Source organism: Herpailurus yagouaroundi, unplaced genomic scaffold (assembly GCF_014898765.1).
Source record: "Herpailurus yagouaroundi ecotype Mexico unplaced genomic scaffold, PumYag 182, whole genome shotgun sequence".
In the NCBI taxonomy this organism is placed as follows: Eukaryota; Metazoa; Chordata; class Mammalia; order Carnivora; family Felidae; genus Herpailurus; species Herpailurus yagouaroundi.
Genome location: NW_024412413.1, coordinates 9,430,086 through 9,485,760, shown reverse-complemented (window position 1 = coordinate 9,485,760; position 55,675 = coordinate 9,430,086). Strand labels below are relative to the sequence as shown.

Here is a 55,675-nt window from a genome sequence, read left to right as displayed (position 1 = left end):
CCCTCCGAGTCACCTGATTGGCCAGTGCCTGGGCCACGCTGGATGTGAACCACTTTAACTCTCTCCCCTGCTCTGGCACATAGTAGGTGCTCAGTGAGTATGGGGTGAATGAGTGAAGGAGGGGCTTGAAGACCCCCGAGGCTCCCCTCCCGGGGCTCAGTCCACTCAGCAGCCCCCGCCGTGGCCTCGGTGCTGCAACGGTGCCTCCCCGCTTTCCCCGGGGGGCCAGCGGGTGTGAGGGGGGCAGAACAAGAGTGCTTTGAGGCAGCCCTATCTCCGGAGGGAAGTGGAGGAGATAATACAGCTTCTCACTTTCCCAGCCCGTCCCAGACGGAGATAACCCAGGGGAGACGGGGTGCCGGAGGCCGACGAGGAGCGAGGCCCCCCCCCGCACCGCGCCCCCCCCCCCCCCCCCCCCCCCCCGCCCGGGTCCCCCCACGATCCCACTATCACAAACTCCAGGCTGAAATCTGAGGAGTCGCTCGGAAGAACCGCCTGAGACAGACGACGATAAGCCGGCCAGTGCTGGTGGGGAGGGGGACAAGGCTCCAGTGTCCCCTGGGAAATGACCCATAGGCTGCAGCCACCCTTCCCCAAGGCTGCTTCGACCCAGGCCCCGCCAGGGAGCCCACCCTGACCCACCCCACGCTCTCCAGAGCCGCCCTAGACAGAGCTCCTTCCAAAGGCCCATCGAAGAACCTGGAACCAGAGAAGGTGGGGGTGTTGCCCAGGTCACAGTGAGGACTTCAGCCCAGATCCCCCCGCCGCTGCAAGTTTCTCTTCAGCACACCGGACCGCCTTCTCGAATACCGGTCAGATACTGGGGGGAAGGGGCGGGGTGCGGGGTGCCGAGCACCAGGTCTAAGTTCTAGAAGGTCAGGTGGGGAAAAGAGGAAGGAGCTTCACGGTGGGGAGGGAACCCAGACCTGGGAGCAGGACACCGGGTCTCGGCCCCCAGGTCTGCAGCTAACTCACTGGGACCCCTTGATCCAGTCCCTGCGCCTCTCCAAGCCTCAGTTTCCCCATGCAGAAACAGAGATTATAACGATTTTGCCATACGAGTGTTGCATAGGGAATTGAGAGACTCCACTTGTTCGAGCGCCTTGGGGCGGCGCCTGGACCCTGGCAAACACTCTAAGGAATTGACGTGATTCTGCGTTTTCTTCTCCTGCTCAAACAGAGCACTGTGGGGGGCAGGGCAGCCCCGGTCCCAGGCTTCCGCGTCCACCCTCTCGGCAAGTCTGCTGAGCCAGTGACCGTCCTGTGGTCGGCACGTCCATCCAGAAGGCACAGCTGGCCGGCCCAGGGCTGGGGGAACAACTGATGGATGAATGCGTGAGCGCCGGAGCCGATCCGCCCCGTTGCTTGCCAGAGGAGGGGCTCTCAGCCCGGCTTCCTCCCCAGCCTGACCCTCCTCTTCCCCCGTTTTAGCTTCCTGCGTCACCCCCGCCCCCAGGTGGAAGCAACAGGTGGACAGCGGAGAGGAGCGCTCAGCCAAGAGACAAATGTGCTGCTTCCCACGGGCTGGCAGCCCAGGGACTGACCACCTGCTCTCCGCTCACCACCAGCCCGAGCAAGGCCTTCCCGCAGACCCACGCTTCCCGGCATTTGATGCCTAAGAGCGCGGGCTGGCGTGAGACCCAGGACACGGAGAGGCCCCTGTGCACGGAGAGCCCTTGCAGCCCAGTGACTGGAGGTGAGCCACCCCCGGAGGGGGAGGAGGGGGGTGTGGAAGCTCCAAGCCCCTCATCTTGGCTTTCAGTGAAGTCACCTGTAGCACCGGCTCTGGCTCTCACAGCAGAATGAACGTTAGCTAGGGAAACTGAGGCCCAGAGCAGGACGTGTCTTTTCCAAGGTCACAGAATGAAACAGAGGCAGACAGAAGTGGAACTCAGGGCTCAGTTCTGTGCTCCTGTAGCCCCAGGGCGGGGCTCCTAATACCTCCTCATCCCCACCGTCGCCCATGCCCTGGAACAGACACTGCTCCAAAAACGTACATGAAAGAAAGACGAACACCGTGATTCGTGAGTCACGATGTGCGCCACGAACAACATGACGCTCCGCGAACGAAGCCGGTCGCCAAGGCCACGTGCTCCGTATGGTTTCATTTATGCGAAACGTCCAGAGGAGAAGACACATCCACTCAGGGTATGCCTGTAGCTCTGGGGCCTGGGGAAAGGGTAATGAGGAGTGACTGCTGGGGGAATATTGGGTTTCTTTCCGGGACAATCTAAAAGGAGGGGGCGCCAAGGTGGCTCAGCCGGTTCAGGGTCTGACTCTTGATCTCAGCTCCTACCTTGATCCCAGGGCCGCGAGTTCAAGCCTCGTGTTGGGCTCCACACTGGGCCAGGAGCCTATTGTAAATAAATGAATGAATGAATGCCAGGCTCTGTTGTAGATGGGGGGGGCTGGGGGGGGAGGACCGCAAGGGTCCCCAAGGTCTGACCCTCCCACCCTTCCTCACTCCAGGCCTCTGTTTGCCATCTGTCAAAAGGGTTCCATCAGTGGTTTTCAAACTGCGTTTCAAGGCACCCCGGGGGCCAAGAAGAGATTTCCACCGCCCTGGAGAAAGGATGCCACTGAGGTTCCCCTGGGAACCCACCCACGTCCTGCCTCCCCTTTAGGCCTGGCCCAACCTACAGGATGCGGCTGCCAAATGTAGGTGAGGAAGAGGAAGGCGTGGGGGGTGGTGAGCAGGAATTCGCATCCTGGGGACCAGGAGATGGAAACTCCAGGTGCCTGTGGACTAGCTTCCGGCTCCAGCCTAGGGAAGAAGACTTAGCCACTGCCTCTTGGGACGCAGCTGCCTGGCTCAGAGCCCGGAGCCCTTCCCAGACGTGGTGCCAGCACTCCCTCTTCCCTTCTGGGAGGGGAGACTCTCTGGAGCCTCCTGCTCGGGGCCCCAGGTCTGCACGAGCCGTGGCTCCGGCCACCGAATCCCAGACACTTTGGAGGGTGAAGCTGGGCCCCGGGCAGGGTGCTGGGGACCCTGACCCTGGGGAGGTCACAAAGCCCCCATTATGCTTGCCCAAGTCTTAACGCCAGCAGCCCGAGAGCCCCCTGAGGACGAGGCCGATAAGATCAGGCAGGAGCACATTCAAATGGTCACTGCGGCATGGTGGGGCCTGTGGCCAAGCGGAGTACCCTTGCGCCGTCCAAAGGGCTGTGAGCCGCCTCTTGCCAGACGTGAATTTTCCAAAGGCGGGGTTTCACCGTGAACTCTCCAGATGTTGGAAAACTCGGGGGGGAGCAAAACGCATCCAGGAGCAGGGTACAGGCAGCCCGCGGGCTACCAGTTAGCAAAGCGTCTTGGGGCCCGGATACAATGACCCTCTTCCGGGCAAGAAACCTGGGGCTGGGAGACAAGCAGCAAGTCGCGAGGCCCCCCACGTGGCACGTGGCGGCGTCCAGACGCAAAGCCGCCGCAGATGCGAGGAAGGACGCTCTCGTTAAGCCCTTCCCTTGCTTTTCCAAATAAATAAATTACACTTCCGCCCGCGGTCTCCTTAAAGAAGCCGTGGGACGCCACACACCTCAGCCATGGGAAAGGGTGAGGAAGCCCTGTGTGTGTCGATGTGGGTCGCTCTCCAAGGTGCGGACGTGTGCTGAAGGTGTAGAGAAAAAAGGAAATCTATATTTGAGTGTTTCTGCCTAGGCCATCTCTGGGACAATCCTCCAGAAACGGACTGAAGAGGTGGGGGGGGGGGACGTTTCACTCCACACTCTTTGATGTATCTTGATTGTGAGCCTGTTAGCAAGTATATAGGGGTTTTGTTTGTTTTAATTGTCCCTTCTTTCCCCCCTTTGTGTCATTCTCTGAGCCTGGGAACGAGGGGGGGATTTGCAGGTGCCTGGGAGCTAGAGAGGGTGCGGGAGGGGAGATGCCCCAGGTGAGGCCTCCTGTGTGCCACGCCCCTGGGCGCACGAGCCACTCAGTCCTCACAACAACTTTGCGAGGTGAGGCAGTTCTAACCGCGTTTTGCAGATGAGGAAACTGAGTCACACAACTAGGAAGTAGGGAAGCTGGCTCAGAGCACCGGGGCCAGGTCTCAGGGTGTCCTTGCTCCTCCTCCACATCTGCCCCTTTCTCAGTGGAAGATCCAAGCCCGGGGTCTGTCACCACCCGACCCAGGCCCCAGGCCAAAGGCACTTTCTCCATGTTCTTCCCAAGAGCTGGTGGGGCAGTTCCGGGGCCCCCCATCCACATCCTCCCGCTCCCATCCATCCAGCTGGGCTCAGAGCAGCTGCTGGCTTACTTCCGGGAATGGCTCAACCCCAGGGCCAAAGACCACCTGGGTTCCAGCTAGAATCATTTCCACCCCTGAACCTCTGGTCCAGCTGGGGGCTGCACAGCCCCCAGTAGAGCCTGTGCCTGGGGATCCCCCGGTAAGTCCTGCCCAAGGTGGGATTTGCAGTAGGCCTCGCGAATTCACAGCGTCCGTCCCCTTACACAGCACACAGCATCACCAGGAGGAGATTAGTGCCCCGTTGACCCCTCTGATAAGGAAACCAGAGAGGTTAGGCCATTAGCCTAAAGTCACACAGCAAATGAGGACTTGGGGCCAGTCACATCCCACCCCAGTGGGGCCTTGGCTTCGTCCGCTGTAGAAGAGGACAGAGTGACACCTCCCAGGCTGTGATGGAGAAGCATTGAGGGACCCGATGTGAACACAGGGAGGGAGAAGATACTCTTCGCTGCTGAGAGTGAGGGGCTCCCAGGGAGGGAGCTGGCGCTCAGAAGATGCCCCAGCACAGCCTGCGGGTCAGCAAGGACTTCCCCAAGGAGGGGGTGTATGCAAGGCCCTAGGGCAGTGCAGCTAATCCAGGAAGCGCCCTTCTGCAGGGTGGGCGTCAGCACTCTGAATGCTAAGGGGTATGGCCAGGCCAGGCCAGGGAGCCCACCGGGGGCCTGGGAGAGGGGCTTTCTGGGTGGAAGAGAAGGCGGCGTTCCTCAAGATGGAGAATGAGGTCAGGGCTCGGCCGACGCCAGCAGGTGATTCCTCCTGGCTAGTTCCTGCCCTGCCCAGGGGGGAGAGCCCACCCCCAGGCCTTCCCTGCCACCAGCCAGTGGTCAGGCCTGCGCTGCCCGATGCCCCCTGTGCTGACTCATGTCCGTCCGGCTGGCCCTGGCTGGAGCGAGGGGGCGGACCCCACTCCATGCTTGACCTTATCAGGCCTTGCTCGAGTCCAGCCGCCTGGACATGGGCAGGGCCTCGGCACCTCCCCACCCCCTCCCTGCCCTGGCTGATCAGGGCCTGCAGGAGCTCATGGGAGCCCGCGGCCGGGACAGGCAAGGAGGACGGTGGCCCGAGAAGGGAGGAGGGCAAGAGCCTGGCCAGGGTGCCCTGTGGGGCTGCCCGGCGGCCCCCTGCCCGCTGGGACAGAGCTGGGCATGGGCTATTTTTAGTTCTCAAATGAGGAATAGTGACATGTAGCAGCTGCTACAAGGAGGCAGCAACCTGCCCCCGGAAGCAACGCACGCGCACGCATGCACAGACGCACCCATGCACGGACACACCCATGCACACGGCGTGCGCGCGCACGCATGCACGGACGCACGCATGCACGGAAGCACCCGTGCACACCGTGTGCACCCGCACGCATGCACGGACGCACCCATGCACACGGCGTGCGCGCGCACGCATACACGGACACACCCACGCACACGGCACTCGTGCAAATACATGAGTGTGTGCAAATGACCATGCGCACCCACAGAGGCGGGTACACGGGTATGCAGCCCTGCACTCGCACAGGGACATGCCCACGTTTACCTACAGACACGCACACAAGCATTCACGTGCACACAGATACGCACACACGCACATCGCACGGGCCTGCCAAAACACTGAAGGCTGTACCCAGGACCCACCCAAGTGCACACCCAGGCTGTATTCAACTGCAGAAGCCCCCCCGCAGCCCCCACAGGTGTGCACACATACTTTGGACACTTCAACCACTTGCTGGCCCGTCTACTGATGCCCTCGAGGAACTCCCAGACTGGGAGCTATAAACAGGCCGTGACTACACAGCGGGACCCACATTGTGGTGGGGGTGGTAGGGGGCTATAGCTGCACAGAGGGGGCCCCGGTCCCATCTCCTCTGCTTTCTCCTACCCCAGGGGACAGAAACCCACAGAGGGCTTGGGACAGGTTACTCAAGGCTCCCCCTGAGTGAGACCCCAGCACAGATGTCCTTTCCAGGATCCTCTCCCAATGCCTTCCAGTCATCTGATTCCGGGTTTGGGAATATCCAACACTATAAAATCCAAAAGCCTATTTCCATGCTTCTCTCCTTCTCAAGAGTCTACATATTTTTTTTTAAGAGAGAGAGAGCAAGTGTGAGTGGGGAGGAGCAGAGAGAAAGGGAAACAGAGGCTCTAAAGCGGGCTCTGCACTGACAGCAGTGAGCCCGACTTCGAGCGGGGGCTCGAACTCACGAACCGTGAGATCATGACCTGAGCTGAAGTCGGATGCTCAACCAACTGAGCTGCCCAGGTGCCCGAATAGTCTACATGTCTAATACATGTTGACTCGATCTGATGAAACCAATCAAACTGTAAACGAGCTTACCTTTTGACCCAGTAACTCTCCTAAGGCAACTTCTACGCTCTAGGAACCACCCAGCAGGTGCCAAAGGGACAGGGCAAAGACGTTCGTCGTGGCATTGTGTCTGATGGAGAAAAGCTGGAAACGACCTTATGTCCATCAGCGAGGGCTCGTCGAATGAAGGACGGCAGAGTCACACGTGGACTAGTGGAAAGGAGGAAGTCAGCTGTAGAGAGAGAATCTGGACCCTCTCCTGATACGCGCGTGGATGGGTGGGTGAGAGCCATTCACGAATGTTCTGCGGAGCGTGAACCCCTTTGAGTTTTCAAAGCACAATCTCGGGGCGCCTGGGTGGCTCAGTCAGTTGAGTGCCTGACTTCGGCCCAGGTCATGATCTCACAGTTTGTGAGTTCGAGCCCCGCGTTGGGCTCTGTGTTGACAGCTCGGAGCCTGGAGCCTGCTTCAGATTCTGTGCCTCATTTTCTCTCTCTGCCCCTCCCCCACTCATGCTCTGTCTCCCTCCCTCCCTCCCTCTCTCTCTCTCAAAACTAAACATTTAAAAATAATTTTTAAAGCATAATCCCTGTATAAGATTCTGACGTGTGTGGAGAGCAGAGAGAAGCTCCAGGGGGACGGACAACAGACAGGGGAGGGCCCTGGGACCCGGGTATGTATCTTGCGGCTGCCGAAACAGATCATCACAAACTGGGTGGCCTAAAACAACAGACAAATATTTATTCTCTTTGTCCTGGAGGCCAGAAGTCTGAAATCAAGGTGTCACCAAGGCCACACTCCCTCCAAAGGCTCCAAGGGATAATCCTTGCTGCCTCTTCCAGCTTCTGGTGGCTCTGGGCGGTGTGATTTGTGGCTGGTCCCCCCCCTGGTCTCTGCCTCTGTCTCAAGTGACCCCTTTGCCCCTGTGTCTCTATTTTCAACTATTCCTCTCCTTTCTCGTGTAAAGACACTCTTGGTGGATTTAGGACCCACCGAGTCCCACTATGATCTTAATTTGAAATCCTTTTTCTAATTACATCTGCAGAAAACTTCATTCCAAACAAGGTCACCTTCTGAGGTTCTGGGTGGACATGAATTGAGGGTGGGGAGGGGGGACTCTATTTAACCCTGACCGGGTGGGAAGGCAAATATATGTCTTCCTTTTTTTTTTTTTTTTTAATGTTTATTTGTTTTCAGAGAGAGAGTGCGAGCGGGGGAGGGGCAGAGAGAGAGGAAGACACAGAATCTGAAACAGGCTCCAGGCTCCGAGCTGTCAGCACAGAGCCCGACGTGGGGCTCGAACCCACAAGCCGTGAGATCGTGACCTGAGCCGAAGCCGGACGCTCAACCGACGAAGCCACCCAGGCACCCTGAATATATGCCCTCCTATGATGAGAGTGTGTTTATGGATTTCTGTATTATCTGTGTTGTTTCCTTTTAATTTTCAAAAATTCTAAAACCCCAGATGACCGCAAGTATTCAGAGACCCCTGCCTCCCCAGAGTCAGTGTCTCAGGCTGTCTGGGAGGCCAGGCCCCTCAGACATGAGGTAAAAATGGTCACCACGGGCAAGGCTGGAGATTCTCCTACACGGCCTGGCAGACCCGGCTGGAAGTGACCTGGGGTCCTAAGAGCTCTAGATAATGTGCCTTCGCGAGGTCCATGGAGAGAGGGCCTGCTGACATTCACAGCCCAGCACCTCCTGAGGGGGTGGTGAGGTGCACGCCCTGGGGCGTGGTGGGGACAGGGGGAAGGGGGGGCAGTGGGAAGGGGGATCTTCATGGCGCCAATGACCCACTCACCCATTAGAGGTCCCCCCAAGGTCCTGGGCATTCGCTGAGGCCGTATTGTTTTATAGATGGGGAAACTGAGGCTGAGAGAGAAGAAAGGATTTGGCCAAAGTCACTCCCTGAGTTAGGAGTCCTGTGCCCTGTCCTACTGCTTCTCGGCAAGAACCCTGCCCCCAAGTCTCCTCCACACCCACCAGCTGCCCCCAGTGTTTCCACTAGAGAATCCTTCAGCTCAGTTCACCCTGGGAGGCAGGCAGGACAGGCAGGCAGATGAGGGAAACCGAGGCTCGGGCTGGCGAAGGGGTAGAGGAGTCAGAACCCACACTGGTTCAGACGGTCCTCGGAGCCTTGCGGCGAGGACGCAAAGATTCGGGCCGCTCCCGGTGTGCCCTGTGGAATTCAAACAGACCCCATGGAAGCGAGGCTAGGAGGAGGCCCCAGCAGCCCTCCTCGCCCTGTCTGGCCTCTTGGGCTCTGTCATCCTTCCTCTGGCGGCTCTCGCTCTGCCTGTCGCCCCGTCCCCTGCCAGCCGCGGGCCGTGCTGTGACCAGGGCCCAGGACAGAGCAGGGTTTGCCCACAGTGGTGACAGTGCTGCCCCCGTCTGCGTCTGAGTCTCGTGGCCCTCACCCATGTGTCTCTCTGGGCACGCTGGTGGCTGGGGAACAGGGCGCCGGGGAGAGGGCACCCTGGTCACCGGCACCAGGTGCACTCAAGCGAGCCCCCGTGGGTCTTGGTAATTAATTAATCATCAGGCCGCTTAACGATTAACAACAGCAGAATGTTGGGGGGAAAGACTTAACCCGTGATGGGGGCACAGAGGAGGGGTCCACCGTTTCCCTGGCGGCCCCTGGACCCCGTGACACAGGTGGGGGGTGCGAACCCCCAGCTTCCCCTGCCTCGGCCCCTCCCAGCCTCCCCTGGTCTCTAAGGCGGGGCGGGGGGCGAACTCACAGCGTCGGGCTGGGGGGTGTAAGATGGGGAAGAAGGTTCCTCCAAAAACGAAAATCCCAGGCTTGGGTCAGATCTCCGTCCACAGGCACTTACCCGGGCAGCGTGACCTTAGGTGAGTGACCCCCCACACTGGGCCTCGGCCTCCCTAACTGAGGGTACTTACCGACAGGTGGCTCGAGGATCTTCTAAGGTCATGTCTGCCAAGTGGATGCCATGAGCCCGGCACTTGGTGTCTTCCTCCAAGGACCTGACATCCCCAAGTCTTTGCATTGTAGCCGCCCCCACCCGCCGCCAACGCGTCAGAGTCACTCTCTTCTGGAAGTTAACAGTCAAGTTCAAGTTTGATTCCAACCCCGGGGAAGGGAAAGTGGCCCTTTCTCCAGGCCCAGGTGGGAAGGTGAGTCAGTTTCCTCACCTGGGCTGATTCACACCTGCGTTGGGGGCAGGGCAGGGAAGAAACAGACAGGGACGCTTTCCTCCCTTCACTCTGGGACAGCTACATCCACAGCCCCAAGCTGGCCAGTTCTAGCAGGCCCAAGCTGGAATGGGGGGCTTCGGTGCACCCCCCCCCCAGAGGGGGTGATGTTGTCCCTGAGGCCCAGAGAGGGGCAGAGAGGCCCCCTAATTCGCACAGCAGAGGTAATATCACAGCCTGCTTTCCCCCACCGCCCCCCTGCACTGTTAGGTAACAGGGCCCTGCCCTGCCCACCAGCCCCGCCGCCCACTCTCCTCCCTCCAAAGGTGCCCAAGGGGTCAGCGAGTGAGTTGTGGTGACTCAGGAGTGGGAAAGGCCCATGAAGTCATCCAGTGGCCACCTCGGGAGTTCACGAGGCTGTCTGGACCCTGGGCTCGCCGGCCGGTCGGGGAGGTCCCCGGGGAGGGGCTGTCTTCTCTCCTGGCCGCACCGCCAGAGAAGGCCCGCCGACAGATGGAGACGGTCCAGCACCCTCCCCGCCCCCCACTCTCTCTGCCCCGACCGCAGGCCTTAGCAGAGCCGTCCCCTGGCCCACGAGGCCTCCTTTCCCCACAGCTCTGCCACGGGGAGCAGTGGAGGAGTGCCTCTAACAAGCCACCGGCCCAGGGCCCGGGGCCTGGCCAGAGTGAGTTAGGGAACAGGACTGATCACTTTATTACTTGCCGGGCCTTCTACCTGAGCATCGTAAGCTTTTAATGCTTCGACTGTCAGAAAAGCTGAAAATCAAGTGTGGCCCAGGACCGAAGGCCCCAGGCACCAGAGTCACAGAGACCTGGGCTCAGAATCTGATACTCTCCGGCCAGAAGGCTTAGAGTCACTCACAGCGCCTCTCCGGGCCTCAGTTTTCTCATCTGTAAGATGGGGATCACGGAAGCCACCTGGCCGCTGGCCCAGTGGCTAGGATAAAATGAGCGCCCGCGGCAGCGCCCTGGCAGGAAGCAGATATGAGGGGCTTTCGAAGAAACAACCTTGCACAAAGGCCGCCCTGAGCTGGACAGCTGAGCTGGGCAGAGACACAGTGGCGTTGCTGGGAGCGTCCCCAGAGCTCCTGAGGGAAAAGCCAGTGAGAGGACAGGCAGGGAGGAAGGCCACACACACAGGAGCTCCAGCATCCCTGGCTGGACCAAGGAGGAGAGCAGGGGAGAAATACCCCTCCTCACTTGTCCCCCCCCTCTTCCGGTGCCTCCCATTGGCTGAACCCCCAAGTGCCGCTGAGAGGGAAGCCCGAAAACCCTCCGGGCGGGGCGGCCAATGGACAGGATGAGAAGGGCAGAGAAAGGACCTGGGGCCAGCAAGGAGAAAATGATGCAAATAATAATGAAAATGCCTTCATCCGGCAAACGCTTACTGAGCATAGCCAAGGCCAGGCTATGTTCTGGGCCAAGGGACCGGGCGGTTGGCGAGACCAGACCAAGTCCCCACCCCGTGGAAGAGGAGTGGGGCAGAGTGAGGGAGGTGATCGGGCCACGAGAGATGTTGTCACCCAAGGAAGTCCCTACGGGGCCACCAGAGACCATTTACACAGATGGGGATGCTGAGGCCTCGACGGAGGCAGGGACCTGCCCAAGGCCACCCGGCAAAGCCAGCGGCTTGGGGAAGCTCCGTGCGCCCGCCCCCATCATTCTTCCAAGACCCGGGAGGTTGCTCAGGCTTGCAGGGACCCAGAAATTCCTAATCTGCCACTGCCTCCCTCGGCCATCCCGGGCTCTGAACCACGTGCGGCAGGGTGGGCGCGAGGCCACGGTGGGGGGGGGGGGGGGCGGGGGGGGCAGGCCACGAGGGAAGCGATGCGCTCCCATTCCCAGACAGGCCAGCACATTCCTGCTGGGGTGCCACTGTGCCACCCACACCGCCCCGCCCGGCTCCCCCCTGCACACAGTGCCCATTGTCTGCCCCAGACACTTTGAGCTGCAGCTGCCCCCGGCCTCCGACACCGCTCCACACCCTCCTATCGCCAGGTGGGGCTCCACGAGCCAGAGCGCCCCATCCCAGTCCCCAGCCCCAAAGCGCCGCCATGCCAGTTATCTTGGAGCCGAGCAGTGATCAGAGAGGGAAGGCCACCTGCCCCAAGTCACACAGGCCAAACTCCAAATCCCTGGACACCACCCCCACCGTAAGAACTCCTCTTCCGCACCCTTATACCCAGGGAGCCACTGGACATCCCAGCTCGCCCCCCCTGGGCCAGACCCCTGCCTGGGTGTGAATATCCCCATTTTACAGTCCAGGAAGCCAACGCAGGAAGGAAGGAGCCTGCCAAGGCCACCCAGGGAGGAGCAACTGAGATGAGGCCAGGCCATGAGTCCCAGCCCACGCTCTCCACCTCCTGCAGGGAACAGCCCGGCACAGAGCAGGCCTGGTGGGCGGCACGGGGAGAACACCCAGGGGCAACGCGGCGTCCAAACAAATCCCCGCAGCGAGGGTGTGTTCCCGGCCCACAAAGGCAGGGCCGGCTGTCAAAGTCTGTTCGCTCATCCGGGTACTCAGGCCGAGGTCCGGGTGAGGCCGCTGGGAGCTGGGATGCAGGGCGAGCGTGTTCCAGAGAGACCCGCGGGCGCAGATGGGGTAGATAAGGGCTCAGATGGCAAAACAAAAAAACAAAAACAAACAAAACAACCCAGGGCTACGCTATCCTGAAAGAGCAACCCCTCAGCGTGTCAACTTTCGATACCGACCCCTAAAACGACAGCTTCCAAACCCCGTTTTCTGGTTTCTGTTTCTCACGAGTGCTCACAGCGACCTCTTCTAACCCACAACAGTACATATCCGTATATGTGTCCTGATTTCTCTCCTGAGAGCATTGGGACGTGCCGTCCCTCCCTGGGACACAGGGCAAGAGCCTCGTGGCTCCTTCCCTCGCTTGCTCTGGGGCTCACCTCCCTGGCCTTATCCTTTTACTTCCTTTCCTACCTCCTCCTGCGCTTCGATCTACAACATATTTGCCTGTTTTGCTTGCTTACCGGCTGCCCCCCACGCCGCCCCTGTCGACTGGAATGCGCATGGCCGTTGGGATCTTTGTCCCCCGCCGTGGAAGGTAGACGAATCAAGACTGATGATTAGATTTTTTGAGATCTCAACATACCCGTAAGATTGGCTCCCAGATGGAGACCCAGATCATTTCTGGACCCAGAAGCTCCCTTCTTCTCCTTCGGGGCCAGTACCCACCCACCCCACCTCCAAGGGGAACCACCCTCCTGTTCCACCCCTTCTTGACCCTCGCGTATATACGGAGTCACAACACAAGCTCCTTTGCAAGACGTGGGTAGACTTTTGCTCCCGACGCGAGATTCGTCCGTGTCGCTGTGGGCCGCCAGGGACACCCCGTGGGTTTTTAGCTTAAGAAACTGGGTGAACAGTGACACCATTTCCAGGGCTGGAGAGGCCGGGGAGGAGCAGTTAGGGGGCATCCAGTGTTTTCTTTGGGGCCATGGAAGAGGCAGCCGGCACAGGACTGAGGTGGTTACGAAAGGCAACATTAGCTTGTTGGTGCCATTAAAGCTGGAGAGTAGGGGGATGTTTGAATTGCCCGTGTTACTGACGGAATCATCTCTCACTGCCTCAGAGTCAGGGCCACCTTGCGCTGGGTCAGGCCTCCCACCTGCTCTCCACTGGGGGGCCCCTGGAGGACCTTGTTTGGAAACTGACCCGTATTTCAGGAGAGGAGTTGAGGCCCAGCACGAGACAGTAACGTGTCCAAGGTCACACAGCTGGTTAGGCTTGAGCCACAAATCCTTCCTCTGCCGAGGAGGCCCCTGCCCGGCCCTCCGCCTGGACCAGATTGGCTTGGAGAGACCCGGCTCAATCCAAATGAGGGTCTAGACCATGGTGAGGGTCCAGGTTGGCTGGGGGGGTGAGCAGAGCGCCAGGGTGATCCGTGAAGCCTCCCCGTGGGAAGCAGATCTGGCACCAGGCCAGACGAGCCCGGGGCAGGGTAACCCCCACCTGAAGTCACCGTCTCCCCAGCAGTGACATCACTGCTCTGGGCTGCACAGCTGGAGGACCAGGCAAGCTGAAGCGGGGCCAGGTAGGCAGCTGGAAGTGCGCCACCCACCCTGGGGCAACCCCCATCAGCGGCCAAAGCCCCCTGGCAGATGGCAGGCCCCCGTGTGCCTTGAAAACCAGAGCGAGAGGCCGTTGGGGTGGGGAAGGTGCCCATTACCGCTGGTCCCAGTGCCACATTTTGCAAGGGAAACTGAGGCCCAGAGAGGGCAGCACCTCGCCCAAGGTTACGCAGCAAGTGAAGAACAAATCCTGGGAGGAACCCAGCACGGCGCTCCGCCCTCTGACTGTGCTCCCTGGGACGCTGTGCCCAGCCAAGGGCCATGGTCCCGGGTACCCGGTTGGATGAGGGCCGGAGGGGAGGCCCGAGCAGTGGAAGAGGGCTATGCTTGGGAGAGACACCCAGAGCCTGCAAGGCCGGGTGGCCCATGCCCCCAGGGGCTCACAGGAGCCCAATGCAGATGGCCTCTGTGTTTATCAGCTGTCCTTGCACGGAACAGAAGCCCCGTGTGGGTGATATTTGTCTCTGCCCCACTCGTGGCTGTGTCCCCCGCACCTCACGGGATGCCTGGCACCTAGTAGGTGCTCAGGAAACATCTGAACCAGTGAACAAATCTATATAAGGGCAGAGGACGACTTAACAACTGCCGTCATTGGCGCACATGATGGGACTGCAGGCAAGGTCGGAGGATGTGGTCACAACTCACCCACATCCCTCCTCTCCGCCCCCCTGCCTGTCCCACCTTGGGTGTCTGTAGGCCGGGACTGCCTCCCAGCCCCCCACTCAGTCCCGACTTCCAGTATGTTCCCTGCCCCTTCCCACAGCTCCTCCTTCCCCAGGGGCTTGTTGGGAGCAAGCGGGAGGAATTCCTGGCCCCTAGTCAGGGGAGGCGCCCCGGCAGGCGGGAGGCAGTGCGCACACGCCAGGGACGGCTCCGAATTCCAGCTCCCACGAGCCTGCTGGGAGCGTGCCAAAGCGGGGCCGGGGAGGGGTGGGGAGCCCCTTCCCAGAAGCCAGGAGGGCACAGGGGAGCCCGGGGAAGGGCTGGGAGTGGGGGGTGAGGAAGTGGACCGTCAGAGTGGACACAGGCGGTCGGGGCCCCGAGGGCAGATAGCTCACCTCCTCCAGTGTCCAGATGGGAAGACTGAGGCCCCCTGGTGTCAGGCTCTGAGATCCTGACTCTTCGCAGCCCAAAGATCTGGGACTGACGGCCGTTGTTGTTGGGGTGCAAGCTGGGGGTGGGGGTGGGGGGGTCAGTCTGTGACCAGACACCATACATCCAGGGAAGAAGAGGGGTGTCTGAGGGGCTGGTTAACATGAGACCGGCAGGGAGAGGTGGGGGGTATCTTAGGCTGCCCCTGACCTTGGTGGGACCCGGGAAGCCCCGCCCTCCCTAGCTGCGTCCGAGTCTCCCCTCATGCAGTGAGGGGCTGCCCTAGGTGGGCTCGGCACTCTAGGCACCTGTGAGGTCAGTGGGTGACAGGAGGAGGGCCCAGGGAGGGAAGGAGGTGGCCGAGCTTGTGGAAGACCGTCAGCCTGACCTCCCCTGGGTCCCCCTCCCGTCCCATCCCCTCCCGGTCCTGTCAAGGCCAGGTGCCATGAGCTCAGGCAGCGGCCCCTGCCCAGCTGTCAGCACCGGAGCTGCCGCCAACGCCCACATGGGTGCACCTGGCCCGCCACTGTGCCACCCGTCACCACCCCCCTGCCCAGTCCCTCCTCCCGTCCCCCCCCCCCCTCCCCGGGGCACCCTCGACCCACAGCGCCGTGTTGGGACTGCAGACACCTGGATCCAGACTTCCAGAAGCGCAAAACCTTTGAACTAGAACATTCTAGCACCACAGGTTCTCACAACCAGAGAAGTCCAGGGCCATCGAGTAGTGGAACATTTTCCATTCCAGGCCCAAGGCTCTGAAAGCCAAATCATGTCAGGCCCAAGACTCTTAGAACCCAATAATTTCAGAAATGCAGCATCTTGCAACCGAAGATCAGAACCGCCGAACTGGATTTACGGAATGCTGGGAGCAAGGGTCCTTTGTAGCCGAAAATTCCCGAATAAAAATCCCATTGCCCCAGAGGTCACGAGCCCGTGTCCTTCCTACCACCCGGACTGAACAGACATCCAGGAGCAGAACGAGCCAGGCCTTGGTGGGGGTCATTCCGCACGGCCCCCGCCTTGGGCCCGTGTCTCTGGGCGAATGGCCAAAGTGGGAAAGGAGAAGGAAAGAGAGAAGGTGCTTCTGAGCAAACAGAAGAGGCTGAGGGCCTCTCCTCCGGGCCCTGGGCAGGTACCTTTGCCAAGAGAGAAGGAGAAGAGAAAGAAAGTCGCTGGTGCCACAAGTTTGGGCGGCGGGTATGTGGTCAGGGGGGGGGGGGGGGGGGGGACGGTGGTGGTGGTGACAGGATCTACCCCCTCCCCGGCTGCAAGAGTTTTCTCCTGGCAGGAAGGGCCCACCCTCCTAGGAATGGAAAACAATCCCTGGCATCTGGCCCCTGAGGCGTGCAAGGTCTTTGACAATCAAGCATTATAATCCTCCCTGCCTCAGCCAGCGCAGAGGGGAAACCGAGGCAGGTGGGGGTCTCCGTCTAAATCAAGAACCTGAATCGCCCCCCTCCCCGCCCCCGGCGGATTCCAAGGGTCCTCAGCTCTGATGGAGGAATGTCAGAGCCCAGAGAGCCACAGGGGAGGGGCCTGGGTCAGCGCTCGGAGGGCAGATGGGAGCGGAGACCAGAGAGGGAAGTGGTTTGCCCAAAGTCACCCAGGACGCTGCAGCATACTTTCTTATTGCCTCCACAAAGGCTCACTTCCAGGGCCTCCTCCTCCAGGAAGGCTTTATAGATCGCGCTCCCCTCGGCCCCTTTGCCCCTTAGGACGTTACCATTTCACACAGAGCAGTGTGCCCTAACTGCTGTGTTCTTACAGGTTTTGTTTTCTAAGTATTTTTGCGAGAAATTGTCTCATCTTTCCAGCCTATGCTATGGTGGTATCCCTCTATCGGCCTGGAACCAGAAGCCTTGGGTTGAAGCTTCCACGCCCCTGCTCAGACACCTGCCGTGGCTCCCCCATGCCCGGACACGTGCAGGCAGGCACTTCAAGGACGGGGGTCCTTGGTCCTACTGGGCATAGGTCTCGCCGAGTTCCTGGCAGGCACCGCCAGGCCGTCTGGCTCCCTCCCTGCCCTGCTCCGGGCAGCCCGTGGCCCTCCTCCCTCCTCCCCTGGACAAAGCAGCCTCATCCCCCAGGCCTCCGCTGAGACCACCTGCCGGGTGCAGGTGCCTCCTGGGGCAGCCTTGGACTTTCCTCTGCGGCCCTCACTTCTCGGCCCCCTCACTTCTCGGCCGGTGGTGGCCTCCGCCCCGGGGGGCCTGCTCCCCGCGGCTGGCCTGGGTCTCACGGGGCCGGATCTGAGACCAGTTCCGAGGTCCTCACGGCTGGCCTCAGCCCCTCACATGCTCTTGCCCTTCAAATCCTGCAACAATAAGGAGGTGGGGTTTTGTCCGATCCTCCCCACTTTGCAGACTCCGAAACTGCAGCACAGTGTGACTACATTGCTTCCTCAAGGTCACACGGTTCATCAGTTGGCAGAGCTGGGACCGGGGACCCTGAAAGTCGGGCTCCAGAGGCCACACGCTCTTCCGTCAGGTCACACCACCCAGGGAGGGGGAGGACAGAGCACTGAGCGCCACAGGGCCCTGCCAGGGAGTCTTGGGGAGCCAGGACCAGGGACTGCTGAGCCCGATGCCTCCTCGCTCAAGCCCCCGAGGCCCTGAGGGGGCAAGTCCCCTATTTCAGGACTCTCACGGACACAGTGCACAGACACACACACACACACACACACACACACGGCAGCACACGCACGGCGCACGCATGCACGCTCGTATGCACACGCACACATGCACCGAGGCGCATGCACGCCCCTGGAACTAGCTGCAGGAAGCCCTCAGCTGCCCAAGCCTTTTTCACTTCAGCTTTTCCTAAATTTGCCTTGAGGAAGTTGTGGCCGCCCCGGAGCTCTCCCCTCTCCCTCACGCGCTCCAGACCACATCCCTTCCCTCCCCGGCGCCTCTGGGACCTGGAGAACAGGGCCGCAAACAAGGGAACGGGGAGAGACCGTCAACGTGATGAGGAAGGCCGTTGCACACGAGGTGGCAAGTGAGAGCGCCCTGGAGAAGAGAAGGGGTGGGCACAGTGGGGCGTGAGGAGACCAGGCGGGGAGCGGGTTGCCGATATCACTAGGGGGTCAGGTCAGGAGGGGCCTCGCTGTGGAAGGGGCCTCTCCGAAGGCTTCTAGAGGAGGAGCATTCCAGGCTGAGGGGAGAGCCAGTGCAAAGGCCCTGAGGCAGCAGCACGCCTGCCAGGAGAGAGGAACGGAGAGGCCCAGAGGAGTGCAGGGAGTGAGGGACGTGAGGTCAGGGACCGGGCACCTTGGTGACTTGGGCTGGTGCTCTGCACTCGATGGGAGCTGTGCGGGGTTCGTAAATATGGTCACGTGGCACAGCCAGCGCCCCATCCACGGCACAGGACACTTCTTCTAAAATGGAGACTCTGCACCGAAGGCTGCAGTTGGACTCGGGCTTTAACGGGATCATTCTGGCTGCTGAGTGGAGAATAGGTATGAGCCTCCAGAAGGGAAGCAGGGAAGCCAGACGGAGGGCAAGAGAGGGTGGGGCGCCGTCCCAGAGGCAGGACCCCCGGCTTCCACCGCGTCCGGGGCCACCCTGACCGTCCGGGTGACCCAGAGAAGACCCGTCCGCTCATTCTTAAATTCGTGTGTTTATTCGTGCCTTCGGTCAACTAGGTATTCAAGAGATATTTGTTGTGTTGAACACCTCCAAGCGCTCAGCACTTGGGGGCGCAGAGGGCACAAGAAAAACAGAACAGACACAGAGGCAGCCCCTGACGCACGAGGTGGCCATGAGGCTGGGAAGTTGGACACGGAGCCCAAAGCAGCAGGAACACTAATGCTGAGGGAGAAACTGAGGCAGCAGGAAGAGCTGACATTAGAGCACTCTGATATGGGGGGGGGCGGGGGGCCCCGGGCAGGGGTTGTCTGGGGAGGCTTCCAGGAGGAGGTGACACTGGAGCCTGGAGGGCAAGGTGGTGTTGCCCTCTGCAGAAAATAGGGAAAGGATTCTCCGCAGGGGAACAGCCTACGCAGAAACCCCCTGCTTCTACGAAAGGCTTCCTTCCCGTTCCCTCCTCCAGGTAAAGGGGCCCAAGGGGGCCTGGGGGTCAAGCCCAAGTTCCTCTTCTGTGTCCTGTAGATGCGAGGAGTCGATGAGCCGATGCACGACGAGTGCCACGCGTGGTGCCTGGCACACAGTGTGCACGGGCCAACTCCCCACCCCCACCCTCCCCATCCTGGTCTGGTGAACCGGGGCTCCCTGCGGTGAGGTACAGAGGAGGGTCTCAGGGAAGACCTCCCCCAACCTGCTTCCTGCTGTGCCTCAAATTTCTCTATTAACAAGCTCATTCCTTTGAATTGCACTTTCCCACCCTTCTCGAACCATCCATTCCATTCAGGTGAGCCGTGAGCCGGGCATGACTCGGCCTTCACGGCTCGGCTCAAGCCTCCCTCTTGCAGCAAGGCTTCCCTGATTGCTGCAGCCCATGGAGTCTCCCTCCTCACTCTGCACTGGCCTTCGGCTCTCAGAGGCCCAGCCCCGGAGCTGAAAGGGCGCGCTTCCGCTTAGCGCCTCTCAGGCCCCTGGGCCTTTGGATTGCTTCCAGGTTTCTGTTATCGATCAGGATTTGAAAGACGAAAGCGGAGCTGTGAACTCCCGAAATTCAGAGCCTCATGCAGACCAGCTCACGCTGAGAGCCAACCCAAACAGCTGTGGGCTGCTTTGGCCCTTGGGCTGGCAGTTGCCACTTCTGGCCTGGTGGGGCTCGGGTGCCCGACGAGGACAAGGACGAGGCAGGGCCACGTGCTGGCTGCAGGAGCCTGGCGGGGTCCGCTGCCCTCTCTGAGCCCTGGTTTGACTGTCTGGGAAATGGAAGTGATTCCGCCTTTTCCATGGGCCCGTCCGCCCATTCAGTGTTTACTGATGGGGAGTGGGGGCCAGACGGAGAGCGAGGACTCGGTGACAGCAGCCGCCCGCCGGGGCACATCCTCCACCCGGATCTTCTCTGTGGCCCTCCCAGGGCTGTCACAGTGCTGGGGAGAAACAGCCGGTCTCCAGCCCCGGCCAGCTCTCTCCCACGTACCGCGCGGGGCCACCGCGGCACAGCCGGGAGGCCTGGGCCAGACGACGCTGGTGGCCCCACATGGCCACATGGTCAAGACAGCAGCCCGTGAGGACCTGCTGGGCAGACTGGGGCCAAATGAGGGGGAGGAGTCTTGGATGCCGCCCCAAGGTGCCCGACACAGGGCGCTTAATAAATGTTTTCGACGTCTGAATAAGTGGACATGGGCAACGCGGAGCCACGGAAAGCTTTGGAGCGGGTGAGGGCCTGCCCTTGCGTAAATGTCAATGCACAGTGACTTAGATGGTGCTGGTCCCGGGGAGGCAGGGCAAAGTGGCAGGCACAATGCCAGCTCGCTGTGCTTGTCATACCGGAGCCCACCGTCCACCCCCGCTCTGTGCCCCAGGGCGCTGACCTCTGCGGCCACCTCTGGGGACGACCTCAGCCAGTCGGGTTCAGCCAGCAGGTGGCCAGCAGGGGGGGCGTGGCGTGTCCACGAATGCTTCACCACCGGCCCTCCGGAAGAAAGGCCCCGATGTGTAGCGTTTGTGGATTTCCCCCGACGTGAATCCTTCTGGGCGGGTGGAGACAGACTCCCAGATGAATGAGTGACGCCACGTGTCCTGGTGAGCCTCGGTGTTGTCGTGCCAGTGTGGTCACGGCCCCCGGCCGTCGTGGAGATGTGTGGTTGTGTCAGTGTGGAGGGGTGTCCGTGGTTCAAACGGGGGTGACGATAGACCTCCCATCGAGGGGAGGTTTTTGAGCGGCACGGGGCACATCCTTGACAGGCCCGGCACCGGTGCCTGGGGAGTCTTCAGACGGTGACCGTGGCCTGGGTCCCTGTGTTGTGCCCCAGGCTCTGAGGAAGGGCCGGCCACGGGAAGGGTGGTGCGTGCTGGGAGCCATCGGGGACGAGGTGGTGGCCAGCGAGGATGGGGAAGTGGCGAGCGGGCTATCTTTAGCATCTCCTCTCAGAGCCCTTTTCCTCTGCCTGCTGCGGGGGCTCAGGAGGCAGCGAGCGGGGACGGCCACTTCTCCATAGTCCTATGAAGCCTGGTAGCCTGAGGCCAGCCGTGGGGCCAGGGCCCCCACCTGTCTGCAGCGGCCCTGTGGGAGGCATCCCCCCCCCCCCGCCACGCCCCGCGCCCATCTGTCCCGGCCCGTGGTGTGCGTCTGTGAGGGGCAGGGGACAGAGGGACGTTGGTGCTGTGGGTGTTGCTGGGAAACGCTGTCCCTCCCCTTCCTCACCAGCAGCCCCCAGGCACCTACATGGTGAGGGCGGCGCGGTGCAGGGGTTAGCGCTTACCTTCTGGAGCCTGGATTTGAATCCCTGCTCAGCACTCCAGAGAGTCCCACGCGAGGGGCCCTAGGCAGCTTGCGTTTTCTCATTGTGAAAACGGGTGGTAACAGGGGCGCCAGCTCCCGACCCACGGGGCTGTCGTGACCGCTCAGGGAGACAGCAGAGGAGATGCCCCCCAGAGCATAGTCCAGCGCTGTGACCTCCGAGGACTCTCTGAGTCTCTCTGGGACCCCCATTTTCAAATGGGACTAATGGTTGTAAGGGTCAGAGTCACTCCGAAAGGGTCTAGCACAAGCCTTAGCACACAGTAGGTGCTCACAAATGAGTACTGTCCTCCTTCTCCTTCTAAGCCACACTGCTTTTGCAGGCCCCTCGTAGCAGAGGGTCGGGGCGAAGAGATGCCAGGCCTCAAATCCCAGCCCTCCCAGTTATCTGCCGTGTGCCCTTGGGCAAGCTGCTCATTCATTCGGAGCCTCAGTTTCTCCTCTGCAAAATGGGGTAGTAACAGAAGCTGGGTCAAGTGGTGCTCCCGGAGACTGAGTCTATACGCGTAAAGTACTGAGGACAGTGCCTGAGAGGAGGTGAGGTATTCAGGCTATTACCACCTGCCCACCAGGCAGTGCCCCCTGGAGGCAAAGCCAGCGTGAGCGCGGCTCCTCGCGAGCCAGGGGCTGCTGGGCCTGGACCCTGGGCAGCGCTGTGCGGGTGGGTCGAGGGGGCCGACGGATGAGCTATGGTAAGGATTCTGCATTGTAACAGTTCTGATCTGCTACGAGGCCCTGGAAGGTTCCTGGAGGCCGCCTCCCTCGCTGTCACTTTCCGGCCTCCCCCGGAGTTTGAGTCAGGCCCCTCTCCTCCCGGCAGTCCAGCCCCAGCCCGGGCTTCTGAGCCTGCTGCTGAAAGGGCAGGGGAGAGCCACCCGGTTTCCTGGGAGCAGGCCGGGAGTCTGGCCCCGGGGAGGGGACGTGACGCTGGAGAGGCTGGCAAGCCTCGAGTACCAGCCTATGCGGCGCGACACCGCACAGAGGGCGGGCGGGGACTCGGGAGCCTCAGACAAGTAGGTGCGCGCTGAGAGCAGATGGGGGGAGGGCGAGGCACAGGGCTGGGGCCCCCGGGGCTGGGGTCGGGAGGGCCAGCGGGCCAGGCAGCGCAGCAGCCCTTGCTGGCAAGGCCGTCTGTGAGGATCTGGGGAGGAGGCGGAATACTTTGGGGGTGAGCCCAGGAAGTGCAGCCAACAACTCACCCCTCCACCCCCCAAGGCCATCCCCAGGTGAGCTCAGCGAAGTCACTAGCTCTGTCGTGCCTTTTAAGGCAATGGTGGCTCCGGCCACCTCCCTGTTCCCACTTGCTCAGAAATTCCCAGCAGGTTTTTTTTTTTTTTTTTCAGGAGGAATGGAATGAGACTCCTTGTTCTGTCACCACAGGATTCCAGCGAGGCCTGAGGGTTCTGGTGACAGGAAGCACTCAGGAGCACCCTCAGTGACATGCAGGCAGACTGCGGGAGACAAAGACAGCTGTCCCACCCACCACAGGCTCACACAAGTGCCAGGAGACCAGTGCTGGGGCACCCGACAGGCAAGCACGGGCGGGTCCCCGAACGCAGGGAACGTTTACTGAGCACCTACTATATGCCAGGCCCTGGCCAGGTAGGCAGCGGGGATCCAGTCCCACCTTCACAGACCTGCCTCCCTCCGGAGTTCAGATTTGAGCATGGAAGCCTCGCCCACCTCAGGGACTTTGCACCTGCTGTGCTGTTGGGGGTGTTCTGTCCGTGGAGCTCACTAAGGCTGGATCCTTCGCGCCCTGTCTCAGAGCGTCCTCCCCACACCCGCGTAGCCCAGTGGCCTGTTTTGTTCACTCCTAAAACCGTCTTGTTTACTTGTGTCTACGGTCTGCGCACCCACCAGATCAGCTTGAGCAGGGACTTTCAGTTCCCCACTGCTCCCCCAGCGCCTGGAGGTTCTCTGGATTGGAGTGAAGCTGACCCCACACGTGTGGCCGGCCCTTCCCGCTGCCCCCTGCCCCAGAGACCCTTATTATTCACCCTAAAAGCCCCAGCTTGTTCCGTTGCACCCACTGGGACACTCTTTGCCATTTGGTCCCGCTAACAACCGCTGAGATCGTGAGTCACCAGCAGATGAGGTGGGGGCTTGGAACTGCTCTGGGATGTGCTCAAGGTCACTCACTGGCCAGGGCCAGGACAGGAACAAAGAGAATGGGGACATGAGGGTATGGTCAACAGCCAAGGGCTCACTCAGCCCCTGTCGAGTAAGCCTGCCCCCGCAAAGGGCTTTCTGTGCCCGTGTCATGTGTTTGGGGACACAGAAGGGTAAGGCGACAGCATGTCACCTGGAGATGTATGCAAGGTGCTGGATGCTTGTGCGCATGTCCTCGGGCTAGGAGCACACAGGATACTTTTCTGCCCTTGGATGCTGAGCCTTTGTTCTCTAGACCCACATCCGGCCATCCTGGCCATTCCGAGTGGGCAGAGCCCTGGGGACAGGGGAACAAGGCCCAGCCAGGACATCTCAGACCAGCAAAACCTCCCCTACCTGGGCTGGGTGGGCAGCCGGGCCCCAGGGCTGGCCTAAGGGTGGTGGGGACGCCTGAAGGCTACAAGGCCAAGGGAAAGAGGGGGTGGGTGGTCCTGCCCAGCTCACCATCCTCTCCAGAACCTGATTGGGTTGGGAGATTGACTCTGCCCCAGGGGACTAGGGGCCTTGGACCAGGTCCTCACCCCTTCCGGCTGTGGGCTTGACTCCCAAGACTGGGGCACCCTGGTCAGGAAGTCCTGGTAGGGAGAGGACACACTGTCTTGGGACGAGCCCTGGGGCCCTCCTGCAGGGCCTCAAGGGGCCGGTCCAGCAGGGTGCTGCCCACTCCCCCCACCTGGCGGTTCTGGCCAGAAGTGCAGCTCCAGAACCAGGATCCTGAGGACCCAGGGCGGGCGGCGGTGCTGCGGCAGCTGTTTTCTCCAATCAGCCAGCGGCTTCGAGCCCATGCCCCTGGGATTCACAACGGGCTCGAGTTGCCAGGCAGAGGACATGACGGGAGGGCCCTGTGCTTAGAGCTCTTCTCAGCCTCATCCACTCATACGGGCATCATGCTAACCAAGAACCAGAGGGACAACTTGGGCCCCCTCTAATCTACCTGGCCCTGCACCACACACATGCAATCAGTCTGTGCACTACCCCTGTTCTCAGGAGGTGCCAGAAGCCGGGGGGGGGGGGGGGGGGGGCGGGGCGGTGTCACCTCCCCAGGACACACCCCTGGGCTGCCAGCTGTGCCAGAACTCACAGGATTGAAGTCACGGGGGTCGGAAATCAGAGATTAGGGCAGCCACACCACTGCCCACCACTGTGGGGATCCCAAGCCTGGAGGACAGATACACAGGGGAGAGGCTGAACCATTCTAGGCCAATGAAGGGTCCCAATGGCTTCCCAGCCGGGTAGAATTTCACCTCTGCATGCCCGCAACCTTGTAAAGCAAAGCTGGGGGAGCAACTAACCAGAACCTTCCTCAGGGTACATTCCCATGTTCTACCAGTTTCAGTGCGGGGCACCCCCCCCCCCCATATCAAAACCCGGCTGGTTAGAAAAGAACCTCAACAAGCCCCAACTGGAATCCAATCCCACGTATCCCATGTGGATTAGTGAACTAGATTACTTATTCTTATACTCAAAGCCAGGGTTGGCCCTGCCGTGCCCATCAGAACTCCAAAGCCAACGGGGAACACGAAATCCTCCCTGCCTCCCTCCCCGTGCGGTGTTACCACCCAAGCTGTGCAAACACAATCACCCTCTACAGCAGAGCCTCAACGGGTGACAGGACACATTTGCACAAAGCCTGCCGCCCCAGGCCAGTTTCAACAATTCGGGGGCAGACCCGGGCTCCGCTTCTAGCTCCCATCAAGCCCCACCTGCTCCAGGCACGGGGCCAGATAAGATGGTAGGGCAAAAAACATGACATTTTGCTAAGGAGCCAAGGGCAACAACTCTCAAAGCACAAGAACCCTCCTGTGGCCACAGTGGAGCGGCCAGACTGGGAAGCAAAACCGGAGGCAGGGGGTCACTGGAAAACTAGTTTTATTGAGATCCCACCAGCTGCACAATCTGCTCCTGATGTTAAGCTCCTTCTTCCTTTGCAATTCGGTCTTTCTTAAGTGGTCCCTGTGGAGAGGCGCAGGGGGCAAGGTTAGATAGAGGGGGAGGAAAGAAGCTGGGCACGAACACCCCCACCTATGGAACCAGAGATCCTGCACTGTCACAAGCTCAGGACCCCCAGGAGCCAGTGCAGTTGGGCAGGCTGAAAGGAGACATCCCCGGGGAACCATCCCAGCCCCAGCCAGAGGGCAGCAGGGTCCAGGCGCTCACCATGAATGCTTTCTTCTCCTCCACGGTCTGGAATCGGCCATGGCCAAACTTGGAGGTGGTGTCGATGAATTTAAGGTCAATCTTCTCCAGAGCCCGCCGCTTGGTCTGCACCAGCAAGGACTGTGGGCCAAGAAGGAAAGGTCAGTTACAGTTCACAGGCCCCTCATCTGCGAGGGCACAGGATCGCCAGTCTCAATCACAGCCCCTCCAGAGCCAAGAGGGACCCCCTCCCACACCACCTCTACTCTAGCTGGTCTTACCCAAGGATCTCCCCCTGGAGGCCAGAGCGATGTAGGAAACACATGAAGAGAGAAGCAAACAGCTGGGCCAGGCCAGACTGAAATTCCTCCTCCCAGAACTTCAAAGCTCATATTCAAGGGAAGACCAAGCCCTGTCCCCCATTTCTTTGAACTCCCCTCAAGGAAGTGTGGCCCTGTGTCCACTATCGACTCTCCTCCACTGGAGGCCCGAGCCCTGCCTACACCCTGACCACCAGGAAGGGCCGCCAGCCTCACCTTGCGAAGAGTGAGCACTCGCTTCTTGGTTCCCACCACACAGCCTTTCAGCATGACAAAGTCATTGGTCACTTCACCATAGTGGACAAAGCCACCCTGGAAAGAGCAAAGCCATCAGATCAGGACAGAGCAAGTGTAAGGCTAGAGACTGATCAGACAACACACAGGGACTCCTTCAGATTCAGGTGCTCCCCTGCCACCTGCCGACCACAGGGCTGTTCTCAGAAGGAAGGCAGCAAGGAACGTTTCCGCAGTTGGACTCGGGCGCCGTGCCCAGCGCTCATTCCAGAGCCTCATCACTGAACAGCTGGGTCTGAGATCCCACTTCTCACCAGCCAGCCCCAACCAGGGCACTGAAGACGTGCCATTTACAAGAACAGACGGCTGGATACAGTCTGTAGGAGACCAGTTAACAGACTGAAAACACAGCCTCGGTGAGTCAGCCAGGACACAAGAGCACCAGGGTCCCACCCCACAGGTGAGGTCTGGCGCAGATTCACAAAGAATGAGAAGGAAATCCCCGCCGGAGCCAGGACTTGAGGCTTTGAGAAAAACAGTTCTCATTACTCACCAGAGGGTTGATGCTCTTGTCAGACAAATCATAATCAGTGGAAGCATTGTTCTTGATCAGCTTGCCATCCTTGATGAGGTAGCCCTGGCCGATCTTGTAGATCTACATAAGGGATGGACCGTAGAAACTTAAAAGGAGAGACAGACTCCAGGAAAGCAGCTATCACCTCAGTCCTAGTGATGGGGCACCCCAGGCTAGGAGCAGAAAGAAAGGCTGGCTGGGCCTAAAGATACCGCCACGTGTTGGGAGACAGCGGCCCCCCCAAAACCGCAAAGGAAAGGCCAGACGTGGCTCTCATCTTTGGTCACTCGAAGGGTCACAGCTGCACCAGAACCACCTTCGATGGCACCTTGTAAACCACTGACGTCCAAGAGCCAAAACCGTGCCCCATCAGACAAGGTGAGCAACTCCGGTCCAAGTGCAGTCCGGAAGCTCCCGCACAACGGAGCAGTGCTAACAGGAAGTGGAAACCGCACTCCCAACACTGGGCTCGTCTCTCCCTTCCAGGTTTAAAGTCTCCACACGAACCCCCTTGGCACCTCACCTTCTTGTTGATCTCAGTGCGGTGATGGTAGCCTTTCTGCCCCGCCCGAGCCACAGAAAAGGCCACTCGGGCAGGATGCCAGGCCCCAATACAGGCCACCTTGCGCAGCCCTCGGTGGGTTTTGCGGGGTAGCTTCTTCGTGTGCCAGCGGCTGGTGACCCCTAGAACAGACACAAGCTTGTTACCGGGGTGTCTAGAACGCCTGCCAGTGGCCCTTTCCCACTGAGTGCCCAATTTGAGTTCACTCGACACTTGAGTATAGACAGTCAACACCCACATGCACTAGGTGAGTGAGGGACAGGAAGGCTTAACATACACGTGACCCTCTAACCCCTCTTATTCGCTCCAGTGGATCACCTGCCAAGACGTAAACCTGTTCTCAACTCAAGAGGCCTGGGAGAAGCGGCCGTGCACTAGAATGGGAACACGCGCACTTCACAGCATGCACCAAGTTCTACGCTGTCGGAGGCTGACCCAGTTTCCGAGTCCCCTCCGCCTTCTGCGTCGAGCTCCAAACGTAAGGGTTCAGATGTATGGCCAGATCACCCCCAGTCCTCCTACCTCCCTGCCACTTGACCACAGGGCTACTCCCAGAGACAAGGCAGGGAGGAAAGTTTCTGCCATCTTACTCGTGAGATGTGCCCAGCACTCCTTCCAGAGCCTCATCGCCAAAGATCCGGACCGGAAACCGCATCTGACCACCACTTGGGCCGCCGCAAAGCTCACCTTTGTAGCCTTTGCCCTTGGTGACGCCGATGACATCGATCATCTCGTCCTGCCCGAACACCTGATTCACAGGCACCTGCTGCTCCAGCCTCTCACGGGCCCAGTCCAGCTTCTCGGCCACCGTGCCTCCGTTCACCTGGATCTCCATGAGGTGGGCCTTCTTCTGGCGTAGAGGGAGCAGGCGCATCTAGGAGGGAATCGATACGGCTCAGATACCTGAGCTTCAACTCTCCTCCGGTGGCAGAACGGCTTGGCAACCTTGAACCGCGTGCTTCTCTACTGGCAGAAATGAAAAGGCTCCTCCCTGTATTAAAATCCCTACCGGGTACCGTTCCCCTTTGCGATTCTGATGCCGAGTTCACCATCGGGATGGACTGATCCTTCACACACGTGGGCCACACCAACACAAGCAGACCTGACCAGATCCCGGGACCAACTGGCCCTATGTTCCTGATCATCATGCTTTCTGGTTGCTTCCAGTACTGCCCTCGTTCACCCTGGCAACCTATCTTGGCTCTACTGACCGTCAACAAGCCACTCACATTGTGGGAGAGGGGAAATAGCACCTCGGTCAAGAGATAAGCTGCAAAGTTAGGGAAAAAAAGAATCCAAACCTAAAGCGTTTCGTTAAGAGTGGCCCAGTGCTGTCCTATGGAACTTTCTTCAGTAACGGACACACACTACAAATCTAAGCCAAGATGGTCATTTTAACCATACTGAAACTAAACAACTTAACAATCAGGGGTGTATACCCAGAATAACGACTCAAGCAAACTGCAGAGGACGTAGTCATTCTACAGCCAAAGGGTCACGGCAAGTCAGATTTGAAGCGCAAACAGCCAGTGACCTACTACTATTTTCGGTTAAGCATTTCACAATGTCAAAGAATCACTAGTTCCTTCCACCACTTTTCCTAAAATGGGGCACGGTTTCCCAAATAAAAAGCCTGGAGACACAGCGCCCTCTGTTGGCGACAGAAAAGCCAACCCTTAGGCCTGGAGGAACCGGGCTGCCTTCTCAGGTTAATAGACTTAGCCTGGCCTCGGGAATCCAGGGCAGGTGGCGCACCGTGGCGCTGCATCACTTCAAGCAATCCCCAGGCTGCTCGCTGGCCCATCCATCGACAAGTTTAAGGAACTGGAACCGATCTTACCATCCCTCCAAAATCCCTACACAGTCCATTTGAGGTGAGGAATCAAGTCAGAAGAGAGCTAGGGGGCTCGGTTCAAGTAGGACTCCGTCTCCCTAGACAGGAAGCACTGGCGCAGTCCCCCTCTTGTGCGTCCTGCCGAGCGCTCACCTGAGTGTGGGCGATGACGCGGATCACCTGGCAGTACTTCTTCATGCTGCTGAAGTCCTTCTCTAGCTGCTTCTTGCCATCATCATCCTGCCACTTCTTGCAGTACTTGGTGAAGGCCTTCTTCTTGGACTTATGCCTTCAGGAGCAGAGCAGAGTTGGGGAGGGGGCGGGGCGCAGGCCTTCATCACTCCTCCAAGGGGTGAGCGGAAGGCACACTGGCACCACATAGGGATGGGGCTCATTGCCGGCTTCTAAGGAGCCTTTTCCACCGGCAAGCGGAGCCTGGATGGAGCTCATCGGGCAGAGCCGAGCGGAGCTGAGCAGAGGTCCACAAAATTAATACAAGTCACAAACATTCAAATACTCACTAATTCTTGCTCCGACTTAGCCATTAACCCGACCACGCTCCCAGACTGAGGACTGGGGGAGTTAGGCACTATCTCAGTCTCTAGCCCTACTCTCCGTACTTCCCAGCAACCAAAAGAACACGAGAACTACTGAGTTCTCGGTCAACACCCACTAAGCTGAACAGGAAGGTCTAGAGGTGCTGCTCAAGGTCTGTCCCCAGGAACTGTTCTGCTCAGGACACCAACTAAACCGGACGCCAGAGCAGTTCTAGTTCCTCCCCTGCTAGAGAGAAAACCCGCACAGGGCCCCGACCCACAGAGCGCATAGCCTCCTCGTCCCTGTCCCTTACCAGTTCTTATAGAAGCGCCTTTTGCACTCATCACTGATGTGCTCAGCGAAGATGGTCTTAAAGGTACGAAGGCCTCGAGGGGTTTCCACGTAGCCCACGACGCCCACAACCACCATGGGCGGGGTCTCCACAATGGTCACAGCCTCCACTACCTCCTTCTTGTTCACCTCTGTGGAAGAGAGGGCGGTCAGAACGGAGGGGGACAGCCAGAGTCGCCGAGGGATTATGACGCTGCGTCTGCAAGTGCCCACTTCAATTAAAGAAGGCAACGTGCTCGAGGTAACCAGGAAGTTTGCAGAAGCGGGATCCTTACCGGCAACCTGGACTCCCAGGGGCCAACTTCCCGCATGCGTTTTGTGTTTCTTTTTTTTAATTTTTTTTTCAACGTTTTTATTTATTTTTGGGACAGAGAGAGACAGAGTATGAATGGGGGAGGGGCAGAGAGAGAGGGAGACACAGAATCGGAAACAGGCTCCAGGCTCTGAGCCATCAGCCCAGAGCCTGACGCGGGGCTCGAACTCCCGGACCGCGAGATAGTGACCTGGCTGAAGTCGGACACTTAACCGACTGCGCCACCCAGGCGCCCCAACGTTTTGTGTTTCTAACTCAAAAAAGTATCAGGACTCTAAGGCAGTGCGATTTTTCTACTTTGCACTTCACAACCAGGGACACGGGCAGTATTCAGGGTTTTAGAGTTAAGGCTCACAGGGACGATCTCCCAAATTAGCATACTCCTATGCTATGGATCTTTTAAAACTTATGTTAAAGTTCCCGGACTTCAACACATCCCTCCACCTACAGCAATGCCAGCCATCTACAGCCCGAGACACCGATCCCACCAAGAGAGGGTCTGCACCAACTCTAGTCCGTCCCCATCCTCGGCTCCTAACCACCACCACCCACCAGCTCCGAGGATGCAGCCTATACTTACTGGATCCTGGCCTGTCGACCTCCCGCACGATGTGAGTCATGCCGGCCTTGTAGCCCAAGAAGGCGGTGAGGTGGACGGGCTTTGAAGAGTCATCCTTGGGGAAGCTCTTCACCTTCCCACGGTGTCGGCTGCTGCGTTTCCGGGGCAAGAAGCCCAGGGACCCATGCCTGGGAGCGGAGAACTTCCTGTGAGACTAGGAAGAAACAATCCACGTTAGCACTCAGGCTCATCTAAGTAGCTCACTTCCGACACCCAGCGTGCCTCAGTTGAACGCTGAGTCCACACCAGCGACCCCATGAATTAACGTGCTAACGTGCGGGGCTGGGTTCACTTGCTTACAGGGCCACACATCCTAAACGAGTTCTATCTTTGCCTCGAAACCTCATTTTGTAACCCAAGCAAACGTACTTTCTTCTCTTAACAGGACAAAGACACACAAGGTGGGGGGGAGGGGGGGGTCATTGAAATCACTTCACACAGGTGCCTTTATAGTCGAGTCAGCAACAGTTTGACCACAAAGAGACTTCTGGGACAAGCAGCTGGCACTACAGGTTCCCCAGGCCGGACTGGTAACACGTAGAGGCCACCAGAACCCGACAGAGCCAAATCAGAACATGACAATCAGCACGGAGTCTCTGTCCGCCCGTCAATAAGTTCATCATCTGTGGTTCCTCGGAACTCCAGAGGCCTTACGGTTGTAGGAACCGTCCCACCCATTTCAGCCCGAGGCCTCGGCACCCCTACCCCAGGCTCCCCTCCCGCGCGCTACGTGGATTTCTGCACCTCCCAGGTTAGCACGAGTAGTGCCTGGCGACCTCACTCAAGAGCCCCCTGGCCTACGTGCTCAGACTCTAAACCGGATTAACACTAAATCGGGAAGGGCGAGACCCGGAAAATTATCTGGCACTTGAGAATTTTCGGGCTCGGGAACTCCAAACCGGAGCCAGGCCCAAGGGCTTTCGCCAGCCGCCTGGCGGGCCCCAGGTCAAGCACAGGCCTCGGGTCTTTCCAGAAATAAGCCTGGTTGGGGGTGTCGCCGAGTCCCCCATGCTCGTTGAGCAGGCCCCCGGCGCCCGCCGAGCTGGGATGGCGGCGATGCGCCGCGGATGGAGTCGTGCCGCCGCGCCGACAAAGAGGGGAACGCCATGATAACACATACCATCCCGCCGCCGAATGCTGCCGGTAGAGGTCGGGGCGCCGCCGGCGAGCCATTTATAAAGCCCCGCCTGGCTCCGCCCCTTCCGGCGTGCGAGCGCGCGCCCGCGGCGGACGCCGGGTCGTGGGGCGGGTACGGGGCGCCCTTTCCACGCACGCTCGTCCTCGCCCAGAGTTCGTTCTGAGCTGGACGTCCGTTTCGGGGGCGGGGATTAGAGACTATACGGCGAGCGACTGGGTTCAAACTTAGCGAAGCGCAGGGAAACGTTGGCAGAGAATTGGGCGCAACGACCGTTCGGCTTTAGGTAGCTGCCAAGTTGGATGACACACGCCGTTACGCTGAAGCTAAATGGCCGCGTCTGGTTTTTTGGGGTTTTTTTTTTTCATGTGAAATGCCGTCCCCTCCAGGATTGAATAACCAGCTGTGGGTTTCAGCGCCCAAGCGCCTTCACACGTGACATCCCCTTTCCGTCCCACACAGCGGATCCGCGGTGTTGGCCGTTTGGCGGGCAACCGACTTGGGACGCGTTGCCCCGCTCCCACCCGTTCAGAGTTGGAGAGAAAAGACCGAAAACCGGGCCGCCTGACTCCCAACCCAGAGCTGCTTCCGCGACACCAACTTGCCTTTACTGCTTTCTGATTTCGGACACCCGTCCCTCAAGCCCCGTCTGGGCCATGACTCCGGGTGTCCAGGTGCTGTGGCCCGCGCTTGCTACTGATGGTCAGTGAGGCGACAAAACCGCCTCACGACCTGCGGTCACGGGTCCAGCTGCCCAACCTCCCTGACTCGCCCTTCCAGCCTCAGGAGCCCTTGCTCATCTCCGCCTGCCTCCCCCCACCCCCGGTGACCCACGAGCTTCCTAATTGCTCCCCTGCTTCCAGGCTTGCCTCTCGAAATCTTTTTAAGAATCACATGTTATCTTGTTACTTCCCGTGGCTCCCTGTTTCCTGGGGATTAAGCATTAACTCCCGAGGCTGCCCCCCAAGGCCTGATACACCCTTTTTGCTGGGGGAGGGGGCACACACTGTCACCCATACGTCACCTTGCACCTCCATCCCACCCGCTCCTGTTACTTGATTCTGGACCTGGCCATTGCACGCTCACACCATTGGTTAAAAAACCATTTCATCTTCACACCATCCCTTGGGGGGTCGGGGTGGGGGCGGTGCCGATTTCCCTCACTGGAAATAAGATTTCCCTTATGGGAAATCTTTGGGGCCAGATGTGTTTCCAAACTCAGCATTTTTCATGTTTTAAATAAATCATGCAATATGGTGCACATGCTTATGTAATCCTCCCCAAACTCTTTAATGAGACACATTAATTCTGTAAAAATATAGATACAGATATAGATACCTTCTTATGGAGTGGGATAAATATAAACGGCTTCACATCGGTTCAAGGCTGACTTTGCTGCCTAAAAAATTCGTCGGTTTGGTTTTTGCTATCCAGTGGCTTCTGTTTTTAATTTCAGAATTGCAAACGAAAGACTATGACCCATATTGTCTGTCCCCTCCTATAGAGCAAACGAAGTTTCAGGCCAAGAGGAAATAATTTGACAAAAGTCACACAATCAATGAAGGACAGGGCTCAAGTCTGACTCCAGCTTCGGTTTTCACAGCATCAGACTTGGTGCCCAGTAACCCCCTCACTGGAAAGAGCTCTGGGCCCCCAAATCATTCAATAAGAAATATTTACTGGGGGCACCTGGGTGGCTCAGTCGGTCAAGCGTCTGACTTCAGCTGGGGTCATGATCTCACAGTTCGTGAGTTCAAGCCTCGCCTCGGGCTCTGTGCTCACAGCTCAGACCCTAGAGCCTGCCTTGGATTCTGTGACTCCTTCTCTCTCTGCCCCTCCCCTGCTCATGCTCTGCCTCTCTCAAAAATAAATAAACATTTTTGAAAAATTAAAATGGCAAAGAGAGTTTAAAAAGGGTTGACAATGTCACTAAAGGTCCTAGACAAACTATTCTCCCTAAAAGGAATTCCCTCCTTACCATCAAGGGAGAAAAGAGAGCATCAAGAGACTTCTGTCATTCCATTTGTGCATACAGCTCACTGGGTTATTGTCTTGGGCCTCAGGTTCCCCATCTGTCAAATGAGGGATTCGTTCATCCATTTATTTAACAAATGTGTGCTGTGCTAAGCCTGCTCTGCCTAGCCTTGTGCCCAGCTCTGCAACATAGAAATCCAGCAGACAGGAAGCACCTGCCCTGGGAGAAACCAGTTTGCCGACATCATAACTGCACCAGAGGCCTGTGCAAAATATGATTGGAATACAGGAGAGGACTGGTGAATCCCCCCCTCCCCCCAGGTCATGGGCTTCTGCTGAAGTGATGTTATTTGAATTGGGCCGCAAAGGATTTTTATGTGTCAGGCCAAAAGGCAGCTGTCCAGGCAGAGGGAACAATGTGTACAAAGGTACAGAGAATAAACGATCTGCTCACGGACTGCTTGTGGTTTGATATGGTCCAGAGAGTAGGGGACAGTGGCAGGAGACAAGCTTAGGAAGACAGAGTTCAAATCCCAGCCTAGAATCTAAGGAAACTTCATCCTGAGGGCAGCGGGATGCGCTAAAAGGGTTAAAGTACCTGTCAAGGTGGGTGGCCTGGGTGACGTGACCAGTGTGACCTGTAAGGTGAACAGAAAGGAGCCAAATCAGAAGATAGTTAGGATGGACAAGATCTGGAAACGATTGGCATGAGTCGTTGGAGGTGGGATGAAGTAAGGAAGACACGAGGGCAAGGATCACGGTATCCATTACGGAATATTGGAAGGTTTGTAGGTTTGGGATTCTTTTATAGGGTTTTATAGGGTTAAGCGTATCCTTTCTCCTTCCAAGAACGTGTCTGAGGTTACACACCAAAACGTGTGCAACTCAACAAGAAAAAGGTAAGCAAGTGAGGGAAGGGAAAGAAAATGAAGCCAGAAAGGGATCACACGCCAAACACGCATCATAGAACTCTGTGTTTGTGCCAGAGTCGTCCTTCCATTTGGTTCCGAGCCTCTGTGCAGCCACGTAAAAAAGAGAAATGTGATTAGGAGCACATTTCACAATATCCGCATGATGAAAACAAACCGGTAAGTAGAAGGAGTCCGCTGTGCCTAAAATAAGGCTTGAAAGAAATTTCTCTGGGGAGACAGAGAAATGTTTGGCTGAAGGGCCAGCCTGGGATGTCGTCGGTAATGCCCCGAGCGTCCTCCCACAGTGAACTCACAGTGGCTATGTACACACAGCGCAGACCAATGAATTCAAGGTAACACACCAGTACGATCCGTATGAGCGCTTTACGAGAGGCCGGAACAAAGGGGTTGGGTTACCTGATCCCACATTGCTAGTTTCATCCAAAGATACACTCCAGAGCCTGGTGGGGCACCCGGCTCGCTCGGTGGATAGAGCATGAGACTCTTGATCTCAGGGTTGTGAGTTTGAGCCCCACATGGGGTGTGGCGCAAACTTAAAACAACAACAACAACAACAACAAACCCAGGCGCATCTGGGTGGCTCAGTTGGTTGAGCAGCTGACTCTTGATTTCGGCTCAGGTCGTGATCTCACATTTCGTGGGTTCAAGCCCCATGTCGGGCTCTGTGCTGGCAGTGCAGAACCTGCTTGGGATTCTCTCTCTCTCTCCTTCTCTCTCTCGGCCCCCCCCCCCAGGCAGGCTCTAAACAAACAAACAAATAAATAAAATCCAGAGTCTGAAAAGAAATGGATGATGTTATTTACAAATGGCCCTCTATCACTACTGTTTTTTTAAAATGGAACTTCTGATAAGCAGCAGAGAAAGGTCTCAGGCTTTGCTCAAAGACCTAACGGGCAGATGTTCTGTATGGCCAGGTAAAGCTCTAGGTGTGGACTAACCGTAGTGTCAGGTCAGGAGGACCCGAGCAGGAGCCAAACAGGGATCACATGATGTTTCAACGTCCACCTCTCTCACCGGACCGGAAGTTTCCTGTAGCCAGAGACCATATCCTGTTCCCACGTTCTCAGCACCCAGTACAGGGCCTAGCACAGAGGTCTGGGCCACATCTGTCAGATGAGGGCATGAACACGGGGAACCCACACTAGAACGTCACAGTTTTACTCTCAAAGGCTCCCTCCCTTGTCCCCTTGAAGCAATAATGCCCCCTCTTTGACATGAGCTCACACCCCGATCGTTTGTGCTGTCACTGATTGTTGCAAAACCACCAGGCCCAGATGAGAGGGTATTTGAGCCAGAGGGTCAGTTAATGTGAGCTTGTGGCATGAGCACCGCTCGATGTCCCCGAGGCAGGAGCCTGGGCACAGAGGCTCTGGGCCATGGAGGCCCCACGTCCCCGCTCCTCCACCACCAGCTGTGAGAATGATGCCCCAGAGAAAGGGAGCCGGCTGGCCATGGGGGCGTGGCATTTCCTGCCCTTTCCCCTGTGTGGTGCAGGCCTGGTGAAGTTCTATGCCCCCCTGCTGGGGCTGCAGGTGACCATAGCAAACGTGGCCTCCCACTGCCTCTCAGTCCATCTACTGGGCCTCTGTGTCCTGTGCTACAGTAGCCGGCAGGTAGGCCGGGGGTGAGGCCAGGAAGCTGTGCATAAAGTTGCCACTGCCTATCCAACGGGCCTTGTGGCAGCCACTGACCGTGGCCTGGGGCTGGGGCCCCCAGCAGCTCACCATCCTGATGCACGGAGCCTGCCACCACATCCCGCGGCTCTTGTGACACTTCAAGTGGGAGTCCAGCCTGGTCCTACTCACCATGGCCCAGTGGGCCTCCTACAGCCTGGCCAGCCTCCACCAAGAGAATGACAAGGCCTTGGAGCCGCCGCTACGAGCCGTGCTGCTGCAGGTGGCCATGTCCCTGCTGGTCTGCTGCCTAGACAGGCTGTGGGTGGCCGTGGGGCGGGTAGGCCGGGCCATGCTGGGCCCAACCTCTAGGGTGGGCCAGGCTGTGCTGGGCAGAGTCCAAAGACCTGGATGCTGTCACTGCCATTCTTCCAGCCGTCCCCATCCCTGGCCCTGACCCAGCCACCCGGAGCAGGCTCCCACCGGCCTCCATCAGCCTGTGCCTCGTGTTTGGGGACAAGGATGCCAGTGGGCGAGAAGGAGGCTGTGGCTTTGGGGCCACCGAGGTGCCTGTTAGCACCAGGTTCCAGAACAGCAGGACAAGCAAGATGGCCTCCAGGTGTTCGGGCTGGGGGACCTGGTCTCAGCTCTATCACCACTGTGTGTCTCTGGGGAGGCTCCTTTACCTTTCTTAGCCTCAGTTTCCTTTTTTGTAAAAATTAGACGATAGGCCTCTAGGGAGAGGGGATATATACAAATGGGCCATTTGTAAATTGTAGAGTGTTCTTCCTTCTTTAATGACCCTACCAGAATGTATAAGACCTCCTTGGAGACAACTTTCATATTCTATTAAAGGATATAAAAAGAAGACCGTGATAAATAGAGTGATGTAGTCAGTTCATGGATCGACGGACCTAATGTCTTAAAAAATGTCAGTTTGTCTCCAAATTAATCCATACAGTCATTGGGATTCCAACCAAAATCCCAAGGGATTATGGCAGGGGCTACTCAGAAACAGATTCTAAGATGTATATAGAAAATCAAAGTCCTGGGCCTGCCTGGGTGACTCCGTTGTTTAAGCATCCGACTTTGGCTCAGGTCATGATCTCGCGGTCCATGGGTTCGAGCCCCACGTCCGGCTCTGTGCTGACAGCTCGGAGTCAGGAGCCTGCTTCGGATTCTGTGTCTCCTTCTCTCTCTGGTCTCCCCGGCTCGTGCTCTGTCTTTTGTGCTCTCAGAAATAAATAAACATAAAGAAGAGAAAATCAAGGTCCTTGAAAATTTAGGGCTTTTTGAAAAAATGAAGCCAAGATGGGGATTTACTTGACCAAATATGAAGACATACAACCAAAGCACAACAGTAAAAACAATGCGGTAGTGACACAGGCACAGAAAAACAGGCAGATGAATGGAATGGAATGGAATGTAGAACCCTAGACATAGGCTGGGTACACACGGAAACTCGATACGTGAAAAAAGTGACATCCCAAACCAGTATGAAAGCATGGATTATGCAGCAGAAGGGGTTGGAGAAATTGGTTCACGACAGGAGAAAATAAATACATATGGATCTTGTAATGGATTGAAGGTGTTTCTCAGAAGATATGTCCACCTGTCAATGCGGCCTCATTTAGGAAAAAGTCCTTTGCAAAGGATTCTTTGAATCAAGGACCTTGAGATTAGATCATCCTGAATTAGGATGGGCCCTAAACCCAATGACTAGTATCTTTTTTTTTTTTCAAGTTTTTTTATTTTGAGAGAGACAGAGACAGCACAATTTGGCAGGGGGAAGGGGGCGGGGGGTGCAAGGGAGAGAGAGAATCCCAAGCAGGCTCCGCACTACCAGAACAGAGCCCGAGGCAGGGTTCAAGCTCACGAAACTGTGAGATCGTGACCTGAGCCGAAACCAAGAGTTGGACACGCCTGAGCCCCCCGGATGCCCCTGATGGGTATCTTGATAAGAAAAACTAAGGGAAGGAGAAACACAGAGGGGAGGGCCATGCGAAGAGAGACACAGATTAGCCAAGAAATGTCAAGGATTGCCAGCAGCCACCAGAAGCGTGACACAGCTTCTCCTTCAGAGCCTCCAAAAGGAGCCCACCCTGCCAGCATCCTGATTTCAGACTTTTCCAGAACAGCGAGAGAGTAAATCTCTGTTGTTTTCGGCCACCAAGCTTTCGGTAACTTGCTACAGCCGGCCACAAGAAACGAATACAGACCCTTACTTTGCGTCTCAGCTCTATACGTAAGGTCCAAAAAAATTTGAGGCGCTGTACCAATGCAGATGGGTATTATTTATGTTATTACAATGATTTGTATGTGCCCAGTTGCATTTCTTAGCCTTTGGGAAATAGCTGCCCTTCACTGAGGGCAGAAGAATCTTTTATTTCATTCAGTCAGTCAACCCTTTGAGAAAAGCAGTCTTCTATCAGCTCCATTTTAGAGCTAAGGAAACCATCCCGGAAGAACTTAGTAACTTCCTGGGGTGCCTGGGTGGCTCAGTCGGTTAAGCATCCGACTTCGGCTCAGGTCATGATCTCCTCGTTCATGGGTTCGAGCCCCACGTCTGGCTCTGTGCGGACAGCTCGGAGCCTGGAGCCTGCTTTGGATTCTGTGTCTCCCTCTCTCTCTGCCCCTCCCCCACTCATGCTCTGTCTTTCTCTAAAATAAACAAACATTAAAAAAAGATTTGCTGGTGCAGCCACTCTGGAAAACAGTATGGAGGTTCCTCAAAAAAATAAAGATAGAACTACCCTACGACCCAGCAATTGAACGACTAGGCATTTCTCCAAGGGACACAGATGTGCTGTTTCAAAGGGACACGTTCACCCCCACGTTTAGAGCAGCACTATCAACAATAGCCAAAGTATGGAAAGAGCCCAAATGCCCATCGATGGATGAATGGATAAAGAAGATGTGGTACATAGATACAATGGAGTATTACTCGACAACCAAAAAGAATGAAATCTTGCCATTTGCAACTATGTGGATGGAACTGGAGGGTATTACGCTAAGTGAAATTAGTCAGAGAAAGACAAAAATCGTATGACTTCACTCCTATGAGGACTTTAAGAGACAAAACAGATGCACATAAGGGAAGGGAAGCAAAAATAATATAAAAACAGGGAGGGGGGCCAAACAGAAGAGACTCCTAAATATGGAGAACGAACTGAGGGTTACGGGAGGGGTCGTGGGAGGGGGGAGGGGCTCAATGGGTCAGGGGCACTAAGGAATCGACTCCTGAAATCATTGTTGCACTATACGCTAACACTTTGGATGTCAATTAAAAAAATAAAATTTAAAAAAAAATTGACCTATTTGAAAAAAAAAGAATTCAGTAACTTCCTGAGGTCACACAGCAGAATTCGCACCTTCAACCGCTAGCCTTCACATCCCTGTTCAGAATGAGCTCTTTCCAGGGTTTCTGTGGCACCTCCTTCACTGCCACCACTAGCATGGAGGTGTCAGGAAGACAGGCTCTACTGAGTTCCCTGCTGTGTCCCCAGGCCAAGAGTGTATATATATATGAATACAATATGTGTGTATACATGTACGTATGTGTGTATATACATAGATATACGTGTGTGTATATATGTATCTATTCATATATACGTATATATGTATATATGATCCTATGAATGACATCAGATGCCAGTGTCCCCTTTTAGACTTCTGCCTGTGCTATTCCTGCTTGTTTGCTGTTTACAGAGCCTGCTTGCCTCCCAACCCTCAATGTTAAATCCAGGCAACTGTCCCCTCCTGCCTGGATTACTGCACCAGGCCTCCAGGAGCATCCTTTTTTAGTCCTCCCCTTGTTCCTAAAATCCATCCTCCGCCCTGCAGGCGGCGAGGTAAGATCTCACGCTGTGAATCAGATCAAGTTATTCCACTGATTAAGACCCTCCACTGGCTTCCCATAGCATGAGGCCGGGCTGGGTCCCGGCGCATCCTTGAGTCCCGGGGGGGGGCGGGGCCCCATCCAGGCCCCGCCCCCATCCCACCTGCCGCCCTCCCTGCAGCAGAGCCTTTGAACCTGCTGCTCTCCCTGCCCGGAACACGGGCTGACTTCCACTCACTCTTGTTAAAGCATAAATGTTAAGAGATGAAAAAATCGCGACTCTTGTGCAGGTATAAAACGAACATATATCAAAGATTTTATTTAGTGCGTTAATTAATGAGAGAACTAGACAGATGCCACAGCTGGTTCAAAGGAAAAGATGCGGAACCACACATTCATATGGAGTAAAGAAATGTCGAAATGAATTTACAAACAGATGTAAAATTGACTTTCTCCCGGGGGGGGGGGGGGGGAGGGTGTCCTTCCACTGGACCGGATTTATTTGCATACGTATAGATAAGGGTTATTTTCGTAGCTGCACTTTATCTACAATCCACAGAGCCATAAAACAGTTTCACAGCAAAGAAGAACCTTTTAAACTACATCAAACTAGATAATCCCCCGAAGCTTTGAGCATGTCAGCAAAAAAAAGGACAGCCAGCGATCTCGTTTGCTTATTCCAAAATAAATTTTTGGAATTAAACTTTTCTTCCACTCTTCCGATTGTACCTTATACATTACTTCTTGGGAAGCCTCCTCCAATCACCTGATGGTACAATCTGGTCTCCCTCCCCTCCTCAGACCTTATCCCCCATGGTGGATTTTATTTACTTATTTGTTTGTTTGTTTGTTTGTTTGTTTGTTTGTTTGTTTAGTAAGCTTTAGGCCCAACCTGGGGCTTGAACTCAAAACCTGGAGACCAAGCGTCACGTGCTCTCCCAGCTGAGCCAGCCAGGTGACCCCCTCTTTGCAGATTTTAAATGGTCACTGTCAGCTGCTTTAAAGAGGGTGCCTCTCTGTCTTGCACAGCACCTTGCACATAGGCAGGTTTCGTAAATACTTGTGGATGAATGTGCGGTGAGCCTGTTTGTTTGGGGGATATGTAAATATTATCAGTGGAGCCTCAGGTTTGGACCTCCTGGGTCTCTCTAACCAAAATGTATTTCTCTTCCCTGGGGGAACATGAAGGTGAGAAGCCCCTCCCCCCAGAACCCCCAGCATTTTCCTCGCTTGACCAGCTGACCTAATAGCCACCCGAATCTTTATTTCCTCGGGTGTGAAGTAGAAAGAATCACATCTGAATCAAGGGGTCATTCATTCATTCATTCATTCAGTGAATACGTAGGCTTGATTGCCTGTTACACACCAGATTCTGTTAGTCGATGTACAAGGGAACAAATTTAGAATCTCTAAAAGTAAGAAAGAGAATTTTATTCAAGCCCCAGTTAGGACAGCTGCCTGAGAAACAGGGTCTTCAAAGGGAAGAACGTGTTTCAGAGAATGAACAGGGTTATGTACTTTTTTTTACATCTTGTAAAAACTCAAAAGATTATAGGTTAGCAGATGGGTGGGAATCACAAGTTTTATCAGAAAGGAATGCAGGGAGCGAGAGCATTGATAGATATCTCAAATGGGGTGCCTGGGTGGCTCAGTCGGTTAAGCGTTTGACTCTTGATAACAGCTCAGGTCGTGATTTCGAGGTCGTGATTTCGAGGTCGTGAGATCGAGCCCCACATTGGGCTCTACGCTGTGTGTGGAGCCTGCTCAGGATTCTCTCTCTCTCTCTCTCTCTCTCTCTCTCTCTCTCTCTGCCCCTCACCCGCTCATTCTCTCTTTAACGGACAAGATGGTTTTCCTTCAGGCACTCATTCACAAAGCAGCTGCACAATACATGTGTGGCAGGCCATAAATCAGGCTTCTGGTTTGAACAAAGTTTATATACAGTCATGCTGACTTAGAAGTAGATCTTTTTTTTTTTTAATTTAATTAGTCCTTCTCTGACTAATTTCACTTAGCATAATACCCTCCCGTTCCATCCACGTAGTTGCAAATGGTAGAAGGAAATCTAAAGTGGCTTCCCTCGTGTCTCAGGACTTCAGAGAGCTTTTCTGTCATCAGTTATACTCATTACATATAATTTGTTGTATAATTATAATATCCATTCTCTCAATCTTCAGAATCCCTTACACCAGGACTTCTCAAACTTTAATATGCAAACCAATCACCAGGCTTGTTAGAATGTGGGTCTGATTCATGAAGACTAGGTCTGCTGCTGCTCTTTGGGGCACCCTTTAAATAGCAAGGCTCGGGGCGCCTGGGTGGCTCAGTCGCTCAAGCGACCGACTTCGGCTCAGGTCACGATCTCACGGTTCATGAGTTCGAGCCCCGCGTCGGGCTCTGTGCCTGCTTCGGATTCTGTGTCTCCCTCTCTCTCTCTGTCCTTTCCCCGCTCATACCGTCTCTCTCCACCTCTCAAAAAATGAAGAAATGCTAAAAAAAAAAAAAATCTTTTTAAACCAATTAGATCTCCAAAGGTACTCAGTTGAATTTTTGTTTTATAACGCAACAAATTGCAATTTCTGGGAGCGAAACCCAGGCATGAGGCATTTGGAAAAGTTCTCCAGATGATTCTAAAATGTAATCAAGATTGAGAACCACAGGATTGAAGAATTCCACATGAGGGTTGAGTTGGTAGGTTTCAACAGTCGCCCAGCCAACCAATCTCTTCCAGATTGGTGATGTGTGCCCAGTTCTGCACACATGGATGGATTTGGGGGTGAATCCATCTGGTGTTCATTCAAGGTACCTGGAGAGGTGGGAGAGGGTTGACGGTGGAAGAGGAGGTGAGGCACGTCTTCTAGAAGGAGGCAGCTCTCCTCAGAGGTGAGAAGGTTTCTGTGGCCTGCCCTATAGGCTCCTGGGCTGGGTGATTTCTGCCCGGTAGGCTTCTCAGGACCTAGGGTTACCCTCGTGTGCTTCTTGGGCACAGAATCCCCTGAAAAACAATAAATGCACATCAGTCACGATGTGCTGGCAGGGCAGAGTCTTCTTGGGATTCTCCCTCACCCTCTCTCTCTCTGCCCCTTTGCCGCTCGCATGCGCTTTCTCTATCTCAAAATAAATGAATAAACTTAAAAAAAAGACTATAAAGGTCATTTTTAAATATGGGAGAAAAATCCCTGTGACCTATGGATGCCGAAAGTCTTAAATAAGGCCCCAGAAACACAAATCATGAGGGGGAGGAAATGATTGTATTAGGCTGTGTCAAAAGTAAGGTTTGCTTTTCAGGGAAGGACATTGTAAACAACTAACCCTCACAGAGTACGCACTAGGTGCCTGGCACTGTTCTGTGTGTTTCCAAATGTTACGCCTCTTAACCCAACCATTCTTGGTGCTGTGCGTATCCGCACGTCAGTACATGGAGAACCAGAGCCGTTGAAAGAGATACACTTGAAAGTGGTGACGACAGATTCAAGCTCCCGGAGGCAGGGACCAAAGTGCGGGTGCTCAACCCGGGGTCCGCAAAGGCTTTCTGGAAGGGGCCATAGAGTACACGTTTTGGCTTCGTCAACCATGCAGTTGCAAGGATCCAAAGTGCGCTCCGGTGGCATTAGGGTTACGTTAAGCTAAAGACACCTGAACAAACATCAGCCGCAAGAAACTTCTTTGCTGCCTCATGCACGACTTCCTGAAAGATACAGTCACACAAATCCCCCAGTCTGAGTGATTCACAGCCGGAATGAAGACTAACCATCGTAACCTGAATAGTTGCTTCAACAAACTTTATCTGAAACTGTCACACCTTCTATCTAGAGCCGTGGGCAGCAGCATCAGGTGGGGAACATGGTAGAAACACAGATGCCCAGGCCCCACCTGTCACCACCCTGAGCCTCTACGTTCTTTCTGAGCTCGCCCTGGGAGGCTAATGCACACCACACACGGGAGCCTCTGCTTGTAGGGAAAGAAAATGATCGTGCCTCCTTCCATCTACCCTTCTAGGTTCTCAGCTGGGGCTCTGTAATAAGTGACAAATTAACAAGAGAAAAGCAAACAGAATTGTGTTAACACTCTACATCTCCTGTATATGTGGGGAAAACCCAGGGATGGGTAGCTCAAAGAGGCGATTAAAACTTGGGCTTATCTGGCATCTTCAACAAAGAATAAACACGTGTGTAAAGAATGACAGGGCGAAGGAAACTGTGTTAGGCTTCCAAGGGTGGCAAATGGTGGGAGAGGGAATATATGGGGGGGGGGGGGAATCTAATGGAATGTGGTTTGTTTTCAGATTCCCCTGGAAAGTGGTTTATCTTCAGATTCCTCTGGTGCTGCCATTGGGCTCATAACAGTCCAGAGTGGTCACCAGTAAAGGAAAAGTTAAACCCTAGAAAGGAAGAAAGGGGAGAGAGCTCTTCCTGCGTTTGCTACTTTTTAATTGCCTTCAGCTCAAAATAATTCTTATGTCAAAGAGGCATATTTTGGGGTGTCATATTCTAGTTTCCTTCAATGATATTTCTGTACAGTGAAATAGTTTGCAGTCTGTTAGCCAGAATTAGGTAGCTCTATATAGAGTGACATGTAAAGACTTTCAAGACACATTGTCAAGGGAAAAAAAGCAAGTCATGGGAACATCACAAATGCTATAATCCTACTTATTTGAAAACGAGATACAGGTCCACGCATGCAAAGTGAGTAAATTCATAGACAGCCAACCAGAAGGTGGCTTAAACTGGATACTTTTGAGGAGCACGGTGGGCCTAAGGGGTGGGTGTGAAGGCGGCTTTCCCAGATGGTCCAGTAGAGCCTGCTGTGTGCTTCACGAGAATGTACTCATCGTTAATTACTTGCGCAATTTTTAAAAATAAAAATCAGAGAGCTGCTGAGAAGAAACAAAACAGGAATCATCTGGACTTTTTCAAAATATAGATACCGCCCTGGGGCCCGCTGAATCAGAAGCTGGGGCAGGGGAGGCACAGCCATGTGGTAAAAGAACTCCAGGTAATTCTGACGGGCACACCCCTCTTAAGCACCACTCAACTAGGGAAAGTTGGGGCGAATGACTTAAACTGAAAATGCAAGTAATTATAAAAGTCTTTTCTGTGCACCAGAAAGCTCTGTGGGGACATCACACAGCTCTGATTGGGAGGCGCTGAGCAAATCCCTTCCCATCTCTGGGTCTGAGTCTCTTCTTTCGGGAAATGAGAGGGTTGGACCAGAATCTCTTTACTGGATGGTCCCAGGTCCCTTCCACTTAGGTGGAATTCTAAGTGGGTTGTGTTTCTAATCCAACCAACTAAGACCTAACTGCTATGTTGCTAAAAAAACAAACCACCAGGGGCGCCTGGGTGGCGCAGTCGGTTAAGCGTCCGACTTCAGCCAGGTCACGATCTCGCGGTCCGTGAGTTCGAGCGCCGCGTCGGGCTCTGGGCTGATGGCTCAGAGCCTGGAGCCTGTTTCTGATTCTGTGTCTCCCTGTCTCTCTGCCCCTCCCCCGTTCATGCTCTGTCTCTCTCTGTCCCAAAAAAATAAACGTTAAAAATAAAAAAAAATAAAAAAAAAAAAAAACCACCAGATAAATGTCCTGCTACTGAATACAGAATAAAAGTAGAAAATCACCCCTTCGTCGTCCCTAATTGAGTCAGGCAAGCATCTCCAAGAGATGTTAAAAGCATTGGGTGAAACACAAAAAAGAGTATAGTCATGGGGTGCCTGGGTGACTCAGTCGGTTGAGCTCCCGACTCCTGATTTCGGCTCGGGTCATGATCTCACGGTTTGTGAGTTTGAGCCCTACAATCGGGCTCCATGCTGACCCTGCAGAGCCTGCTTGGGATTCTCTCTCCCCCTCTCTCTATCCCTCCAGCTCTCTCCCTCTCTCCCCCTTAAAATAAATAAATAAACTAAAAAAAAAAAAAAAAAGAAGAAAGAGAACAGTATAGGGGCGCCTGGGCGGCTCACTCCGTTAGGCGTCTGACTTCATCTCAGATCGTGATCTCGCGGTCCGTGAGTTCGAGTCCCATGTCAGGTTCTGTGCTGACAGCTCGGAGCCTGAACCTGCTTCACTGCTGTGTCTCCCTCTCTCTCTCTGCCCCTCCCCTGCTTGCACTCTGTCTCTGTATCTCTCTCACAAGTAAATAAACATTAAAAAAAAAGAAGAAGAACAAGAAAACAGTATAGTCATGCAAAGTATTACGTATAGATTCCTTACTCATTCCGAAGGGAAAGTGTACCTCAACGGTGGGGGGACCACTTTTCAGCAAGTGGCAACATTCATGGTGGGACAACCTGGCATGGGGTCCCTCCTGAAGTTCATGGCATCATCTGTGATCTGCTAAGGTCCACATGTCCCATGTAAGCGCAATCATGAGAAAACAGGCCAATCAGGCCTCTCCAGCCTCCACTTTTACCCTGTCCCTCCTCAACCTCTCCATTTCAGCCCCCCTCAGTTTATTGCACCTCCCACAGCTGGGGTTTCCCGTGCATACGGGGGTGACACATGTGACCATAACATAAAGTAGGAGGGTGGAGGAACCTCTGTGGTGGTGAGATTCCATTTTTCACTGTGTCAGTCAGGGTCCGGAGAAACAGAACCTATCGTGGGTGTGTGTGTGTGTGTGTGTGTGTGTGTGTGTGTGTGTGTGCTATGTGTGTAGATATTTGATTTATTTTAAGGAATTAGGTCATGTGACTGTGGGAGTTGGCAAGTCTGAAATCTGTAGGGTAGGCCAGCAAGACTGAAACTCAGGCGAGAGTTGATGATGTTGTAGGCTTGGGTCCAAAATCTGCAGGGCAGGCACGACAGACTGGAAATTCAGGAGGGAGTTGATGTTGTAGTCTGGAGTCCAAACTGTCTCCATTTGGGGAAGCCTCTGCTTAAGGCCTTCAACTGACCAGGTGAGGCCCACCCAATTCTTGAAGGTCATCGCCTTCACGTAGCAAACACATTGTATACGTTGATCACGTCCACAAAGTGCTTTCACAGCCACATCTAGATTAGTGTTTGACCAAACAACTGGGCACCACAGCCATCGATGAGCTGTACCAAGGCACTTATTCGCTCGGAGCACCCACCTCACGAACTCGTCTTTTAGCTGTATCCACGCTCCCGTTTTCCCCACCTTTCTTTCGACATTTATATTTTTCATTTCTTCTGCTTGATTTGCTTTCCCTACGTTTTGTTCCTCTTTGATGTTGCTAGTTTCTTCCCTTGTCTCCACGTCGTGCTTATTTCAAATGCTTGGTTTGTTTGTCCTAATACCCCTGCTTCAAATGGTACCTGCGTGTTCAGGGAGTTGGACGGCTCAGCTATCTAGTTGTTTCAGCCCCTGAGCTCCTTTCCCCTCTGTACAGGGATCTCAGTTATTCAATCTGGTTGTGTGTATTGAGAGAAGAAAAAGGCCAGTTCCTGGGGTGTGTTAGTCCCAAGGAAATTTACATAGAGGGGAAGGTGAGCAGAGGAAATGGGGGGGGGGGCAGAAAGCTCCAGGGTCCACAAGACAGCTGCAAACACTCCCTCTGGCTGACACTGCCCTCAAGTAATCATGGTTTCACCTTGAACCAGTCTCCTAGCTGGACTTCTGCCTCCTGCTAATTTGCAGAGGCGGGTGAGTGAATGAATCTGGAGCGCAGCTGACTTCAACTTCCAACCGGCACATGGCATTAATTTGAGTGAACGGTGTGAGGTAGGAACCCAACCTCATTTCTTTCCCCAGCATTGCTCGTGTACTAAATGGGCTCTTCTTCCGTTTGCAGGGTCACTTCTGTATATCACATTTCCAAATGTTCGTCATTCGATTTCTGGGCTCTGCATTCTGTTCCGTTGTTCTGTTTGTCTATCATCCGATTTACTGCAGCTTTATAACAAACCTTTACATCGTCTGTCTGATAGAACTTCCTCTTCTTCCTCGAAATCGGATTGGCAATTCTTGGCCCTTTGTTTCTCCATAAGAATGTTAGAATCAGCTCCTAAGCGAAATAAGGCAGTCACAGAAGACAAAGGCCATATGATTTCACTCATATGCAGAATTTAAGGAACAAAACAGACATGAGCAGGGTGGGGGGAGAGAGGAAAACCTAGAAACAGACTCTTAACTATAGAGAACGAACTGATGATTACCGGAGAGGTGGGTGATGGGTGAAACAGGTGATAGGGAAAAAGGAGAGCACTTCTGATGAGCACCGGGTGTCGTATGTAGGCGTGGAAACACTAAATTCTATATGCCTGAAGCTAATATTATACTATGTTAACCAACTGGAATTTAAATAAAAACTTAAAAATAATAATAATAATAAAAAGAATTTTAGAATCAGCTTATCAAGTTCCACTGAAAATCCTGTTGATTTGCGGACAGGAATTGCATTGACTCTATACATCAACTTGGGAAAACTTGAGACCTTTACAATATTGAGCTTTGGGGTGCCTGGGTGGCTCAGTCGGTTGAGCATCCGACTTCGGCTCGGGTCATGATCTCACGGTTTGTAGGTTTGAGCCCCACGTCGGGCTCTGTGCTGACAGCTCGGAGCCTGGAGCCTGCTTCAGATTCTGTGTCTCCCTCTCTCTCTGTCCCTCCCCTGCTCACGCTCTGTGTCTGTCTCTCAATAATAAATAAACATTAAAAAAATTTTAATAAAAAAATAAATAAAACTTCAGCGCACCAAGGAGCAGAGCTATGTTAGGGAAGCTCTGACTTCAGGGCCTGTTCATCCCTCTGGGTTCAAGCCTTCCTTCTTTTTTGTCTTTTTGGTCCATTCCTGTTCTGTTTTGTTCTTTTTTTTCTATCACTTTAGGTTTTTGGCCATCCATATTGCTGGTTTCTTTCTTTTCTTTTCTTTCTTTCTTTCTTTCTTTCTTTCTTTCTTTCTTTCTTTCTTTCTTAAGATTTTTTCCTTTGAGGATTCCAAACACTTAAAGAACAAGTCTCTGGGAGCACCTGGGTGGCTCAGTCAGTTAAACGTCTGACTCAGTTTGGGCTCAAGTCATGATCTCATGGTCGGTTGAGTTCGAGCCCCAGACTGGGCTCCACACTGTAGAGCTTGCTTGGGATTCTCTCTCTCCCTTTCTCTCTTCCCCCCACCCCAACCCTCTCTCTCACTCTCAAAATAAATAAACTTAAAAAAATAAAATAAAATAAAAAAAGATAAAGTCTTTCACTTTCCATAAATCATCCCATCTGCAGTGACTTCATTTTCTGCTCGTGAGTGGTGAATTTGTTGCCTATAGGGTTTCAATAAGGCTTATGGATTTTTGGTTTGCAGCTTTATTGGGAGTGGAAGGGTTTTGTTTTCTTTTTCCTATGCTTTCTGTTTTCCTCTGTGCCCAGGAAACTTGCCTCTACCAGGCTTCCAGGAGCACAATCCAGAAGCAGATCTCATATTTTAGGGCTCCTTCGATGGACGTATAGGGGACCCCGAAGCCTCAGCTGAAAAGCCAGTGGAGGGCTTGCTTTGGCATTCTGGGGGCAAGCTAAATCTTTTTCTTTTCTTTTTTTTTTTTATTTTTAATGTTTATTTATTTTTGAGAGAGAGAGAGAGACAGAGTGCAAGCAGGGGAGGGGCAGAGAGAGAGGGAGACACAGAATCCAAAGCAGGCTCCAGGCTCTGAGCTGTCAGCATGAAGCCCGATGCAGGGCTCGAACTCACGAATCGTGAGATCATGACCTGAGCCGAAGTCGGACGCTTAACCGACTAAACCACCCAGGCGCCCCATAAATCTTTATCCTCCCTCCCTGGATCCACCACTGTCTCTAAATCAGAGTCCCAGGGAGGGATCTTTGCAGTTATAGCTTTTGCATCCTGTCCCAGTTGACAGAGCGCCACCCCCCTAGCTGGCTTCACGCAGGAGCCTGGCTCAGGTTCTGTCTCTTGTGGAACATCTGAGACTCTATTACTCTACAAAAGCCAAACCTTCAGTGGCTGTGTGGATCCAGAGTCCAAGAGCCCGCGGCTTCGACCCTTTCCCCATTTCGTACTCCTACCACACAGGGTTGTTTATTTTTGAGCCTGGATGGGTCGGTTAAATTTTCCCGTCTTGTATTTTGGTCACCATGGCTCTGTGTATGGTGGAGAAGTGTTTCTTGACTTGTTATGGGCATCATCTGTGGCGGTACAGCAAATTACTCCAAAACTTAGTGGCCCCAAACGACAGCCATTTTATTATACGTTGTGATGTTTTGCTTTAGGAACTTGGGCATTGATTCCTTTTTCCCAGGTGGCACTAACGGAGGTCACTTGGTAGCGTGGAGGCCATGGGTCAGTCTGGAGGGTTTGGGACAGTGGTGGCGATGGCTAGAAGGCTGGGCTCAGCTGGGGCTCTTGCCCCGAGTAGGTATATGAGGTCTTGGTGGTCCCAACACAGATCTTTTTTTTTTATTATTAACTTATTTTATTTTTTATTTTTTGAATTTGCATCCAAATTAGTTAGCATCTAGTGCAACAGTGATTTCAGGAGTAGATTCCTTGGTGCCCCTTCCCTATTGAGCCCCTCCCCCCTCCCACAACCCCTCCCGTAACCCTCAGTTTGTTGTCCATATTTAGGAGTCTCTTCTGTTTGGCCCCCCTCCCTGTTTTTATATTATTTTTGTTTCCCTTCCGTTATGTGTATCTGTTTTGTCTCTAAAGTCCTCATAGGAGTGAAGTCATACGATTTTTGTCTTTCTCTGACTAATTTCACTTCGCATAATACCCTCCCGTTCCATCCACGTAGTTGCAAACGGCAAGATTTCATTCTTTTTGATTGCCGAGTAATACTCCATTGTATATATGTACCACACCTTCTTTTACCATTCATCCACCGAGGGACATTTGGGGTCTTTCCAGACTTTGGCTATTGTTGATAGTGCTGCTCTAAACATGGGGGTGCAGGGGCGCCTGGGTGGCTCAGTCGGTTGAGCGTCTGACTTCGGCTCGGGTCATGATCTCGCGGCCTGTGGGTTCGAGCCCCGCCTCGGGCTCTGTGCTGACAGCTCGGAGCCTGGAGCCTGCTTCAGATTCTGTGTCTCCCTCTCTCTGACCCTCCCCCGTTCATGCTCTGTCTCTCTCTGGCTCAAAAAGAAATAAATTTAAAAAAATTAAAAAAAATGGGGGTGCATGTGTCCCTTCGAAACAGCATCCCTGTATCCCGTGGATGAATGCCTAGTCGTGCAATTGCTGGGTCGTAGGATAGTTGTATTTTTAATTTTTTGAGGAACCTCCATACTGTTTTCCAGAGTGGCTGCAGCAGCTTGCAACCCCACCAACATAGACTCTTACATGGTAGCGTAGGGCTGTGTTCCAGGAGATGGGAAAAGTGAACACATGTTTTCTTAAGGCCTGGGCTAGGAAATGCAAAATATGATTCTACGGATCAACTGATGAACCATCACAGGCCTGCCCGTATTCAAGGGGAGGAGACATAGGCACCTGCTTGCCATGGGAAGAGGATCACAGAATTTGTGGCCGTAGCTCATCTGCCATCCTAGGTTGTGTTTTCCCCTGGACAACGAGATCCTTCAGGTGAGAGACCATATGCTATTGGATCCCAAGGGTTTTCGGCGACTTGGCACACAGTGGTGTCACATATGTGTTGAGCAAATGACTAGATGAATCTAGTACGCAGGCTCGGAGCTAACTGGGTCTGTGGGTACTTCCTTCATCCCGTCCTTGGGAAAACAATGGGATTGCCACGGCAGCTGAAACACTCCGCCAAGCAGCCCTCCAGAAAGATACCTGTAGCAGATTTTTAAGACCACAATCCTGCTGTGGTTCATCCGCTCAAGGCCGACGAACAGCGTCGCCCCTCTGCCCAGGCAGCTCCTCCACGCTCCCGCAGAAAACAGACCTGACACCTTCCACACCAAAGCGGCCTCAAGGGGGCAGGAGAGAAGGAGCCAAGGCGAGTTGCAGCTCCGGCTGGACCGGGAGCTCAAATTACAGGGCAGGGCGAGATCCGGAAGCTCTGGATTTGCAAAATCTTGACACGCGAAGAACAGCCTGACTTCCTCCTTTGGCCTTGCCATTAACAGGGATCACAAACACAAGCACTGGAAGAGGAAAAGGAGGATGTTTCCGTAACGCGCAATGATAGGTATTGAGTTAGAGATTCATGAGTGACCCTGGAAACCTACCCATCATTTATAACTTCCTGCTTCTAAGAAAATGCCTGTGGGGCGCCTGGGTGGCTCAGCCGGTTGGGCGTCCGACCTCGGCTCAGGTCGTGATCTCACGGCTCTGTGAGTTCAAGCCCCGCGTGGGCTCCGTGCTGACACCTCGGAGCCTGGAGCCTGCTGCAGATTCTGTGTCTCCTTCTCTCTCTGCCCCTGCCCCGCTTGCTCTCTCTCTCTCTCTCCGTCTCAAAATAAATAAACACTAAAAAAAATTTTTAATTAAAAAAATGGTTACTAAGCTCATTCTTTATATATATCCAGCACTATGCTGGGTATATTTTGTGCGTGCACTCATTGAATCCTGACAGTAATCCTCAGGTTTATTTATAATAAAGTATTTTGCTTATTTCCATTTTCATACGAGGAAACAGGCCCAGAGAGGTGAAGCTGTTTGGCCAAGGTGACTCAGTGACTGTTGGACTTCCGTCCAAGAATATCTGAGTCTGACGCTCCGGTTCCTAAGCACCACCCTTTCTGAGATTTAAATTCACTGGTGTGATGAAATCTTTAAGCTGGAAGGATTAGGAACAGTCTCTAAATTCTTCACCCCGATGCGCCCCATGTCTAACACAAAGTCTTGTGTAAGGTGGGCTTCCAATAAAGATTTATTGGAAGAATAAGCGAGTGAATGTTATTTACTGATTTGGCCCATCACACTCACCCAGATTTATTCTCCATTAAAAAAAAAAAAAATTTGTGTAGGGGCACCTGGGTGGCTCGGTCAGTTACGCACCCGACTTCGACTCAGGTTTGTGGGTTCGAGCCCCGCGTCAGGCTCTGTGCTGACAGCTTGGAGCCTGGAGCCTGCTTCCGATTCTCCCTCTCTCTCTCTGCCCCTCCCCGCTCAAGCTCTGTCTCTCTCTGTCTCAAAAATAAATAATTAAAAAAAATTTTAAGGGGCGCCTGGGTGGCTCAGTCGGTTAAGCGACCGACTTCAGCTCAGGTCATGCTCTCGCCGTTTGTGAGTTCAAGCCCCGTGTCAGACTCTGTGCTGACAGCTCGGAGCCTGAAACCTGCTTCAGATTCTGTGTCTCGCTCTCTCTCTCTGCTCTTCTCCCTCATGCTCTGTCTCTCCTTCCTTCAAAAATAAATAAACATTAAAAAAAATTTTTTTTAATAAAAAATTGTGTATAATTTACATACAATGAAAATCACCCTTTTAATGGACATATAGTCAATTGTATCACTATCACCACAAATTATAAAATAAATCCATCATCCCCCAATTCTCCCTCCCCCCTTACTAGTAAATCCTAATATGTGCCCCCTAGCTGCACTTCTGGTCCCCAGCGACCATTGATCTGTTTTCTGTCCCTATAGTTTTGCTTTTGCAAGAAGGGCACAGAAAGGGAACCATGCAGCCTGTAGTCTTTTGAGTCTGGCCTCTTTTACTTAGTATAACCCAGGTCGTTGAATGTGTCAATTGTTGAGTCATTTTCATTGCCGTGCAGTAGTCCACGGCACGCAGTACTCCACAGGCTATACGTTCTCCAGTTGAGGGACCTTTGGGTTGTTGTGCAGGGTCTTGTACGAAAATAACTTTGGGGTAAATACCTAGGAGAGGGATTATGGGATCACACGGTAAATGTATAAGCTACCTTTATAACAAACTGCTCGCCTGTTTTCCTACATGGCCGTACCATTTTGTATTTTCACCAGCAAGGTACAAGAGCTCCACATGTTCTAAATCCTCAATAGCACTTGATATTGTCAAATTCAATTTTTTTAACCATGTTAAGGCGTGCGTGGAAGTATCCCATCCTGGTTTTAATTTGCATTTCCCTAATGACTGATGATGTTAAGCATCTTTTCATGTCCCTAGCTGCCACCTGTATATCTTTCTTGGTGATATGTTATCTGTTCAAATCTTTTGCCCGTTTTGCAAAGAGCAGATTGTTTTCTTATTATTGACTCTTTAGAATTCTTTATATACTTGGGATGCAAATTCCTTATCAGATGTATGCTATTTGTAAAGATTTTCTCCCAGACTGTGGTTTGCCCTCACGTATTCTTGTAGCAATGACTTTTGAAGAGCAGTTCTTAATTTTGATGAAGTTCAATTAATTGATTGTTTTCGTTTATGGATCATGCTCTTGGCGTTACATCTGAGAACTCTTTGCCCAACCCAAAGTCACAAAAATTTCTCTTGTTTTCCTCTGGAAGTTTTGTAGAATCATAGCAGCTACCTTATGAGGTTGCTATATTAAATTGGGCAACGTGTAAAGCCCTTAGCGCTCCACTCTGTGCCAGCACAGAATTAACCCTCAGTAAACAGAGCCTACGATGGACATTTGGCTAGGTGATATTTGTAAGAATGGCCCTCACACCTACCACGCGTTTCCTCTGCCCAGATCTGTGTCCTGTCATCACAGAATGACCAGACAGCAGAGCCGCAAAGCCGCTGCAAATATCCTTGTCCAATCTGATCCTAGATCCAATGGAGGTACCGGGACACACGGAGAGAGGCCATAAGGACTACAGGTCATGGGAAGAGCCAGACTTGGTAGGTTCTTCCCACTGCAACTCCATGTTATTTCCAGGAAACCTTGATGTCTAACCCAAGCCGTGATGGGGCTCTGGGGACTAAGGGTCTGTTTACTGAGCAACTACTGTGTGCCAGGACATTGGCTACAGCAGCGAATGAGACAGCCGATCGCAGAGACTAGCAGAAGAAAGCAATGAACAAATAATTACATAATTAATTAAGGAAAAGGGTAGGGTGTGTGTGTGCGTGTGTGTGTGTGTGTGTGTGTGTGTGTGTGTTGGGGGGTTTGTCCCTAACAACTTCCTTGCCCTTCCTCAGCCTCCGCCTCTGTGCCAGGTGTCTCGGGCCCCTCCAGTCTAGGGGTGGGGTAGGGTGCGCAGACACAGGGGCCCACGTGACCTCAGCCTGAAAGCAAGGTGGAAAGGTCCCGGGGGACGTGGGGGCTGTGCTTTGGAGGGCTCTGAGTCAGGGGTTATCGTGGTCCCCTCATTCGTTGGCGAAATCTGCATGCGGCCCCTGCCCTCTACGTCGGGGTCAGGCAGCGACAGGAAGGAAACCAATAACGAAGAAGGTTTCGGCCGGAGCTTTAGGCTCGGAGGTGCCGTGGTGGGGGCAGGGCGGGCCGTCCC

General features: G+C 54.7%; 1 protein-coding gene, 1 long non-coding RNA gene and 4 other non-coding genes across 7 annotated transcripts; all 6 read right to left on the bottom strand.

The window, feature by feature from the left end:
• Positions 1 to 6,434: 6,434 nt before the first annotated feature.
• Positions 6,435 to 9,757, bottom strand: LOC121040327 (uncharacterized). The gene is made up of 3 exons (XR_005795236.1): positions 9,447 to 9,757; positions 8,344 to 8,721; positions 6,435 to 6,752 (listed from the first exon to the last, which is right to left on the bottom strand). It is a non-coding gene; the product is annotated as an uncharacterized LOC121040327 (long non-coding RNA).
• Positions 9,758 to 25,307: 15,550 nt separating this feature from the next.
• On the bottom strand, positions 25,308 to 32,180 carry RPL3 (ribosomal protein L3). 2 transcript variants are annotated; one of them, XM_040490790.1, is made up of 10 exons: positions 32,056 to 32,180; positions 30,897 to 31,089; positions 29,966 to 30,134; positions 29,269 to 29,404; positions 27,969 to 28,155; positions 27,243 to 27,403; positions 26,699 to 26,800; positions 26,128 to 26,223; positions 25,613 to 25,732; positions 25,308 to 25,408 (listed from the first exon to the last, which is right to left on the bottom strand). In XM_040490790.1, exons 1-10 carry the CDS (start codon positions 32,056 to 32,058, stop codon positions 25,364 to 25,366), a joined length of 1,212 nt encoding a protein of 403 aa, XP_040346724.1. In that variant the 5' UTR covers positions 32,059 to 32,180; the 3' UTR covers positions 25,308 to 25,363. The 2 variants fall into 2 exon arrangements, with proteins under 2 accessions (XP_040346724.1, XP_040346725.1); XM_040490791.1 differs by having other exon boundaries at positions 32,052 to 32,123.
• On the bottom strand, positions 26,342 to 26,435 carry LOC121041135 (small nucleolar RNA U83B). Its single transcript, XR_005795581.1, has one exon. It is a non-coding gene; the product is annotated as a small nucleolar RNA U83B (small nucleolar RNA).
• On the bottom strand, positions 27,826 to 27,919 carry LOC121041136 (small nucleolar RNA U83B). Its single transcript, XR_005795582.1, has one exon. It is a non-coding gene; the product is annotated as a small nucleolar RNA U83B (small nucleolar RNA).
• On the bottom strand, positions 29,405 to 29,459 carry LOC121041138 (small nucleolar RNA U82P). The gene has a single exon (XR_005795584.1). It is a non-coding gene; the product is annotated as a small nucleolar RNA U82P (small nucleolar RNA).
• On the bottom strand, positions 31,500 to 31,563 carry LOC121041126 (small nucleolar RNA SNORD43). The gene has a single exon (XR_005795573.1). It is a non-coding gene; the product is annotated as a small nucleolar RNA SNORD43 (small nucleolar RNA).
• Positions 32,181 to 55,675: the final 23,495 nt, after the last annotated feature.

What these genes read in the sequence shown, in the direction of transcription:
- RPL3 (XM_040490791.1), bottom strand. Translation starts at nt 32,108, where the DNA reads ATGGCTCGCCGGCGGCGCCCCGACCTCTACCGGCAGCATTCGGCGGCG. An exon ending in GCGTCATCGCCCACACTCAG is followed by an intron (nt 28,156 to 29,268) that starts GTGAGCGCTCGG and finishes ATTCCCTCCTAG; the next exon opens with ATGCGCCTGCTCCCTCTACG. An exon ending in GCACTGAGATCAACAAGAAG is followed by an intron (nt 26,801 to 27,242) that starts GTGAGGTGCCAA and finishes TCCCTTATGTAG; the next exon opens with ATCTACAAGATCGGCCAGGG.